The sequence below is a fragment of the Triticum aestivum genome, chromosome 3D (assembly GCF_018294505.1).
Source record: "Triticum aestivum cultivar Chinese Spring chromosome 3D, IWGSC CS RefSeq v2.1, whole genome shotgun sequence".
Lineage (NCBI taxonomy): Eukaryota > Viridiplantae > Streptophyta > Magnoliopsida > Poales > Poaceae > Triticum > Triticum aestivum.
In genome coordinates, this window is record NC_057802.1 from 469,708,532 (window position 1) to 469,780,326 (window position 71,795).

At 45.8% G+C, this 71,795-nt stretch overlaps 2 protein-coding genes and 2 non-coding genes across 8 annotated transcripts; 3 read left to right on the top strand and 1 right to left on the bottom strand.

Annotated features, from left to right (window-relative positions):
* The first annotated feature begins 15,523 nt into the window (after positions 1-15,523).
* On the top strand, positions 15,524-20,155 carry LOC123079744 (ultraviolet-B receptor UVR8). Of its 2 annotated transcripts, XM_044502543.1 has the most exons (11): positions 15,527-15,966; positions 16,729-16,802; positions 16,892-16,976; positions 17,074-17,199; positions 17,306-17,542; positions 17,642-17,878; positions 18,759-18,802; positions 19,255-19,437; positions 19,564-19,654; positions 19,730-19,773; positions 19,882-20,155. In XM_044502543.1, exons 1-11 carry the CDS (start codon positions 15,705-15,707, stop codon positions 20,002-20,004), a joined length of 1,506 nt encoding a protein of 501 aa, XP_044358478.1. In that variant the 5' UTR covers positions 15,527-15,704; the 3' UTR covers positions 20,005-20,155. The 2 variants fall into 2 exon arrangements, with proteins under 2 accessions (XP_044358477.1, XP_044358478.1); XM_044502542.1 differs by having other exon boundaries at positions 15,524-15,966; positions 19,564-19,773.
* Positions 20,156-34,269: 14,114 nt separating this feature from the next.
* On the top strand, positions 34,270-34,471 carry LOC123081110 (U2 spliceosomal RNA). Its single transcript, XR_006438632.1, has one exon. It is a non-coding gene; the product is annotated as a U2 spliceosomal RNA (small nuclear RNA).
* Positions 34,472-38,739: 4,268 nt separating this feature from the next.
* Positions 38,740-38,936, top strand: LOC123081101 (U2 spliceosomal RNA). The gene has a single exon (XR_006438625.1). It is a non-coding gene; the product is annotated as a U2 spliceosomal RNA (small nuclear RNA).
* Positions 38,937-40,192: 1,256 nt separating this feature from the next.
* LOC123079746 (transcription initiation factor TFIID subunit 12b) lies at positions 40,193-44,986 on the bottom strand. 4 transcript variants are annotated; one of them, XR_006438104.1, is made up of 8 exons: positions 44,349-44,986; positions 43,319-43,528; positions 42,354-42,854; positions 41,987-42,061; positions 41,782-41,860; positions 41,638-41,702; positions 40,974-41,185; positions 40,193-40,523 (listed from the first exon to the last, which is right to left on the bottom strand). XR_006438104.1 is itself a non-coding variant. In XM_044502545.1 (8 exons), exons 1-7 carry the CDS (start codon positions 44,871-44,873, stop codon positions 41,001-41,003), a joined length of 1,629 nt encoding a protein of 542 aa, XP_044358480.1. In that variant the 5' UTR covers positions 44,874-44,985; the 3' UTR covers positions 40,193-40,528; positions 40,974-41,000. The 4 variants fall into 4 exon arrangements, 2 of the variants coding, with proteins under 2 accessions (XP_044358480.1, XP_044358479.1); XR_006438105.1 differs by having other exon boundaries at positions 40,193-40,528; positions 44,349-44,985; XM_044502545.1 differs by having other exon boundaries at positions 40,193-40,528; positions 40,974-41,174; positions 44,349-44,985.
* Positions 44,987-71,795: the final 26,809 nt, after the last annotated feature.

Genomic DNA, 71,795 nt, shown 5'->3' on the forward strand with positions numbered 1-71,795 from the left:
AGCTCCTAGAGATACCGGCGCAAAAGAGAATTGTGCGGATGTGTGGAACACGCAAGAGATGGTGGGGTGCTCCCGACTACCGGGTTCCCACGGGTTAGTGGTATGGAAATGAGGAATGTGCAAAGACCTCTCTCGGACACGGTGCAAACACGAGCATCTCATACAACACATGCATTCGGTCCACGGACGTCGTCTCGGGGTTATACCTTCGAAGCGTGCATTCGGGGCGGAACGCGTTCGAAGTGGAAGTAGTTGTTCACGTTTCATAGTGGAAGTAGTGGCACACGTTCGTTTTCGGAGAGGTACTTGAAGAATCCAACGTCTTTGGGGCGACGGTAGTGGTACACGCAACGTCGAGGTACTTGTCATTCCGATCTTGGCGGTGTAGATGTACACGTTTCGTAGATGAACTTGGCGTAATCGTGCGGTAGTCGAACTTGGCGACGTTTCGATGAAGCTCAAACGAAGCACCCGCAAATAGAGGCACCCAGTGCCCCGGTGCTCTGGACGACGTTCGGTGCACTTGGTTTTTTACGGACCCATAGCAACGGTAGTCGAACACGCATCTGAGAGGAACTTGGCGATCCTGAAGAACTAAAAGGGCATCACAGGACTTGCAAGGCTCGGCCTCGGGAGGTCACCGGAGACCGCTCGAGTTGCTGGGTGCTGGCGCATGGCCAAGCATGCGGCTGGAAGAAGTGGCCGGCGTCGGCCTTGGCGCGAAGCAGGGAAGGCGGAGCCCCTGCTCGGGGAGGTGCGGCAAGGGGAACCGCGTGGAGGCACAGAGGAAGGCGGCGGCGACGAAACGAGTCGGAAGCGGCGCGTGTGGAGGAGGAGCAGAGGAAGGGGTCGCGCGGACTGCGAGAGGCGGGCACTGGTTGTGGTCGCTGGCGATGGAGGCGGAGCAGAGGAGGCAGCGGGTACGGCGACGCCTCGCTGGACTTGGCGCGGCCGCGGACGAGGGCTGGAGGCGGCTAGCTGCAGGATGCAGGGCACGGAGGCGGCGCCATGGGGCTTGGCGAGGCGACGGGGACGACGGCATGGACGGGCAGAAGGCGCTCGGGATCGAGCTCCTCTCGATCCAGAGCATGGATGCGGGCGCAGGACGGAGGTCAACCGACTGCAGAAGCAGCGCCAGGGGACGAGCACGGCGGCGATCGGGCGCGAGCGCTCCTTCTCTTTCCTTGGCGGCACGGGAGGGTGAGAGCGAGGGGTCAGAGAGAGATGGCGGCGCTGCGGGGAAGCGAGAGTGAGAGATCGAGAGGAGGGAGAGATGGGGATCGAGGGCGCGAGGAGAGGGAGAGGGGGTCGGGCACTGTCGGTGGTGTGGGAGGACGAGAGGGAGAGGAGGAGATCGGGTGAGGGCATTGGGCTAGGGTTAGCAGCGGGGCTTAGGTGGCCGCGGGGATGGGCCGGCTTGGAGTTGGGAGGCCCAGCTGGGCTCACTTCTCTCTCTCTCTCACTCTCATACTCTCTTTAACAGAAAAGAAATAGAGAGAAGAAAAGAAAGAGAGGGGTTAGGGAAAGAATTTTCGCATGGGGGTAATTTTCCCGGGCTCATAAAAATGCGCTTGGTCCAGGAAATATAGAAGTGGCCTGATTGGAAGATATAAATTCAAATGCATTTGAATTTAATTCAAATGATTTGAATAGGAAGTGAGGGTTGGGAAGGTCCAAAAATGTTCGGATTTTTGGTGGAGCTCCGGAATATGATGAAAAAATATATGGCGAGGTTGGAGACCAAGAATTAAGATAACAAAGGCATTGGGATATTTGCAAGTGTGTTATGGTGAACTCCAACTAATGGAATATTTTAATATAGCTCCCTAATAATATTGGGAGGATATATGTTATAAAGAGAAATCACCATGTGCATTTCCCTCGATTTAAATGGATCGAAGATCCATGCAATTTACTTAGTTGAGTTTTTAAAAATTAATGACATGATGGCATGATGACATGATGCAATGAAAAAATAAAAGAGCAAGCACAAAAGAAACACACGGTGATCACGAAAAATATGGAAGTCTTCTGAAGCGTCGGTCTCGGGGCGTTACAGCTGTTCTTCTTGAAGTTCCCCTTCTTCTTCCCTTTGCCCTTTTTCTTGAAACTGGTGGTTTTATTGACCATCAATACTTGATGCTCCTTTTTGATTTCTACCTCCGCAGCCTTTAGCATTGCGAAGAGCTCGGGAATCGTCTTATCCATCCCTTGCATGTTATAGTTCATCACGAAGCTCTTGTAGCTTGGTGGCAGTGATTGGAGAATTCTGTCAATGACGCTATCATCCGGAAGATTAACTCCCAGTTGAATCAAGTGATTATTATACCCAGACATTTTGAGTATATGCTCACTGACAGAACTATTCTCCTCCATCTTGCAGCTGTTGAACTTATTGGAGACTTCATATCTCTCAATTCGGGCGTTTGCTTGAAATATTAACTTCAACTCCTAGAACATCTCATATGCTCCATGACGTTCAAAACGTTGTTGAAGTCCCCGTTCTAAGCCGTAAAGCATGGCACATTGAACTATCGAGTAGTCATCAGCTTTGCTCTGCCAGACATTCTTAATGTCGTCAGTTGCATCGGCAGCAGGCCTGGCACCCAGCGGTGCTTCCAGGGCGTAATTCTTCTGTGCAACAATGAGGATAATCCTCAAGTTACGGACCCAGTCCGTGTAATTGCTACCATCATCTTTCAACTTTGCTTTCTCAAGGAACGCATTAAATTTCAACGGAACAACAGCACGGGCCATCTATCTACAATCAACATAGAAAAGCAAGATACTATCAGGTACTAAGTTCATGATAAATTTAAGTTTAATTAATCATATTACTTAAGAACTCCCACTTAGATAGACATCCCTCTAATCCTCTAAGTGATCACATGATCCATATCAACTAAACCTTGTCCGATCATCACGTGAGATGGAGTAGTTTCAACGGTGAACATCACTATGTTGATCATATCTACTATATGATTCACGCTTGACCTTTCGGTCTCCGTGTTCTGAGGCCATATCTGTTATATGCTAGGCTCGTCAAGCTTAACCTGAGTATTCCGCGTGTGCAACTGTTTTTCACCCGTTGTATTTGAACGTAGAGCCTATCACACCCGATCATCACGTGGTGTCTCAGCACGAAGAACTTTCGCAACGGTGCATACTCAGGGAGAACACTTATGCTTTGATAATTTAGTGAGGGATCATCTTATAATGCTACCGTCAATCGAAGCAAGATAAGATGCATAAAAGATAAACATCACATGCAATCAATATAAGTGATATGATATGGCCATCATCATCTTGTGCTTGTGATCTCCATCTCCGAAGCACCGTCATGATCACCATCATCACCGGCGCGACACCTTGATCTCCATCGTAGCATCGTTGTCGTCTCGCCAATCTTATGCTTCTACGACTATCGCTACCGCTTAGTGATAAAGTAAAGCATTACAGGGCGATTGCATTGCATACAATAAAGCGACAAGCATATGGCTCCTGCCAGTTACCGATAACTCGGTTACAAAACATGATCATCTCATACAATAAAATTTAGCATCATGTCTTGACCATATCACATCACAACATGCCCTGCAAAAACAAGTTAGACGTCCTCTACTTTGTTGTTGCAAATTTTACATGGCTGCTACGGGCTTAGCAAGAACCGTTCTTACCTACGCATCAAAACCACAACGATAGTTTGTCAAGTTGGTGTTGTTTTAACCTTCGCAAGGACCGGGCGTAGCCACACTCGGTTCAACTAAAGTTGGAGAAACTGACACCCGCCAGCCACCTGTGTGCAAAGCACGTCGGTAGAACCAGTCTCGCGTAAGCGTACGCGTAATGTCGGTCCGGGCCGCTTCATCTAACAATACCGCCAAACCAAAGTATGACATGCTGGTAAGCAATATGACTTATATCGCCCACAACTCACTTGTGTTCTACTCGTGCATATAACATCAACGCATAAAACCAGGCTCGGATGCCACTGTTGGGGAACGTAGTAATTTCAAAAATAAATCCTACGCACACGCAAGATCATGGTGATGCATAGCAATGAGAGGGAGAGTGTTGTCCACGTACCCTCGTAGACCGAAAGTGGAAGCGTTAGCACAACGCGGTTGATGTAGTCGTACGTCTTCACGATCCGACCGATCAAGTACCGAACGCACGGCACCTCCGAGTTCAGCACACGTTCAGCCCGATGACATCCCTCGAACTCCGATCCAGCCGAGTGTTGAGGGAGAGTTTCATCAGCACGACGGCGTGGTGATGATGATGATGTTCTACCGACGCAGGGCTTCGTCTAAGCACCGCTACAGTATTATCGAGGTGGACTATGGTGGAGGGGGGCACCGCACACGGCTAAAAGATCAAGCGATCAATTGTTGTGTCTCTTTGGGGTGCCCCCTGCCCCCGTATATAAAGGAGCAAGGGGGAGGTGCGGCCGGCCAGGGAGGAGGCGCGCCAGGAGGAGTCCTACTCCCACCGGGAGTAGGACTCCCTCCCTTCCTTGTTGGACTAGGAGAGGAGAGGGAAGGAGAGAGGGGGAAAGGAAAGGGGGGCGCCGCCCCCCCCCCCCCACCTTGTCCAATTCGGACTTGGGGGGGGAGGGGCGCGCGGCCGCCCCTTGGCCGCCTCTCCTCTTCCACCAATTGGGCCCATGAGGCCCAATAGCCTCCGGGGGGTTCCGGTAACCCCCGCTACTCCGGTATATATCCGATAACCCCCGGAACCATTCCGGTGTCCGAATATAGTCATCCAATATATCAATCTTCATGTCTCGACCATTTCGAGACTCCTCGTCATGTCCGTGATCACATCCGGGACTCCGAACAACCTTCGGTACATCAAAACATATAAACTCATAATATAACTGTCATCGAAACGTTAAGCGTGCGGACCCTACGGGTTCGAGAACTTTGTAGACATAACTGAGACATGTCTCCGGTCAATAACCAATAGCGGAACCTGGATGCCCATATTGGCTCCCACATATTCTACGAAGATCTTTATCAGTCAGACCGCATAACAACATACGTTGTTCCCTTTGTCATCGGTATGTTACTTGCCCGAGATTCGATCGTCGGTATCTCAATACCTAGTTCAATCTCGTTACCGGCAAGTCTCTTTACTCGTTCCATAATACATCATCCCACAACTAACTCATTAGTTGCAATTCTTGCAAGGCTTAAGTGATGTGCATTACCGAGAGGGCCCAGAGATACCTCTCCGACAATCGGAGTGACAAATCCTGATTTCGAAATACGCCAACCCAACAAGTACCTTCGAAGACACCTGTAGAGCACCTTTATAATCACCCAGTTACGTTGTGACGTTTGGTAGCACACAAAGTGTTCCTCCGGTAAACGGGAGTTGCATAATCTCATAGTCATAGGAACATGTATAAGTCATGAAGAAAGCAATAGCAACATACTAAACGATCGAGTGCTAAGCTAATGGAATGGGTCAAGTCAAACACACCATTCTCCTAATGATGTGATCCCGTTAATCAAATGACAACTCATGTCTATGGCTAGGAAACATAACCACCTCTGATCAACGAGCTAGTCAAGTAGAGGCATACTAGTGACACCCTGTTTGTCTATGTATTCACACAAGTATTATGTTTCCGGTTAATACCATTCTAGCATGAATAATAAACATTTATCATGATATAAGAAAATAAATAATAACTTTATTATTGCCTCTAGGGCATATTTCCTTCACGAATACTACCTTCCAATATATCAATCTTTACCTCTCGACCATTTCGAGACTCCTCGTCATGTCCGTGATCTCATGCGGGACTCCGAACAAATTTCGGTCATCAAATCACATAAACTCATAATACAAATCGTCATCGAACGTTAAGCGTGCGGACCCTACGGGTTCGAGAACTATGTAGACATGACCGAGACACATCTCTAGTCAATAACCAATAGCGGAACCTGGATGCTCATATTGCCTCCTACATATTCTACGAAGATCTTTATCGGTCAAACCGCATAACAACATACGTTATTCCCTTTGTCATCGGTATGTTACTTGCCCGAGATTCGATCGTTGGTATCATCATACCTAGTTCAATCTCGTTACCGGCAAGTCTCTTTACTCGTTCTGTAATGCATCATCTCGTAACTAACTCATTAGTCACATTGCTTGCAAGGCTTATAGTGATGTGCATTACTGAGAGGGCCCAAAGATACCTCTTCGATACACGGAGTGACAAATCCTAATCTTGATCTATGCCAACCCAACAAACACCTTCGGAGACACCTGTAGAGCATCTTTATAATCACCTAGTTACGTTGTGATGTTTGATAGCACACAAGGTGTTCCTTCGATATTCGGGAGTTGCATAATCTCATAGTCAGAGGAACGTGTATAAGTCATGATGAAAGCAATAGCAATAAAACTAAACGATCATTATGCTAAGCTAATGGATGGGTCTTGTCCATCACATCATTCTCTAATGATGTGATCCCGTTGATCAAATGACAACACATGTATATGGTCAGGAAACTTAACCATCTTTGATTAACGAGTTGGTCAAGTAGAGGCATATTAGGGACACTCTGTTTTGTCTATGTACTCACACATGTACTAAGTTTCCGGTTAATACAATTCTAGCATGAATAATAAACATTTATCATGATATAAGGAAATATAAATAACAACTTTATTATTGCCTCTAGGGCATATTTTCTTCATTTATCCCTCTACATCATGTCATCTTGCTTAAGACGTTACTCCATTCTTATTAACTTAATACACTAGATGCATGTTGGATAGCGGTCGATGTGTGGGGTAATAGTAGTAGATGCAGAATCGTTTCGGTCTACTTTGTCACGGACGTGATGCCTATATTCATGATCATTGCCTTAGATATCGTCATAACTATGCGTTTTTCTATCAATTGCTCAACAGTAATTTGTTTACCCACCGTATATGTTCTTTTAAGAGAGAAGCCTCTAGTGAAAACTATGGCCACCGGGTCTATTTCTTATCGTATTTTTTTAGATCTATAAAACCAAAAATACAAACATAATTTGCTGTAATTTATTTACCTTTACTTTATTTTGCCTTTTTATTTATCTTTTATACCTATCTCTATCAAATCTCATCCTTGCAATTAACCGTGAAGGGATTGACAACTCTTTTTTCGCGTTGGGTGCAAGTATTTGTTTCTTTGTGTACGTGCAACTATTGAAGACTTGTGTGTACCTCCTACTGGATTGATACCTTGGTTCTGAACTGAGGGAAATACTTATCTCTACTTTCCTGCATCACCCTTTCCTCTTCACGGGAAAAACCACCGCAAGCTCAAGAAGTAGCTTGTTGGAAGTACACGGTTTCGTGCTCCGGCATCGCCCAGAGCCACACGGATGACGCGCTGACCCACTCGTGGAGCTGGCTGGTCCACTGGTAAACCTCAAGCTCGCGCTCCGTAGACTACGACTCGGGCTTCGGCTCGGGGAGGAAGGCCAATGACGGCGGCAGAGGGAAGATGATGCATTCGCCGACCGCGGACAGTGCTAGGGCTTCCTCCATGCCAACCCAGCACGCGTCCTCCTCGCGCTCGCTCTCCTCCAGGGCGCGTTGCATGGCGACCTCCAGCGCGGCCTGTTAGGCCTCCTCCTCCTCCGGCAAGATGTCTGGGGGCGGTGGGGCCACCACGTGGTCGATGTGGATGTCGCGGCGGCTCCTCCTCGTGCTCTAGCGCAAACCAGCGCTCCCAGTTAGGGGAGTCTGGCACGTAGGCACGCATCGTGCGCTGGTCCGGTGTAAGGAGCTCGCGCTGCCGGCGAACCTCCTCGACGTGCGCCCTCGCCGAGTGTGGCACCGTCGGAATGTGAATCTGATGCGGGTCCAGATGCCAGTCGTGCGGCGGGTTCATGTATGGATATTGCAGCGGGCGGCGGTACTGCCAGTGCCACCATGCCTGGTGGACTGCTCCCGGTCCCACGGTGGCGAGCCACGTCGAGCCGGCGGCGGAGGAGGAGGCGCGCGGGAATAGCTCGCGCCGGCACGGAACTTCCCCTTCCCCTTCCTACTGAAGAACTGGCTGGCTGGTTCACTAGGGTTTCTGGTCGCCGTGAGGGAGCAGGCATGGCTAGATGTGGACGGGGGATGGAAGTGGATGAGGTCGGCCCCGCCGCACACTTCGATTGAAAAGGACAGGCAAAATGCTTTTTCACCCACTGCCAGGCGGGCCCGAGGTAGATGGGCACATTTACTATGACCGCGTGGGGCGGTTAGCGGCCGACATGTGAGGCCGCGGTGGACACTGAGGAGACGCGGGGCGCGTCTACTTTGTGTCCACACGGACGCAAACCAGATCCAAATTTGAGTCAGAAATGCGTCGACGGGGACGTGTTTTTGATATGGGTCGGCACCTGTATTTTTATTCGCTTCGATCAAAAAGAGAAATGAGTCTGACGCGTCGCTCCTAGCATCTCACTCAACTGCGCGAGCACGCACCTCCGGCTGCTGAAAAAGGCGATGGAATCGGGCACAAGTGGAAACCCAACCACGGACCGTCCAGGGCGGCTGGCTGTTGACGGGGAAGCGAGGCCGAAGCGGGCAACGCCAGTGGCCGGCCCGTCCGGCCCACTGCGCAACGCCAGCGTGCCGGCCGACATGGTGGTACGGCCCCCGTCGCTGGCTGGCTGGCGGTCCCCGCCCCCGTCCCCGTCGGCGAGGGAGAGTCGTGCAAGTGCGCAACCTCCACCTCCGCACCGCACGTCTCCACCAGGAGGCACGTGCGAAGCAGGAAAGACGGACTGGTGGTCTGGTGGACGGATAGATACGCGCGACGTGTGGTGATTATTTCCGTGCAGGGAAAAAGCGGAGGCCGCTTTGGTTTCTATTTCTGCGGGGTGCCTATGGGCCCCGCCCGCGGCCCTCGCGGCGAGAGGGAAAGCCACCGCCCGCTTCGCGAAGCTTCTGGACCGTCCGGCCGATGGATGCGCGCGCAACTGCCGCGCTGTCGGCCCTGTTGGTGTTGGGGCCGCTCCTGGCCGTCCACCGGCGCAATTCTCTCGCGCGTGATGCCAAAACCGAATAATAAACCATCCGCAAATGCTACGCGCACCAAACCAAAGTTACAGTAGACTTTGTTGTTGCCAATAAATTGGAAGCTCTGCTTCATTCGAAAAAGTTACGGCAATGACCCTCCGAGTTTGAGATTTAGGGGCTATTTGATTTGTAACTAACTTTGCCAAAGATTGCCACATCTAAAGTTAGGCAAATTTGACCAACTTAGGTGAGTGTTTGGTTCAAGCCACATCTTAGGCAAGCCACACTTAGACCCCACATGGCATAGACATACAAAGTGTGGCAAGATTCCCTTAGGCTTGCCAACTTGTGGCTCTCATTTTGATGAACTAACCTTAGGCAAGTTTGGCAAAAATGTGTGGCAAAGTGTGACAATGCTAGTCCTAGAACCAAACAGCCCCTTAGACTTGGCCATGGTGGTCGCTTTTTTCTGAATTTCCTCTAGACTTTTCGACGATCAGCAATGTCCGTGTTTATAAAGGTAAAGTGTACGTGCATGTGTTCATAGGGCGAGCATATGCACATGTTTGTATTTGCTGGCTTGTTTTTAGATAAGAGGCTCTTGCCCGGCCTTAAACTGAGGCCTTTACAATACAAATATCCATGGTCTAAAGTTACGAAATAAAGGGATACATGCCAGAGCCTGACGGGCGATGCAGCGCCAGAACACAACCAACAGACGGACTCCTAGGGCTCTCGAGGTAGCAAAGGGCGGCTCCCAGCCGGTGATCTCCCTATGATGCTCGTCGTAGCTCAGTGCATCTTGCCCGAATCCTTGTTATGAGCTCCTCCACGCCTCCTCTGTCCTGAGGTCATGTTAGGAGCTTCCACAACTGCAGGAAGGACACAATTTTATATAGAAGGTCAGCCGGATGTCGAATTATTTGCCCCTCTATTAACGCTTTGTTCCTAGTAGTCCACAATGCCCATGCGATTGCCCCGAAACCTAGCCAAGCCATACGCTTGTCTCTCCCTCTCGTAGAGCCAATCAATCGATACAGGTTAGAGAAGCCACTAGGGTTCCACCTGGATCCCGTTGCCTCTCGAACGGCGCTCCACACAAATCGAGCCATAATGCATCTAAAGAGAATATGATCGCGATCCTCGTCGTCGCCGCACCATATGCACTTTCCATCACCCGGGCCGTGTCGTTTCTGCACCTGATCCCCACTCGTAATTCTGTTGCGGGCCACTTGCCACAGGAAGATTTTAATTTTAGCCGGTAGTCGAGCCTTCCATATACACAAGGGGTTGCGGATTTAAAAATCTCCTTATATAACGATCCCGTGGAGAATTGTCCGGACGACTCTAGGCGCCAACTGGTCTCATCCTGCCCCTGGCTCAGTCGGATCCCTTGCAGCTTACTCTGCAGTTCTTCCCATTGAACTACCTCAACCTCGCCGAGAGGTCTACGGAACCTAGGTGCACACCTATCTTGTTGCTATACCTCTGAAACCCACTCGTTTTGATTTTCGGCGATGGCAAATAAATCAGGATAACCCTCCTGAAGTCTCCTACCCTCGCACCATATATCCGCCCAGAAGCGTGTGGCCTTCCCGTTATGCACCTCGAATCTTGTCCCAAGCCGAAGGAGAGGTTGGACCTTTTTAACTGCCCTCGCAAATTGAAATAGTTTTACATTCCTTCTAAAGTTTATGCCTCCCTGGTCTAGGTATTTTCTCCTGAAGATCTGAAGCCATAGGCCCCCTTGCCCAGTTAAGATCTTCCAGGCCCATTTAGTCATAAGGCACCAGTTCATAACCTTGCTATATATGACCCCAAGCCTCCTGCTTCCTTAGGTTCACATACCTTGTCCCGACTGACCATGTGATATTTATGTTTCCCGTTCTCTTTCGCCCAAAAGAAACGGGATCGCACCTTGTCCAGTTTTGCGTGGGTACCATCGTGCAACAGATAGAAACCCGTGATGAACATTGGGATATTCGTGAGACAGTCATTAATGAGTAGAAGTCTTCCGCCGGATGCGAGTAGTTTTACTTGCCATGGCTCCACCCTAGCCACAATCGTGTCACTACTGGCTGCAAATCTCCCATAGACAACGCTCTCGATGATATAGGCATTCCCAAGTATTTCATTGGGATGGACCTCAGTTCGCAATTCATCATGTGTGCCGCTCTCCGTTGCGATTCTAAATCACCCCCCGTGACAAAGGCCTCACTTTTATCAAAGTTTATCTTGAGGCCCGACATCTCCTTTAAGCACATTAAAAGGAATTTTAGATTTGTTATCTCCCGCTCTGAGTTGTTTATAAAGATGAGGGTGTCATCAGCGTATTGCATATGTGACAAACCTCCCGGGATAATACCGGAGGCCACTCCCGAAATGCAACCCGCCTCCTTAGCACGATCTAAGATAGCGGCCAGGGCATCAACTAGGATGTTAAAAAGAAGCGGTGAAATTGGATCCCCTTGTCGCACCCCCCTTTGATTTATAAAGTATGGGCCCACTTCACCGTTAATGTTCACTGCCGTTTGCCCCCCCCCCTCACGAGCTGTCGCATCCAGCTTACCCATAAAGGGTCGAAACCTTTTGCCTTAAGCACCTCCTCGAGAAATTCCCAAGTATGTGGTTGTATGCCTTCTCAAAGTCGATTTTGAGAATGAACACCTCCTCTTTGGATTCCTCCATCTCATGTAGCACCTCATGCAGGACCGCCACCCCATCTAGGATACTCCGACCACGAATAAAAGTAGTTTGGCTCTCATCGATTATTTTATTAGCCATGGGGGACAGGCAGGTCGCGAAACCCTTGCCCATCAAGTGGAAGCTCACATTGATGAGCATTATTGGACGGTATTGCCGAATGTTGTCCGCACCCTGGACCTTTGGCAATAGTGTCAGCACCCCATAATTAAGCCTTTTAATGTCGATTTTCCCCAATGTGAATTCATGAACTAGATCACAGAACTGCTGCCCCACTATGTTCCAATTTTTTTTTATAAAATGTCACCGGGAACCCATCTGGTCCCGGTGCCGCATTGACCCGCATTTCGCGCAAATTATTAGTTACCTCCTGATATGAGAAAGGTCGCGTGAGATCCTGATTGTCCTCGTCTGAGACCCTCTTATCTTGGCCCCACATATTTGGCCCTAATCGACCCCCCCCCCCCGCGCGGTGGATCCTAATAGCTGTCTATAAAAGCCATCAATATGTGTCCGTAACTCCCCTTCCTCGTAGAAGATCCAGTCCCTGTCTCGCAAAACTCTGATAGTGCATCCTCGTCGGCGCCCATTCGCCACTGCGTGGAAAAATTCCGTACTCGCATCCACTTTGAGCACCCATTTTTGTTGCCCTCTCTGCTTCCAGTATATTTCTTCGCATGTCAGGATAAAAAACCATTTCCGCCTCCACCTCGTATCGCCTTGCCCATCCTCCTGAAGATAAGGCGTTGTTATCAGCAAGAATGCCCCCCCCCCCCAAATCCTTGCTGGTTTGTTGCCTCGAAATTTCAACAAGAATGCCCCCAACTGTGGGATGCACACTATGTGGACATGCGCACCTGAATTTCATTTCAAAGTCGCTTAACGCGAGGAGAGAAAATCGCGCCACATTTTAGTGTGTTCTTTTTATATCGGCCTTCCGAGTCGATTTGTCCATAAGGTAAAGTCTGCTGAAATGTTTGCCATTACAACATTGGTTGAAAGGCTTTCATTTTGGGGAAAAAACAAAACGTTCCTTACATCCCATATTTTTCATAGGATAGTGAGCAACATGAAGGCTCGAGTGTAGGGGTTGTAGGTCATGTCCGTAGCAGCCCAATCGGACGGTATAGATTCATAAAGGTAAGCCTAAGCTAGATCCTCGGAGCGATTGCGCATTCAAAAAATAGGTGATTCCAAGTTTGTAGGTGTTGATGCGAATGCGCATTCGAAAAATAGGTGATTCCAAGTTTGTGGGTGTTGGCAAAAGGGGCACATGTCATCATCAATGATAGTTTTCCTCTTGAGGTTCTCGCGCGTGTTCAATCCGTCCATATATAGTAGCCAACCTATGATCTTGATTCGTGCATGTACGTTTTGCTTCACATATGTGTGCCAACGGCCAACTCAAGCAAGAACATTTGATTGCGAGCTCAGCTAGGCTCCTTTGTGATGAAAGAACCACTACCCGGTACATCACCTGAACCCTGAAGATTAACCCACAACAGAAGAACATGCGGAGAGCATAATTCCGCAGTCGTAACTAGGGTTATCCAACTACATAAGGATCGGTCGATATCCTCGTGTAAAATAGTAGCTATGAAATCGTAGGGTTTTAGAGCATCTCCAGCAACTCCCCTTTCCCCAATAAACCAGCTATGCGGGGAGTTGACATAAAAAACACACTCTAACAATTCCATTGTACCGAATATTTGTTAGGATCTCACCCTAAAACCCCAACTTCGCTCTATAGAGGGGAAGATGGATCTTTCCGTATAATCCCGTCCACTTTGGTGGGAACCAACCGCTAGAGTTTTCACGTCTCGACACCGTCCCCCCTCGCCGCCACCCCATCTCACCGTCACACGCTGCCAATCGCCCGCCTCATAGCCGACGGCCCCGTTGCTACTCGCTGGCCGCCAGCGGCGTAGACGCAGCACCGCCACCTTGCTGCCACACACCGTTGACCGCCCCCTCCTCCGCTACTCGCCGGTCGCCAGCGGCGGATACGTAGCAGCCAGCCCCGTTGATGAGGGAGGCCAAGTTGGCCGACCGCACAGGGCCCCCAAACTTTTAGGGCCCCCAGTCCAGCAAATAGTACGTATATACAATATGTATAGAAAAAAATGGCAATGAACGAACAAAACATGCACGTCAGTCTAGCGTTTTCGTTTTGCAACCAACCAATACACATGCGCGTACACAGCCCGGCAGCCTGCCTGTTTGTTTCCGTGACTCCCGCTTAGCACTCCCGATCCGATCGCGTGTAGCAGTTTCCGTCGGGATAGCCATCGTTATAATTTAGATCGAGAAGAGAAAGGTCTCGACTCTCTCAGGGCGAGGTCGGCAGACGTCGGCTCAGACGTGCGTATGCGGCCGCCGGCGACCGGCCACGCCCCACGGCATAGTTATAGGGCGGCACGGCGCATCGTCCCTTGCCGCATTTGTCGACGTAAGTCCTTTTATACTAGGCCCAATTTTGTGTTGCTAGTGCAGGCTACTTTCTTGTTAAATAGTTTTTCAAAAACTTACATCAAGATGAAGTCTTGTTTTATTCCATTAGCTACAAAGGCTATAATTCATAGAACTTGAATTGATTTCATATTTACTTGTGTATGTGCTATAAAATAGATCATCAACCATGTATCGTCAAAGAATCAGATGCTTTGATCCAAAAGGGCGCTATCAAATCCCAAACGACTCAATGGATTGACGACAATAGCACGTGAAATTGATGGCACGGAGAACATTTACTACAAAGATATGATGAAAGATTTCATTTCAAAAAATACTAGACGAGTGCTGCTTTTTGGTAGAAAGTGAGGTGAGTTTATAAATTTATTTCTTTAGTACCATCTTTACTATTTTACCATTAGTATATAATATATTTTCTAAATACTGTACCAAATAACACATATTTGATATTATATAATGAAAGTGTGCTTTACTTATATTAGTTCTTCAATTATATAATTATATTTTAAAAAATTAGAGCCCTATTTTGATTTTTGTCCCGGGCCCCCAAATTTCTGGAGACGGCCCTGGTAGCAGCACCACCTCACCGCCACACGCCGCTGACCGCCCGTGCTTCCACCACTCACCGGCCGCCTCCCACTTGCGCTGGCCCCTGCCCCACCGCACCGAATGTAGAGTGCCAACTAAAACCTGTTGAAGACAATCTGGGCTTATACATGACATTAAGTGATCACATCCGAATTTCCTTTTTTTGCTAATTCTTCTACAATGGACAAAGATGATGTCTTCTGTCAAAAAAAGCATCCCATTATATTTGCAATTGGTAGCCGGCGCCTGCTTTCCATAGTCATGAGTACCATATACTTTTTCTGAAATACTAATGCAAAAGTAAAAGGGTCATTTTGGGAGCATAACCTATGCCGCTTCTTGTTTTAAGAAAGAAGAGGTGCGTGTGTGTGTGCGTCATCGCCCGTAAAAGACTGAAGTCACGACCCAAAACAAGCGAAGCACGCAAGGCATATTTTAACTGGCGGACGCGGCGTGAGCCGGAGGTCAAAATCGTTCGGTGTGGTACCCGGTAGCCCCACACCCCTCTGCCCCCCGCTTCTCACCCCACCCCACACCCTCCTGGCCCGGTGACACGTACGCCCCATGGGCCCCCGCCCCCAAACCTCCGCCCTTCCAGAACCTTCCGGCCAATTCCTGGCCAGGAATCCCCGGCCCGATCCAGCGGCCCATCTCGCGCCACGTGTACGGCCCCCGCCACCTCGGCGTCTGACGTGGCGCCCCCGCCCCCGGCGAAACTGATACGCCCAAATCTCGCTGCTTCCAGCCTCACGCTCCGAAAGCAGGCGCCCGCTGCTCCCACTTCGCCAAGCCAAACCAACGCCATCTCCCTCCCTCCATCCCGTGTGGCCGCCAGCGAGCGAGAGTTCGAGAGCGAGGGCGATCGAGGGTTCGAGACGGAGGCGGCAGCGGCGGCGAGTACGGGGATTTTCGAGGAGATGAACGGCGGCGGCGGCGGCGGCGGAGGAGGGGAGGTGGGCTTCGTGGGGGGAGGCGGGGAGGAGGAGGAGATGGACGAGGACGGCGCGCGGGAGGCGGGGAAGGAGCAGGTGGTGCTGATGTGGGGCTACCTCCCCGGCGTCTCGCCGCAGCGCTCCCCGCTGCTGGGCCCCGTGCCCGTCAGGCTGCCCCCCGCGGCGGCCGGCGACGCCTGGAGGGATGTCTGCGGCGGCGGGTGCGGCTTCGCCATGGCCATCTCCGGTGACGCCTCGCGCTCTCCCTTCTCATTTTATTTTGCTCCGTTTGTGTTCTGGTACTTTCGGTGCGTTGGTTGTGCTCGTTCTTCTATTTGGCTGCGCAGATCTGCTCGGTGCGTCGGCATGCGCGGTTTCTGTGCAGGATTGCTTATTTGCTAGTAGTATTCGGTAGTGGATTTTTGGCCTGATGAGTGAAGGACGGTTTTGCGGTACAAGTACTTTGTAGGACGAGGAGCGTGTCAGAATTTTTCTTGAATTAACACACTTTTTAATCTGCTTTTGGAATAGTGACCGTGAAGTTGCATTTTCATGCTGACTAATTGGCAAGTGAAGTTGTGTGGTTGGGATTTGTGTTCTACTGAGTGCTAAACAATGAAAAGAGAGAGAGAGAGAGAGAGGAAGGGTTACATTTGTCGAGCAAAGCTTGTTTCACAAATTACTGGGGTCTTTTCTTATGATGCTCTCATGGATCATATCATTACTGGTGTGATGAAAGGAGCAGCAGGATGAAGGAGCTCGTGTTCTTCGAATGTCTATTCAAATCCTTCCTTTCCTTGAACTTGAGCATGACTGTAAATTCACCCTTTTGTTGGTTGGACCAATACCTACAGAATTTGCTGATGTACTGTACAAATTCAGACTGTTAGTTCTAGCTGCCGTTTATTCAGTGATATGCCAAACTGAAACATTTTCTGTCATTTGTTGTTCCTCGTCAATGTGATCAAGTTCTAATCAAACACTGACCTGTTTGTTTCATTTGCTTTAGAGTCTGGAAAACTCCTCACCTGGGGCTCTACTGACGATATGGGTCAAAGTTATGTGACGGCTGGGAAGCACGAGGTAAAGTTAACACACTCGTTGCCTTTGCTCTCTCCTACACGATGAGAATACTCGAAGATATTGATAACGTGGCCTCTTGTACATCTCAGGAGACTCCAGAGGCTTTTCCTCTTCCTAGTGATGTTGCGATAGCGAGGGCTGATGCTGGGTGGGCTCATTGTGTTGCAATAACCGGTATGCAGCTCATCATACATGCAGAACTTCGTGCTTTGGTAAGAGCTCAATTTTTTTTGGTATTGGTACTATTCTCATAAATGTTATACTGGATCAGATGAAGGGGTTGTCTATACATGGGGTTGGAAAGAATGTGTTCCAACTGGAAGGGTCATTGCAGACCAAGCTTCAGTTGGAACTTTGGAAAAGGATGAAAGACAGAGCGCAATTGCCAACAACCAAGGTGACGATGCTTACTACATGTCCTTTCTCAGTTCTTCATTAAGAAAATCTTCAGAAGGGTTAAATGCTTACAGATATATCACATAACAAAGGCAACTCCATTGCAGTGAGCCCCAGGTCACAGGTGTCTAGGACAAGCAGTGGAGCGGCATCTGGTCCTTCTGAAAGTAGAGGTACCGAGGAGAGCACCAAGAGGCGACGGTTGTCTTCAGCTAAACAAGGAAATGACAGTTCGACATCTGGTGATGAAAACCTTTCTGCACCACCTTGTGTTGTGACATTTAATACTGGAGTGAAAATAACGGCAGTAGCTGCTGGTGGTCGCCATACATTAGCATTATCAGGTAATGTACAATTAGTACATTTGGCAGTGCTCTAGTACTATTTTTAACCTATCTGGGGAACTTTGCGGATTAAGACCCAATATTTCTTGAAAACTTCAGATTTTGGTCAGGTATGGGGTTGGGGATATGGAGGAGAAGGGCAACTGGGTCTGGGGTCCAGAATTCGTACAGTTTCCTCCCCTCACCCTATACCTTGCATTGAATCAACATCGTACGGCAAGGATCGGCTATCAGCTATGAAAGGCAACAAAAACGCTGAAGGACAAATTAATAAAGTAACAGGAAATCGTGTGACGGCCATTGCGTGTGGAGGCCGCCATAGTGTTGTGGTAACGGGTTAGTTCTTTCTTTCAGTCTCTTTCTGGTATTTCTTTTATCGTATCCTTGTAGAGACAGTACCAATCATTTTTGGTCTCAAGATGGCATGGGTCAATAACTAAAGTTGGACACATTATGTGTGGGCAACAGTAGATATTTGAATATTTCCTTTTTTTTGCGGGGGACAGTAGACATTTCCAACGGGTCAGTTTAAGTTTGGCGCCAGTGTAAAATAATATTTATGGTGTATCCAAGAATGAAAATCCAATTGCTGCCAGCTTGTTCCACTGGAGCAAAGTGATGGTGCTTACAGGAAAAAAAGGTTACTGTGTGGTACTGCTTAGACCCTATTCGGTAGTCAAGCATGTAAGATACCATTAGCTTACCGTAGGGACTTTCCCTACAGTTTGCTGGTCAAAAAAAGATACCATTAGCTTACTTGTAGGAGAGATATCCATCTAGGTATTTCCAACCAAAATGTTGAATGGGAGTATTTCCTGGACAAATTCACAATCATGAGATTTATAGAACTAAGATGAGTTGCTTATGGGGGACATTCCTCCATTGAAGCCACAACATTAGCAATTGTTCAGTTCTTAAGAGTACTGCCCTTTTCAATTGTACATATCACGGATTGCTGAAGAGGGCCTGAGGTCTTGGGAGTTGATGGCTTGACCATGTTTCTGGGGAGGCATTTGATTAGCAGCTAGTCCCTTTTTTTGGCTTCTGGGTTGGTCCTGGCCTTGTCCCCTTAAATGCAAGACAGAGTCCGCAGTCGTCCCTCTTTCTTTTCTTAATAGAATGTCAGTGCTCCTGCCCTGTTACTTCAGAAAAACACAGCCCCTTAATTTTAGTCAAAATTTCCCCTGCCTTTTTAACAGCTAGCTCTTGTTTGCAGATTCAGGAGCACTTCTTGCATTTGGGTGGGGACTGTACGGGCAGGTTAGTTTTTTCTATTTCACCACATAGTTTGATCAAACAAGTTTGTGATCCCAGTAATATATTTTGTATTGACTAAAAGTTATAACAATGGATCAGAGGATATACTTGGGGTAGAAGTGTATATGTCTTAGTATGCCAGAACTCACCAATGGATCAACATGATCCGCCACTCACAAGACTTGTTTACCATCTCAAAATGGTTTTATCTTGCAATTGTATTCCTCAAGACAGCAAATCTATGGTGGCAATTCTGATATAATTTTATGCATATATGAGGAAGTATGTGTCGGAAACTGTTTGGGTTTCATTTTTTGCATTTTGCATTGATAACAATGATTAAGGTGACATACTTGATTAGTCTGTATGTTTTTTTGCGGGTGGATTAGTCTATATGTTTTGACCTGACATATTCATAAAATCAGTGTTTTTAATCACTGTCCTTTATTTTTCAGTGTGGACAAGGGAATACAGATGATGTGTTGAGCCCAACATGTGTATCAGCTATTCTGGGAGTCAAGATGCAAGATGTTGCCGCAGGGTTATGGCATACAGTATCCATATCTGCAGATGGTGATGTCTATTCGTTTGGAGGCAACCAGTTCGGGCAGCTGGGGATTGGTTCTGATCAAGCTGAGGTGGGAACTTTGATTCCTTTTTCCACTCTTATTACATAGTAACATAATCTGATTCAAGATTGGTTCTGATAAAGCTGTCTGTTCACTACACCAAATCCATAAGAATAATATTTTGTTTTGATGCAGACTATACCAAAACTGGTGGATGCCCCCAGCTTGGAAAATAAGAATGCAAGATCGGTGTCTTGTGGAGCTCGTCACAGTGCAATAATAACAGGTACTATATTGTTGAGACATGGAAGTGACAGTTGCTGTATTTCTTTGATTCTAACACTTACGAAATTTCCTACAGATGAAGGCGAAGTCTTCTGCTGGGGATGGAACAAGTACGGCCAGGTAGGTATCTCTTTGCTTTACTACTACGATTTTTCACAGGTGAGGTGGGGAAAAACCTTGGTGTGATGTGATCTCTGATCTGAGCTTTGGAGTTGCGCGTGCGTGCAGCTGGGCCTCGGCGACTCCATGGACAGAAACGTGCCCTGCATCGTCCCCGTGGATGAGTACCACCTGCTGAACGTGTCGTGCGGCTGGTGGCACACCTTAGTGCTCGCGGAGTCCCCGACGTGATGCCGAACCCCTAGCGAAGGAGGAGCCGAACTGCGCCCCGTAGGTCAGGTGACAATTTTGTTAGGAGTTTGGTAGACCCATCATCCACCCAGGTCCCTTGTACATACATGAATGACGGTGCATACAGTGACAATGTGTATCCATCTATTAATTATTCCCTGTGCACTGGTACAGAGTGCAGCATTGGACGGACAGGTTTGTATTGCGCTGTGTGTATACAGTCGAGTTAGGAGGATTTGCTCGCACTGTTTGATTGTGTATACTTAGAGTGTTTCACAAAAAACTACCAGTTTAGGGGTTCGCGTCCCACAGAACTACCACTTTTTTAAAAGTGGCCGAAAACTACCAAAAATACGAAAAAACGTGACTAAAAACTACCAGGTTGACTGAATGGTTGTTTTGACCGTTTTAACCGCGATCCTGACTTGAGTGGCCCACGTGCCAGGCTGGCAGCCCGGCTAACGGCGCGCGCGCGGGGCCGTTAGAGCCGCTCGTCGGTCGCACCTGGTCGGGACCAGGTCATAACCTGGCCGACCGGGCCGCTCGTCCCCACCAGCTCTCTCACTCTCCCCGAGCTCACTCCACTCCCCTCTGCTCTCCTCTGCTTCTGTTTCTTCTTCTCGTGCTCCGGCGACGCCGCGACCGTCGTGGCCGAACAGCAACGAGACGTCGGACGACGATGACGAGTACATGAGCGAGTTCAGCAGCATGCAGATGGAGTACTTTGTAAGTCAGCTCAGTCTATCCTCTCCCTCTCCTGTCTGTTCTGTTCTAGGGTTAGGGTTAGGGTTTGAAGATATTTGAGATTTTTCTATTTAAGTTGATATATGTGAGTTGTTCTTGATATAGATATGCTTTTGCATTTGCAGCAAACTCCTGACACTGTGATAGACCCTAGTTTCTGTGGGCTTGTGACTGAATCTGACAGAAGGTGCATCCTGCATAGGCAGAGGGCGGGCAAGTTTGTGGCATTTGAAGGCACTGACACTGGCAGGAGATTCATAGGATGTGCTACTGAGGTAATGGACCAAGTTGGTGTGGATTTGATTAGCTTGAATTTCTGCTATGTAGTGGAAACAGACTGTTTAGTTGCTGTTTTTCTGAATTTTCCTTAAGTCTGAAAATATTGGTATGTCTGAATACTGTACTTGTAGTAAAGAGCACTGGAAACATATGAAACATATTGTTGTATTGTATTTTTAGTATAGAACTAACTAGCTAGTGTAGCTTATGTCATTATTGTTTATGATTTGTTATTCTGAATTTGCTTGTTCACTGTAAATTTAAATTGATTTTCAGGATGGTGTGAACTGTGGTGTTCTGGAGTGGGTAGATGCCCCCTGGCCTGTAATTCTGCAAAGGTGCTTAAGCAAGCTCTGGGATATGTATCATGAGCAGAACCTTGGTAGAGCCCAGGATAATGAGGCTCATGGGATAGAGGTTGCAAAACTGCAGAAGGAGCTTGATTCTCTGGCCAATCAGTATAGCCAGCTGGTGGATGATGTGTCCAAGTTGTTTGATTTTCAGGATGGAATCAAATCTCATGACATGGATTGCACAAGCCAGGCAATCAATGAACTGAAGGAGAAGAAGAAGCAACTTGAGGAGCAGGCAAAGATTGAGCTTCAAATGGAGAAGCTTAAGCTCAAGAAAGAACAAAGGTGCATCCTTCAGAGTCAAGCTGATATAATCCAAAACACAAGGAAGGCCATGAAGGAGCTAGAGGTGGAGAAAGATCTCCTTAAAGAAGAGAAGAAGAAGCTGGAGAATGTCATTGCTGAGCTCCTTAAGGTTGGTCATGGGTGCAAGGAAAAGCTGGACAAGATAAATGAAGTTGTGATGGAGGAGTGAAGTGGCAGCTCTGGATGGTAAGTATATATGAGGCCTATATATATAATTGGCATAGGAATGATCAGTCTGATGCAAGTATGCCCTGATCTACCTATGAACTACCTTTGAACTACCTAAGAACTGTAATGGGTTCAGATCATTTTGGTTGGTGTGGGGGTGGTGTCTGCCCTGATCTGTACTGCCCAAATATTATCCTGCTGCTGAGAACTGGTGCTAAGTTAAGTTAAGAACTAAATTATCTAAGTCTGATGTAGTTTATTTGTGTGTGTTGTATCATAAGTTCTTGCTGAGATCTGTTTACTTCATAAATTGCTTCATCACAGGTTCAGACAAATTCAGAGAAGTTTGGAAGACATCTAGTCTCCCATAGATAGCATTTAGTCTTACATAGATAGGACATGGACACTGAAATTGTTCGAAGACACTTAAACTGACAGAACTGAATCTCACTGAGATTGCAAACACCCTGATAAACTGATATAACTAAACTGACAGAACTGAATCTCACATAGATCTGGCGATAACTGTTTTAACTGAATCTGAAACTTACAGTTTCAGATTGTTAGGCCCCTGCCCTGCTATGCGACTTGACCGTCGCACCTCTTTCTTGACTTGAGTGGTAGGTGGCAGCTCTGGCACCTCCTCTTCGTCTCCATCGATGACGATGATGGGAGGAAGACGTCGGCGAGCCAGCAGTGCTGGTGGGGCGATGATCTGCAGGTCCTCGTCGTCGTTGCCCATAGTAGTTGGAGTTGTAGCTTGTGCTGGAGGGATATAGCGGTGGGCTGCCCACCGTTCCCTCTGCCCAGCATCGCCGGAGTCCGCCTCCTTCATTGCCCACAGCAACATGTCGATGGGCATGATACCCTTACCTGGGGTTGCATAGCGCTGGTCCATGCGCTGCTTCTCCTCAGTCGTCGCCTTGTTCCTCACCTCTTCTGATGCATCCACGAGCCCTTGTGCGCTGCTGTATCTCATGGCAATCTTCATGTAGTCCAGGAAGAGGTCTTCGTCACCGCGAGCCGACCCAAAAAGCATGGCAACCCAGCCCTTGCCGGTGGGGAAGGGGTTCAGCCATGGGTCTGGCGTAGAGGAAGAACCAGCCATGGATGTAGGTGGAGTGAGGTTTTCGAGAGAGAGGTAGAGTGAGCAGAGATAGAGTGAGTTGTTGGGCTACTTAAATGTTGGAGTGGAGGAAGTGCGGTGGAGTGTGACAGTGGGGAAGTGGTAGATTGAGTGATGAGAAATGGTGGTAGTTGTGTTGCAATTAAAGTCTTTGTTGAAACCCAGCAACTTGGAACTTGTGTGCTCAAACAGTGGAGTAGTTGATGGCAAAGTATTTCAAAAATTAGAGTGACCAAAAAATCACATTTCAGCAAAGCCCAAGTATAGAAACATTCAGATAAATGCAGGTAGATGGATTCAGGCATAAGTTCAGACTTAAAAATATTGTGCCATGGATACATTTCTTAGAAAATAAGCATAGTCTTTATCATAGATTTTCCAACAACCCAAACATAGATAGTTCAGAAAATAAGCATAGTCTTTAACATAGATTCAGGCAGCCACATTGCATCGTCTTCATCACGGTTGGTGCATCTCCTGAACTGCATCCTTCACTGCAATCATAAAGTTCAGAAAGTTCAGAACAAGACAAGATTCAAAGCAAGACTAAGAACAAGATTCAGGGCAATATTGAGCACAAGACAAGCAGATTCAGAAACACCACAATTTAGTCAGAAACTACCGCGTTGAACTAATCCCAATCTTGTCTTCCTTCTGCTGCAGCCAGGATCTGAGTCCATCTCTTCCTTGTTGCTTGGAATCGATGGAAAGATGCCTGTCTCTGGCCCACCAGATGATTAGTTCATCTGTGATGTTGGTTCCTTCTGGGAACACCTCCTTGAACTGCTTCACGTCATTTTGGTTGCGTTCCGCCATAATCATGGCAGCAATCCTCTGGCGTCGCTCCTGTGCCTGTGCTCGACGGTTGGCCCTCCTTTCAGCCCTAGCAACCTCGTCTTGTTAATCAACTACCTCTCCTAACTGTGGATCCATCAGTGGCGGCTAGGTTTTGGTCAAGGGGAATGAGGCGCAGGGATCCAGTGGTTTCTGGTGGCCTCTCTTATGTAGATAGTGTGGCAGGCTTGGTGGGTTAGTTAGGTCCAACACGGAAGCCCACCATCAGGCCCACGTTACACCACAAATTTGATAGAAGTACAGTCAGGTTCGGTCAGGTTCACACAAATTCAGACATACTCATGCAGAAAAGTACAGACATGTTCAAAACAAAGTGAAACAGGTTCTAAACTAATTCAAACAGGTTCAAAGAGAGAAGTTCTACCTTTTTATAGTGTCAGTTACCACTGGCATACAAATAACCCCTCAATCTGCTGCTTGCAAACCTCTTCCTTTTGTTACCAGATCTTGGTGCACTGAATCCCTTGCCTCTCCCTCCACCTGCAGGCCTACCCCTTTTAGCTGTTGTAGTAGGAGCTGGTGCAGATGCAGCAGGAGCTGGTGCTCTTGCATGTGGTGCTGGTGCTGATGCAGCAGGAGCTGGTGCTCTTGCACTAGGGGCTGGTGCTCTTGGAGTTTGTACTGGAGCAGATGGAGCAGGTGCATAGACTGCCCTGTTTTCCTACATTAAAGGTCCAACTTAACTTAGATTACACTATGTAAAAGGAAACATTGCTCTAATGCTTGATAATTACCTGGTGTTTGTTTTTCCTGATTTGCAGTTTAGGCCTAAGAGTCTTATTGCAACTTGTATACTTGTGTCCTTCCAACCCACAATTTCCACAGGTAATTGTTCCCATCCTACTGGTGTCTCTTGGGGCAGGAACTTCAAACTCTCCTTTCCTCCTTGCAGTTTGTTTTCTGCCTGCCTTTTCTTTGAACACGGGAGGTTCAATGTCTGGAGTGTTTGTGTGAGGCCAGAAATCTGGACCAGGAACAGGGTATATAATTTCTTTGTATGTCTCCAAATAAAGTGGCTTCTTGAAAAAGTCATTGATATAGTCCTCAGGATGCAGCTTTTGCTTTGTCAGTACAGATATGCCATGACTGCAAGGTACACCAGTCATGTTCCATCTCTTGCAGTCACATGTATACCCTTCCATGTCCACACAATACTGTTTTTCTTTGCTAGTAACTTGCCAAATTGTTGGACCAGCTCTGTCAGCCTGACAATACTTGGCATACTGCTTGTTCTCTTCTAAAATCTCTCAGTAGGTTGGTGTGATTGTCCACCTGCTAATCTGTAACTCCTCCCTAGTTTGTTGCCTCTTGATCATTTGCTTGGTCCTAATCCCTTCAAACATTGTCCTTATTGGTTTGGCCCTAACATCCAGTATCATCTTGTTGAAGACTTCACTTAGATTGTTCACAACTAAATCTGTTTTGCAAGTATGATCCATAGCAAACCTAGCCCAAGTAGAGACCTCAATTTTTTGAGCCATTTCCAAGCATCCCCAGACTGTGCTTTCAGCTCTGCCATGCCTAGTTCATGCCCATGTTTAGTGTAGGAGTAGCTAGCCTTGTCAATACACTTCTTTAGTTCCTGGCCTCTAAATCCAGCAGATTGAAAATTTGCATATATGTGCCTAAGACAATACCTTTGAGGTGAATCAGGGAATACCTCATTTATTGCCTTAAGCAAGCCCTGCACATTCACAAATTATTAATACAATTGAAAAATGAAATAATTAAAAAAACTAATAACATAAATTGCTCAATGAAATTCTTCCCAACCTTTTGCCTGTCAGAAATGATAGTGTATGTTCCAAATTTGTTGCCACTGCCAATGCAACATCTCAATTGAGTTAAAAACCAATTCCAACTTTCACCATCTTCCTTGTCAACCACACCAAAAGCTAGAGGATAAATATTGTTGTTTCCATCCCTTCCTGTGGCTGCAAGAATTTGCTGTCCAGTGGTTAACTTGATGAAGCATCCATCAAGACCTATAAATGGTCTGCAACCATTAAGGAAACCTTCCTTTGAAGCTGCTAAACAATAGAACATATACTTGAATCTAGGAGTAGGTGATGGGTTCTCTGGATCTTCAAATGTTGTTACTATACACCTGCTACCTGGGTTTGTGTCAAGAACTGCTTGAAGATAATCCCTGAGCCTCAAGTACTGCTGCTTGTGGTCACCTTGAACTACATCAACAACCTTCCTCCTTGCCCTATATGCCACACTTCTTGATACATCCACTGCAAACTTAGTCTTGGTCTTCTTAATTAATGCATCCACAGGAGATCTAATGTCTTCTGTCAATGCTGCCTCTACTGAACTTGACATCCACTTAGTAGTAACCTTTGTGGACTCTCCACATGCTCCACAAGTGTGCAACATATCACACTTCTTGATGCAGAATGTTTTTTCATGAGCTAACTTAGAGGCACATATATAAAAATCACATCCCTGGGCGGCTCTCTCTGAGCACCAAACAATAATCCTATCTGGGGCATTTCTGTGGTATTGAAAATTTCTCAAAGTCCTAATGTGAAAATCCCTAAGTGCATCTCTGAACTCATACACAGTGGTGAAGCACAAGCCCTTACAGAACTGTTCTACTGGTCCTTGAAGTTTGTGATCATACCATATCCTGTCTTTCAACTTCTTATTCCTTCTCTTCCTACCACTTGGTAGTTTATAGGATCCTTCAGGCTCATCTTCTTCATCACTGATGCCATAATCACCAGGGAAACATTTTTCATCTGCTTCAGTGAACCAATCTGCTTTCTCCATTTTCTCAACCTCATGGTGGGATCTACTAGTTGGACCAGGTTTTCTCACTACCTTCAGTTTCTGTACCACTGCTGTATCTTGTTTTGCAGCTTCATCTTCAGAGAAATACTCTGACTGAAAATCCACATTGTTCCCATCTGAACCTGAATTTGCAGCTTCATCATCAGAAACAAATTCAGACACATCAGTGTCACCTTCAAAATGGTTAAGTTCAGCCTCTCTCTGCACCATGCTTTTCTTCAGCTCTTCCTTTCTGTCCATGCTTATATCCACCACCTTAGTGCAACTTTGTTGAGTGTTAATGCAATGTTCAGCAAAATAACTATCTCTGTTTTCATGATTTTCATCTGCATTACATTCCTCAAGAGCTCCCACTACTCTTATGTTCAGAAAATTTTCATTATGAGAGTGTGCCAACATCTGCTGCACATCATCTTCACAGCATATTTTATCTAAACCTTCTAATCCTTTCTCCTCATCAAATACATAGTACATATAATCATCAGCCACAAAGCCCTCACTCCCAATAAGAGAAAGCATTGTCAAATATGATATGTCTGACTGGTATAAATTTCGAACCACAGATTCTCTGGCATTGAAATGGAACCAAATTGACCACTTTGGGTCATCAATTCTGAAAATTATAAAATGAAATACCTTTATTAACTGAAAACAGGATAACAGAACCTAACTAGGCACAATATTGAGTTTCTGTCAAACTGCTTTTTTCAGTTTCTTACACAACAAAGTATGCACAATACTAACAATTTCCAAGGTCACCATAACTGAATCTAACCATGCAAAAAACTAGCCTAATTTACTTATTCTCTGAATCTCTGAATCTCACAACCATGCAAAAAACTATGCCGTACCTGCCGCCGCCCGCAGAACGAGGAAGCTTCCGCCGACCTTGAGCTCTGCTTCTTGTCGTCGACGGTGGTCGCGCCGGCGCCGACTAATCCAACGCTAGCGGAAGGATTAGACTCGGACTGAGAAGGCTGCTGCGCCGTGCTGCCGCCCGGAGGTATGCCTGAATCGCCGCCGGAGTTTGCATCCACAGCCGCCATGGCTGGCGACGGCTAGGGCTAGGGAGTGAGCTCGGGGGAGAGTGAGAGAGCTGGTGGGGACGAGCGGCCCGGTCGGTCAGGTTATGACCTGATCCCGACCAGGTGCGACCGACGAGCGGCTCTAACGGCCCCGCGCGCGCCGTTAGCCGTTAGGCGGGCCGCCAGCCTGGCACGTGGGCCACTCAAGTCAGAATCGCGGTTAAAACGGTCAAAACAACCATTCAATCAACCTGGTAGTTTTTAGTCACGTTTTTACGTATTTTTGGTAGTTTTCGGCCATTTTTAAAAAAGTGGTAGTTCTGTGGGACGCGAACCCCTAAACTGGTAGTTTTTTGTCAAACACTCGTATACTTGCATTCTACTAGTAGGTTCAAAGAGCGCGTAATTTGTGCTTGTATGGTGCTCCATCACTTCCAGCTATCTTAACAGAGTTGTAACTTCAACTGCAAAGTGCGTTGTCGTCTGTCACCTTTGTTTTGCTCCCGAAGAACTTTTAGACGTGTCGAAAAATCAAAACCAAGTAAGAAGGCATACATACATTTGTGATTTGTCTAACTTGCGAGTTTCCTCGCGGCACGCGGAAATAGCATAGCAACAAGAACATGCAATTGCTCGTTGCAAACGATCCAGTTAGCTAGCAAATGTTCTATCTTTTCCTTCGATTTCGAGACAAGCATCCGGATTGGACAGGTGAACAAGCCGCCGTCGTTTCGTCCGCAGATGATCTATCCACTGTGCTTCAGTCCCTTTGAGTTAGACCGACCATTGATGAGTTGTATGTCCAACTAGAACCTGCACTGATAATTCCAACTTTTTCTTCAGACAATGACAATTCCAACTGATCAGACGCCAGAAGAATGATGCAACATCGTGATACAACAAGTCCAGGAAAGGATATATCCAAGAGCGGAAGCTTTTTGTTCTGTATACTAATTACGCGCACTTCCATATGGATTGTTATATCACAGTCACACCCCATCAGAGCGTAAGAACATATCATGTGGCGGTGATGGGACGGCCCATCAACGCTACGTGCTCGCTCGCTCGGTCGCCGCCCATGCTTCATTCGCTCAATCAACAGTTAACCGGTTGATGGATGACCATTGATCGATTGACTTATTGACCGACCACTCAAAAAACAAAAGATTGATTTATTGACCATTGAATTTCCGAGGAAAATAAGTCGAAGGTTTTGAAAAAAGTTCACAAAATTGAATAAAATATTCATGAAGTTGAAAAAAGTTAATAAATGTGAAAAGGTTCATGGATTTGAAAAGTTTGTGGTTTGAAAAAAGCTATAAATTCAAAAACAACATCTTGAATTTGAAAGAAGTATGCCAATTTTTAAAAAGTCCATGCATTTCAAAAAGTGTGTATTTAAAAAATGTTCATGATTTAAAAAAGGGTCATGAATCTGAACAATTGAAATTTTGTATTGGTTTGAACTTTTTTGTGAATTCAAAAAACATGCATAAATTTGATTTTTTTGTGAAAATTTAAAATGAAACAAGAAGTTGTGCTTTTTTACAATATATGCAAGAAATTGAGCCTTTTTATACTCAAGAATTATGTGCAAATCACTGCCATATGGCTTGGTATCGACAAAAGCGATATTGCAAACTTGTGTACGGTTGAGAAGCCGCCTTAAATAATGAATTTCCTTATCTCCCACAAAAAAAAGAGGTTAATCACTATCACATACAATACAAACCAGATGATTTGCATTAGTTATAGCGTATGTATGCTCAAATTTTATTTTATTTTTGCGAGAAGATACCGCACACTCAACAGAGTATATGACGTCAACCGTTCGAGAGTACGACGGTGCAACGGATGCACGCAACACAAGTCATCGTGCTGCTTAAACCGGCAACAAGATCCACTGGTCCGAGTACATGTTGTTCAACTGTTCGACTGGCTGCGGGCACTTGACGTCGGTCCAGCGATGAAGTCGACCATATCCACCCGCCCGCGGGGCAGCAACGCAAAGGGCGGAGACGGCCACGGCCGAAGGAGCGAGCAATGACCATGGATGGCTCCTGGAAGCTTCGGAGTAGGACGAGAGACGGCAGGTTTGTGCGCTAGCGACTTGGAATTCAACTCGCCTTGTGTGACGACGACTTGCATGCGAGCTGCAGCTGAGTAGCAGGTGATGCCTTTTCTTCTTTTCTTTCTTTTAGCAAAGCGATCCCTTTTCTTCTCGTCTCCCCCTCCTGATCTGGGCCTGGGCTCCCCGTCCATCTTGCAGTTCAAGTCGAAGCCCATCCGGTGTTAACGAAGATTGACCGGGTGTTTGTCTTGGTGGATTGGGAGCTAGCCTACCCGGATGTGTTGCTACAAGCGCTCAGCACAAACATCTCTGATCACTCCCCGTTGCATTTAACAACCTCGGCGCCTTTCTGTGCTAAGAAGAGGTTTCGTTTTGAGATGTGTTGGCTCAAGTTGGAGGGGTTCGAGCAAACGGTTCACGATGCTTGGGTGTGTCCGGGGGAGATCTTTGACCCTTTCAAGAGGCTCGATTGCTTACTTCATAACACTGCGACCGCTCTTCAGGCATGGGGGCAGAAGAAGACGGACAACGTTAGGGTTCAGATGGCCATTGCCAACTACATCATCTTGAAGTTGGATCGGGCCATGGAATCACGTGAGCTTTCTGCCAATGAGGGATGGCTAAGGGGTAGTATCAAGCATGCGTTGTTGGGTTTGGCCTCTCTACAGCGGACCATAGAAAGGCAGAGATCACGTTTAAAGTGGATCAGGGAGGGCGATGCCAACACTAAACTTCTTCAGGCGGTGGCGAATGGCCAACGATCCAAGAATTTCATCCCACACGTGAGGCATAATGGCGAGTTGATAGTGGATCAAAGATGGAAGGAAGACATTTTTTCGGAGGCATATGAACAACTATTGGGTACAGCTCACCAGCCCCGTTGATGAGGGAGGCCAAGTTGGCCGACCGCACAGGGCCCCCAAACTTTTAGGGCCCCAGTCCAGCAAATAGTACATATATACAATATGTATAGAAAAAAATGGCAATGAACGAACAAAACATGCACGCCAGTCTAGCGTTTTCGTTTTGCAACCAACCAATACACATGCGCGTACACAGCCCGGCAGCCTGCCTGTTTGTTTCCGTGACTCCCGCTTAGCACTCCCGATCCAATCGCGTGTAGCAGTTTCCGTCGGGATAGCCATCGTTATAATTTAGATCGAGAAGAGAGAGGTCTCGACTCTCTCAGGGCGAGGTCGGCAGACGTCGGCTCAGACGTGCATATGCGGCCGCCGGCGGCCGGCCACGCCCCACGGCATAGTTATAGGGCGGCACGGCGCATCGTCCCTTGCCGCATTTGTCGATGTAAGTCCTTTTATACTAGGCCCAATTTTGTGTTGCTAGTGCAGGCTACTTTCTTGTTAAATAGTTTTTCAAAAACTTACATCAAGATGAAGTCTTGTTTTATTCCATTAGCTACAAAGGCTATAATTCATAGAACTTGAATTGATTTCATATTTACTTGTGTATGTGCTATAAAATAGATCATCAACCATGTATCGTCAAAGAATCAGATGCTTTGATCCCAAAAGGGCGCTATCAAATCCCAAACGACTCAATGGATTGACGACAATAGCACGTGAAAATGATGGCACGGAGAACATTTACTACAAAGATATGATGAAAGATTTCATTTCAAAAAATACTAGACGAGTGCTGCTTTTTGGTAGAAAGTGAGGTGAGTTTATAAATTTATTTCTTTAGTACCATCTTTACTATTTTACCATTAGTATATAATATATTTTCTAAATACTGTACCAAATAACACATATTTGATATTATATAATGAAAGTGTGCTTTACTTATATTAGTTCTTCAATTATATAATTATATTTAAAAAAATTAGAGCCCTATTTTGATTTTCGTCCCGGGCCCCCAAATTTCTGGAGACGGCCCTGCAGCTCACTCGAGGGAGGCTGACGTGGATCTTGAGTTCCTGGACATGGACACCCACGATCTGTCGGAGTTCGATGAGATCTTTACCGAGGAGGAAGTTTGGAACACCATTAAGGAGTTGCCTCCGGATCGGGCTCGGGGGCCGGATGGTTTTATTGCTGCCTTTTACCAGAAGGCGTGGTCCATTATCAAGAACGATGTCATGGCAGTTTTCCTGAAGCTGTATGCGGGGGACGGTAGGGGATTTAACAAACTAAACCGAGCACACATTGTTCTCATCCCGAAGAAGCCGGAGGCAGAGGAGGTGGGCGATTTTCGCCCCATTAGTCTCACACACAGGCAAAAAATTTGCTAAGCTTCTCGCGAACTGCGTCAGGAGAAGGATGAAGAAGATCGTGGCGGCGAATCAATTGGCCTTTATTTGTGGGAGACATTTACATGATAACTTCATTTTGGTGCGGCAAGTGGCTAGGAAGATTCATGCTTGGAAGGAGGCGGGAGTGTTTCTAAAACTAGACATATCTAGGGCGTTTGATTCGCTCGCCTGGCCATTTATGTTCAAGGTGTTGGCTCACAAGGGATTCGGTGACAAATGGCAGGTGTGGGTGTCCATTCTTCTCAAGATAGCCACCACGAAAGTCCTGGTGAATGGGTGTCCGAGAAGAAGTTTCCAGCACGTGCAAGGCCTCAGACAAGGGGACCCAGTTTCACCGTTGTTGTTCGTCATAGTGATGGATGTGTTATCCAAGATCATGACCAAAGCTGTGGTTATGGGAGTGACGAGTAAATTCACTGGGATCTCGGCGGAGCAAAGCGTGTCAATTTATGCTGATGATGTGGCTTTGTTTGTTAAGCCCACGGTGATGGATCTGAGATTTGTAAAGGAAGCACTGTGGGTGTTTGGGGAGGCGTCGGGGCTGAAGATCAACTACCAAAAATCCTTGGCTATGTTGATCCATGGGGAGGAAGCGGATAGGAGGCGTGTGGAGATTATTCTGCAATGTGAGGTGGGGAAATTTCCATGTAGATACCTGGGTCTACAGCTCGCGATCCATCAGCTAAGTAGGGCAGAGTAGCAGCCCTTGCTTGATCAAGCGAAGAAGGCGGCCCCGGCGTGGCAAAGGGGTCTGATCCAGAGGTCGGGGCGGTTGGTTCTTGTCAAGTTCGTGATCGCGGCCAAACCCATCCACCATTTCATGATTGCGGAGGCCTCTAAGTGGGTGTTGGAAGAGATCAACCAATGGATGCGTGCGTTCTTTTGGGCAGGGAAAGACAAAGTGAAAGGTGGACAGTGCTTGGTGGCCTGGAGTACGATTTGCAGACCCACGTACTTGGGTGGGCTGGGTGTGAGAGATCTGGAACTTCAAGGGCTTGCTCTGAGGGTGAGATGGGAATGGCTAAAGAGGACGGACCCCACGAGGCCTTGGCAGTTGCTTGCCATGATGGAGGACAAAGACGCTAGAGAGGTTTTTGACAGCCTTGTCAAGATCGAAGTGGGAGATGGCAGTAAGGTTCTGTTTTGGAGAGATAGATGGATCCATGGTTTTGCGGTCGCGGACATTGCGCCTTTGCTGCATAACATGGTGGACACCCGCATGAGGAACCGCGCGCACGGTGAGAGATGCTTTGGAGAACAGCAGATAGCTGCATGATATGGATGGTGACCTCACCTTCGTGGGTCATATGCAGCTCGTACACCTCAACCTGGCCATTAGCACGGTGCCCCAGGTGGCTGACAGGGCCGATTGTTTCTCCTGGCCGGCGGATCCGTCCGGGACGTACACAACAAGATCCACGTATTACCGTTTGTGCCATGGGATTCAGCGGGTTGCGTATGCTTCTTGCATTTGGAAGAGTTGGGTGCTCCTCAAGTGCAAAATCTTTGTTTGGCTGGCTATTCAGCACCGCATCTGGACCTCAAACCGAAGAGCTAAGCATGGGTTGCAGGACCGCCCTTCAAACTGCTTCACATGCTTGCAGGAGGAAGACAACGCAGAGCACATATTGGTCCAATGTGTGTACGCTAGGGAAGTGTGGCATGGTTGCTTCCAAGAGCTCAACTTGAACGTGGTGCGGCCGACGAGGGAGGATGAGTTGATGGATTGGTGGTTAGAGAATAGGAGGGGTTTCCGGAAAGAACTCAAGCATGGATTTGACACGCTTGTGATTGCGGTGACTTGGGCTTTGTGGAAACAACGCAACGCGCGGGTCTTCAATAGAACGGCTCAACAGAAATCACCATTTGAGCTGGTGGAGGTGATCCCGAGGGAGATCCATGATTGGAGGGAGGCGGGTCTAGGGGTAGGCGGGTTGTCACGCTTCGTGAGAAAGTAGGCTTTGTTAGTGTGTGGGGTGTATTCGGGTGTGGCCGAGGTGGGATGCTCGCATCCACCTCGTGGCTTCTCTTGTAAACTTGTTGCTCTTCTTCTATAAAGTTAAGGTACGCTATTGGCGTACTCTCGAAAAAAAAGTCGAAGCCCATCCGGCTGCAAAAACAAAAGCCCACCCACGGTTAGCTAACCCGGTGCTGGTGCGTGCGAGGAGCAGAGGCTGGTCGTTTCGTTTAGTCCCACATCGTGCAACGAGAGGGATTGAGGGGTCCGCGAGGCTACAAGACGGAGGGGGTGGTGTGGCTAGCAACTCATACCTTTCTCCGCCTTTTGGCTAAGATCAAGTGTAGTATCTGTTCTTATCAGTTTAATATCTGATATGTGGACCATGTGTCCACAACGATATTAAATTTATGTTTTATGGGGGAGGGTCCACCACAGTGGCTTGCCAAGCCACTGGGGCCCTCACGTGTCGCCCAGGCGTTGCACTAGTGCCTGGGCCCGGCGCACCCCGACCAAATCAAAAGATAAATTCTTCTTTGGAGCTTACTTCAGAGATGAAATTTCGGTTGTTCTACTCTGTAGCTTGCTTATTTCACTATTGAAACGAACGCAAAGTTCTCTCCAATCCTTGTGCAGCAACAAAATTATCTCTAACTCGTTAATAGCTGAAGCTCGCATGATGTAAGCCACACTGCAGATGTTTACTGGGAAACAGTTATACCAGAGAAAGCAAGCAGTTTACTCGTTCCAGATTACTTTGTTAGCTACACATTCAAAGAACAAGTGGAGCACTGACCCCAGTTCCTTACATAAAATAAAACACAAAGTAGCTCCTTCGCGTGCCTCTTGCTCTTGCTCAACTTGTCTCTGGTCGATAATTTTGTTCCGAGTAAACACCTTTCTGAAAGTGTACTTCAATGTGCTATGCGGTTGACTCAAACTTCCAAAAACAAACATCATGACAAAACCTATCCAAATTCAACCGACTCCACCAATTGATTTGAAACTCGAGACCAGGGAAGGGGATAACTAGCACTACCCTAGCTGCCCCCCAAACAATTTTAACTAAAAAAATTCCCTGGATAGCCCATGAGATATTTTGAGCGGTGCCATGATAGTTTTGCTGGAATGCAGGGTGCGGAACTTACCTGGATAGCTAAAATTGTAAGATGCTGTTAAGGATGAGATGAGATGAGTAGGCAGATGAATCAACTTGAAAAACAAATACTTACCTGCTGCAATCCTTGCAAGAACCCAAAATATACAGGTTCATGCTGAGAGGATACTCCGGTAATATCTCCTTGAGTGCAAACCTCGGACAAAATGGATGGAACAAAGCAGAAATAATTGGATGCTACTGTATGACACGTTGATTCCCTTCCAAAATTGCCATTTCCAACTTGGCAACAGGAAATTCTACACGTTAAGACCATAACAGGTTTGTAATCCAATCTTCAGATGTTACCATCTCAAGAGAGAGCTCTCAGAGCATAAAATAATGAGTAGGCGATATGGACAGATATCACCAGAAAATTTATCCGGTACAGAGTGCGGCATTGGACGGACAGATTTGTATTGTGTTGTGTGTATACGGTCGAGTTAGGAGGATTTACTCGCACTGTTTGATTGTGTATACTTGCAGTCTACTAGTAGGTTCAAAGAGCGCATAATTTGTGCTTGTATGGTGCTCCAGCATTTCCAGCTATCTTAACAGAGATGTAACTTCAACTGCGAAGTGTGTTGTCGTCTGTCACCTTTGTTTTGCTCCTGAAGAACTTTTAGACGTGTCGAAAAATCAAAATCAAGTAAGAAGGCATCCATAGATTTGTGATTTGTCGAACTTGCGAGTTTTCTTGCGGCACGCGGAAATAGCATAGCAACAAGAACATGCAATTGCTCGTTGCAAACGATCCAGTTAGCTAGCAAATGTTCTATCTTTTCCTTCGATTTCGAGACAAGCATCCGGATTGGACAGGTGAACAAGCCGCCGTCGTTTCGTCCGCAGATGATCTATCCACTGTGCTTCAGTCCCTTTGAGTTAGACCGACCATTGATGAGTTGTATGTCCAACTAGAACCTGCACTGATAATTCCAACTTTTTCTTCAGACAATGACAATTCCAACTGATCAGACGCCAGAAGAATGATGCAACATCGTGATACAACAAGTCCAGGAAAGGATATATGCAAGAGCGGAAGCTTTTTGTTCTGTATACTAATTACGCGCACTTCCATATGGATTGTTATATCACAGTCACACCCCATCAGAGCGAAAGAACATATCATGTGGCGGTGATGGGACGGCCCATCAACGCTACGTGCTCGCTCGCTCGGTCGCCGCCCATGCTTCATTCGCTCAATCAACAGTTAACCGGTTGATGATGGATGACCATTGATCGATTGACTTATTGACCGACCACTCAAAAAACAAAAGATTGATTTCTTGACCATTGAATTTCCGAGGAAAATAAATCAAAGATTTTGAAAAAAGCTCACAAAATTGAATAAAATATTCATGAAGTTGAAAAAGGTTAATAAATGTGAATTTTTTTATGGATTTGAAAAAAGTTATAAATTCAAAAACAACTTCTTGAATTTGAAAGAAGTACGCCAATTTTTAAAAATTTCATGTATTTCAAAAAGTGCTTATTTTAGAAATGTTCATGATTTTAAAAAAGGTCATGAATCTGAACAATATTTGCGAATTTGATATTTTGTATTGATTTGAACTCTTTTGTGAATTCAAAAAACACAAACAAATTTGAATTTTTTGTGAAAATTTAAAATGAAACAAGAAATTGCACTTTTTTACAATATATATGCAAGAAATTGTGCTTTTCTATACTCAAGAATTATGTGCAAATCACTGCCATATGGCTTGGTACCGACAAAAGCAATATTGTAAATTTGTGTACGGCTGAAAAGCCGCCTTAAGTAGTTAAGTAATGAAATCTCTCAACCTTCCACAAAAGAAAGAGATTAATCACTACGACATACAATACAAACCAAATGATTTTCATTAGTTATAACGTATGTACGCTCAAATTTTATTTTACTTTTGCGAGAAGATACCGCACACTCAACAGAGTATATGACGTTCAGCCGTTCAAGAGTATGACGGTGGAATGGATGCATGCAACACAAGTCATCGTGTTGTTTAAACCGACAACAAGGTCCATTGGTTCGAGTACATGTTCAACTGTTCGAATGGCCGTGGGCACTCGACGTCGGTCCAGTGATGAAGTCGACCATATCCACCCGCCCACGGGGCAGCATCGCAAAGGGCGGAGACGGCCGCGGCCGAAGGAGCGAGCAATGACCATGGATGGCTCCTGGAAGCTTCGGAGTAGGACGAGACGGCAGGTTTGTGCGCTAGCGACTTGGAATTCAAGCCTCGTGTGACGACGGCCTGCTTGCGAGCTGCGGCTGAGTAGCACGCGATGCCTTTTCTTGAGTCCCCCTGCTCGACGCCCGCGTGCGTCGATATGACGACCTTTCACTAAATAGCGCGCAAAACGGGCCGACCCGTTAGCTGGCGTCGTATGTAAAACTTCAGTAATTAGGCAAAATTTACATTAACGCGTGGAGTCGAACTAACTACCTCCAGGCAGGAAACACCGTCGGGAGCCAGTTTGAGGTAGCAACCATGGTCAGCTTTATTGCAACGCCAAGGTATAAGTACTAACAAGTAATGGCACATCCGTTTTTTCCTTCAAAAATTTCAGTATTTCTTGAAAAAATGTGAACAATCTTTCTTAATAAATGCGAATAATTTTGAAAATGTGAATACATTTCAAAATTAGAACAAACCTTTATAACATGTTTCTTTTTCAGAAAAGTGAACAAAAACTGAAAAACATGCACAAAATTCTATATATGCTGAACAATTTTAAGTGTACATTAATTGTTTTTGTAATATAAACTGAATTTTTTTAATATACATTGAACATTTTTGTAATATTCACTTAGTAATTTTCGAATACACATTGAATATTTGTGTAAAATACGCTTAAAAAAATTCAAATACACAGTGAACATTTCTTAGTATTCATTGAAAAAAGTCTTAAAATATGATGAACATTTTTATAATGTACGGTGAACTTTTTTGTAATAATCATGAACATTTTATTAATGTATGATGAACATTTTTGTAATACATGATGAACATTTTTATATTGCATGGTGAACTTTATCGTAATATACGGTTAATATATGATGAAATTTTTTGTTATACACGGTGAACACACACAAATGAGAAGAAAAAACATAAAAGAAAATAAACGAAAAAGGAAAAGAATGAAAAGACAAAGGAACAAAAAAATCCAGAACAAAACCATCAAGAACTTGCAAAACATGGAAAAACCGAAGAAAAAAGCCACAGAATAAAAACGAAGAAAAAACCCGCAGGAAACATCGAAGGAAGCTGCAGCTAACGACTAACAGGCGAATCCCGTACGTGGGCCGGCCCAACCGAACGATCGCCTTAGCGAAGGCACGATCTTTTGATGCTAACGAGCGTGAAATAGGATCTGCCCCTTTTCTTCTCGTCACCCCTCCCGATCTGGGCCTGGGCTCCCCGTCCATCTTTCAGTCGGTCAGTTCAAGTCAAAGCCCATCGGGCTGCGGAAACAAAAGCCCACCCGCGGTTAGCTTCAGCGAACCCGGTGCGGGTGCGTGCGAGGAGCAGAGGTTGGTCGTTACGTTTAGTCCCACATCGCGCAGCGAGAGGGACTGAGGGGGTCGGCGAGGCTATAAGGAGGGGGTGGCGTGGGTTGCAACTCATACCTTTCTCGGCCTTTTGGCTAAGATCAAGTGTGGTATCTGTTCTTATCAGTTTAATATCTGATACGTGGGCTAAGTGCCCACAACGATATTAAATTTATTTTTTATGGGGGAGGGTCCATCATAGTGGCTTGCCACTGGGGCCCTCATGTGTCGCCCATGTGTTGCACTGCTGCCTAGGCCCGGCGCACCCCAACCAAATCAAAAGAAAAAACTTTGTAAGTTTGAGCCGTTTTTCTCTGGAGCTCACTTCAGAGCTGAAACGAACGCAAAGTTCTCTCCAATCCTTTTGCAGCAACCTCCATTTTCTCTCCTTGATGCTCCTCTCCTCTCTATAAACGACCGAGGCAACCTCTTAAAGCTTCCAGTAGTTTTGCTGGAATACAGGGTGCGAAGTTTACCTGGATAGCTGAAATTGTAAGCTGTTGTTAGGATGAGAAGAGTAGGCAGATGAATGATGAATCAACTTGAAAGAAAGATACTTACCTGCTGCAATCCTTGCAAGAACCCAAAAATATACAGGTTCAGGTTGAGAGGATACTCAGGTAATATCTCCTTGAGTGCAAACTTCGGACAAAATGGATGGAACAAAGCAGAGATAATTGGATACTACTCCCTCCGTTCCTAAATATTTGTCTTTTCAGAGATTTCAAATGGACTACCACATTCGGATGTATATAGACATGTTTTAGAGTGTAGATTCACTCATTTTGCTCCGTACGTAGTCACTTGTTAAAATCTCTAGAAAGACAAATATTTAAGAACGGAGGGAGTACTATATGACACTTCGGTTCCCTTCCAAAATTGCCATTTCCAACTTGGCAACAGGAAATTCTACACGTTCTTAAGACCATAGCAGTTTTGTAATCCAATCTTCAGATGTTACCATCTCAAGACAGAACTCTCAGAGCATAAAATAAATGAGTGGGCGACATAGACAGATATGATAAGAAAATTTATCCAGATTCCACCGGCTCCAGCCATCGGTTTGGAACTCAGGACCAGACAAGGCACTGCCCTAGCTGCATGATGAGCACAAACACAGGAGATGTGTAATCACAAGGGTTGATTGTAAATACACCCATGTAAGATTGGCTATCGGTTCAATCTTGAAGCCAGAAATGAATGTGCTTTTTAAATATGATTTGTTTCCTTTTCTCATAGTGAAACAAATAGCCGGCAGAGCTGAAGATGCCGCCATGTTTCCTCTTTTTTCTGTATAAAGTCGTGTGTACTACCGTGAGCTTTAGACCAACCTGCCATTGCTCAAGCTCTTGCAGCCACATAAATTCAGTAAACCATTTACCTCTAATATTTGCACAAACATATCTGTCTCACCTTACCACCCACCACTGGAAATGCAGCAACGAGGATTAATGCCCTGATAGCACACGGCAAGTTTGTAGTATATGCACAAGCTTGCCAATTTCCTTGCGGCACGCGGCAACAGCATAGCACACGAATATATATATGTATAGCCTCCATGTCTGCATAAAAGCATTCAAAACGGAAGAAGGGGCTGCCCCGTTTGCAAAACGTTATGTACAACGAACATGGGGAGCTACAAAGATTCATGGATAACAAGGTTACAGGCGACTCATGCAATTGCCCGTTGCAAATGACCCAGTCAGCTAGCAACTGTTTTTTTTTTCCTTCGACTTTGAGACAAGCAGCCGGTCTGGACAGGTAAACGATCGGCCATCGTTATGTCCGCAGATGCTCGTATATCCACTGTGCTTCCGTCCCTTGAGTTAGACCATTGGTGAGTTGTATGTCCTAGAGCCTGCACTGACAATTTCAACTGGTCAGACGCGAGCAGAATGATGCAACATCGTGTGATACAACAAGCACAAGAAAGAATATATGCAAGAGTGGAAGCTTTTTGCTGTGTGTGCTAATTATTTGAGATTGTAAGAACATGTTGATAATAGAAGGTCTTCACTGCACGATCATGCCAATATCACTACCACTGAATGCAACTCTACGTAGTCAGGGGTATTTGTTCAGACATGGATTAATCAATTATGCACCAATTGGTGGCATCTAGTAATATTCCAGATGTGACATAACGTGTGATTGCAGCAGAGATTTCCACGGTCATCCTACCAGAAGGCTCTCAATAGATTTTTATGATCCACATCTCCCAACCATTAAAGATTGTTCGGGCTTACCAGCAGTGTTAAAACAAGAATAAAAACAGGTTTATCTGCCGAAACAGTGGACTTGAAATTACCTTCCACCGAGGGGAACAGCACAGAGCTCAGAAACGAGGAACTTTTGACAGAGGACCCACTGTAGATGTTGCTGAAGGATCTGCAACCGGACCTCTTGTCTGATGGTTGGCAATTGAATTATTAGCAACTAATTTATTGCTTGCGCTTCTAACTCCAGCAGCGTCACACTCTGGCTGTTGGGGATCCACTACTGCCTTTACCTGTTGCAGTTCTACAATCCAGTCAACCTTTTGTTTGTGGATGTTAAAAGCAGAGGCGCAGATGCAAGTAGAAGCGATTACGAAGAAGGCACATTCATTTCAAAAAATACACCGCACACATTAAAGTTAATTTTTTTTTTCCATGTTAAAAGAGCAAAGACTATTTCAGTTTTCAGACATGACCACAAAATGAGCAGATTAACATAGTCAATGGAGGCTGAAACTCCATCAGGTACTAACTGTTTGTACTGTGTGAGAGACTACCGGCTTGTCAACTTCGAAATCTGGAAAAGCCCCAAACATACAGCAAATTTACTGAAATAGTCAGGACAGTGCCATGGCTAGTAGAGTTCAGTGGGATTTGTGCATAGCACAAATGCATACATACTGAATATAATGGGATAACAGCATCGTGGCGATTTCATATAGAACATAAGTAATGGCAAAATACCCTTCATCTTACATAATTTCTCTGTGGATGCTTGTCTTCCTTCGAAAAACCAGGAACTGTCAGATGCCAATTTCTCTCTGCGTGAAATCAATACTGAATATATAAGCACAAAAAATTGCTTGCACCACATGAAAGAGAGACAGAGAGAGAGCATACGTAAGTGCAGCAACACATCCTTGGCTTCCAGAACGGATGACTTCCTGTGCTTTGCCAGGGTACACGCAAATGCAGTCACCTAGTGACAAACCCAAGTCAGGCAAATCACAAGATTCTCCAGCAGATAATTATGACCAAAACCAGAAGAAAACACTACTATAACTCTGAATCAAATACGGGACGATCTACAAAGAATGAACAATACCGATTCAATGAAGTCATCAGCAATCTCTAAAACCAAATCTTCCACTTCTGGATCAAGTTTGCCGAGGGGATCCACCTGAAATAAGGATTTCAAATTCAAATACGGACCAGAGTACAGTCAGCCACAAACTGAACATGCATTTTTCCTGAAAACATTAATCACATCTCGCCAACGATATACTCCCTCCGTTCCAAAATAGATGACTCAACTTTGTACTAACTTTAGTACAAAGTTGGGTCATCTATCGTTCCAAAATAGATGACTCAACTTTGTACTAACTTTAGTACAAAGTTGGGTCATCTATTTTGGAACGGAGGGAGTATAAGTTAAAATGCATGTTCCCAGAAAAGGCGAAGCCGTTAATTACCTGTGCAACCAAGTCTTGTATTTTTCTCTTCCCAAGAAGTTGGTTAGTTCCTTCTGCTCCTTGACTTCCACTTCCACCAGCCATAGTCCCCCCTGACAAAGGCGTGCCCGGCTGCGATCCTGTCAAGTTTGCAGACTTCTGGGAGCCAGATGCTGACATCCTTGGAGATTGTTGCTGTTGCTGCTGCTGAAGCTGCTGCATAATGTGCTGCTGTTGCAACAACTGCTGGGCATTGAGATGCGGTGAATGCTGTTGTTGGGCTTGTGCAATCTGGTGTGGAGTCAGTCCTTTCTGAAGTTGTTGCATCAATAGCATCCTTTGCTGCTGCTGAATTTGATGTTGAGATGGCGAGGCCAAAGATGATTGCATTTGCTTCAACCACTGCTGCTGTTGTTGCGAAGGTGACATTTGCATCATCTGCCCATTCTGTGACACTCCAGGCAGTTGTGAGTTTAATCCTGTGATCGATGCTGTTCTCGACAAGCCTTGAGCAACTCCCTTCTGATAAATGGACCGATATCAAATTTAGGTTGTGGTCCTTGGCAAAAAGAAACTACCGCAAAACATGAAAGCCTTTGCAAAACCGAGACAAACAAGTGACTATGGCAGCATGCAACATGTGGATAGCAGATGAGATAAACCCTGGCTATGAGAACTCATACTCGTGTAACATGGAGCACAAAAAAACATGAGTAAGCACACACAATATCTCAACTTCTGTTTGGTTCATTCCTTGTGCCATAAGAATTTCATATTGCCCCGTAACACTGAATAAAATGCGGCAGAGATATTGGTTATTGCCTCGGACGATCTTCCAAGAACCTTTTGCTTAATCATAGCATCCAAACACTAGAACCACCACGAGGCCATGGACAGATATTACACCCAACATACTTGAGAAAAGAATGCAAGGGAACCCAAGATAATTACTTTCGCTTATACAGATCAAAAGTCATTAGAGGTACCTGCGGAGATAGTGCAGCTTGCTGCGACGCTTGCTGCGGCCTCATTTGGGCCTGGGCAAAGCGTTGTTGAGCATATGGAATAGTTCCATTTGGTCTCATCTGGTTCATCCCCAAAGTACCCATGACTCCCATGGATTGCATCCCTTGCAACGCTTGAGCTGCGTTGGCAGTATTAAATTGTGCACCTTGTACCATGCCTTTTTGCCTTGGCTGCAGTAACAGGAAAGGTTAGTTACACTGCAAGGCTTATAACCAGCTGCAGGTAGACAGCAAAGACAAGAGTTACAAAATACTAGTGTTAAAAAATGGAAGACCTTACTCTGGGGCTAGAAATTTGGTCTTTATTTATTTATGAGCATCTAGTCTTGAATTCTTACAAACATAACGACCAACATTTACTATTCGAATGAGTTGCCAGGAGATTCTAGGTGTAAACGAGATGTTCACTTTTATTTAATTTGCAATGCACCATCGCACCCAATAGGTGACATCCTTCCCTCTCTCCATGCCATGGGAGCAACAAATGACTTTAAACGAATTCAAAATTCCGGATCCATGAACCATTTATTTTTACCCCATCTGGACACCGATACAATCTTCAAAATACAACTTTGATTATTAGTTTCTATTATAATATGCTATCTATTTATCAAATACAACATGGTTGTGCATCGTGGTATTTTTGGAGGCAGATGCCGACGAGTACACTAAAAAGTTTTAACCAGACTCACATCACACGTAAATAGCTATATGATTTTCAATCCTATTCTTGCACATTTAATTTTATCCAGACATTTGGATGGATTACCTATAAGATGATAAAAAACTGCCTCCATGTATGAATGTTACACAAACACAAATGCAGCGATAAGAAAACAAGCAATGGCTAACCACAATTAATCGTGATCTTCCGAGAAAAAATGATTTATAATTAAAGGCGTAGTTTTCCCTCTTGTTAAAAGTGGCATTTATGCATGATAAGGCTAATGTGTGATATTCAGATCAATTATGCCCCAAACCCCAACTTCACCTGTGCCATCATTTGTGACTGGAGCCCGTAGTGTGCAGCAGAAGCCGCGCTGCCCTGCCCTTGCATCATCCCCAGCTGCCCCTGACCAAGCATTGCAGCGCGGGCCGCCAGCTGCTGCTGCTGCCCCAGCTGCGCTCCGCCACCTGAGAAGCTCATCTGCCCTCCGTACATCCTGGCCGTTGCCGCGGAGTATTGTGGAAGCTGGCTGACAGCGGCGAGGCGGGAAGCCGAACCCGAGCGCTGGATCTGGCCGTAGCCTCCGGCGCCGGCCACTGCCTGCGTGGGCGAAGGCGCCTGCAACTGCTGCGGACGAGGCGGGAAGTCCGCGGACCCTCCGCCCGCAGCTGCCGCGGCTGGATCGAGCTGCGGGGAGGAGATGACGGAGAGGTCGGAGACGGTGGGGGAGGGCGGGATTTGGGGGGACAGGAGGGAGTTAGGGTTGGAGTTTTGCGGGGCGGAGGCTGAGCCGCCGAGCTGGTCGGGCTGCGGCGAGGCGATGGCGGCCACGGACGGCGGATCCGCCATGGCGGGCGGGGTGTAGGGTTTCCGCGGGCGGCGGTGGCCGGAGACGACGCGGGGTGGACGGTCGCGTGGAGGGCCGGGGAGTAGGTGCCGGTCGTGTGGGACAGTTTGACGTGTGCGCGTAGTCTTTTCCTGATCGAGTCAGAAAGTATTTGGGTCACTGACAGGTTGGCCCACGCGATCGTTTTTCCTTTCAGAGCACCAGCCATACGCATGACACGCAAATCCATAGACGCTCACCGTCTTCCTTGGTGGTGTACCTTTAGTTATTTTTCGAGAAAGCAAGCGTGCGTGTATACCCTTTCTGTTTATGTTTCGGTGAAATGGCTTACCACACTTGCTGCTTAGAGCATTACTAGTAGAACTCTCAAACCCTCAAATCTTTAAAGCAGTTTTAAGAGTTGAGAAGTGCCACTTTTTAACACTTTTAAGGGTTGAAAAACAGGGGCAAATACTAGAACCCTTAAACTTAACCCTTAAACTGCTTTAAGGATTAGATTTGAGGGTTCTAGTCTTTGCCTCGACCCCAACCTTTAAATCTATCATTTGACATCTCATAATTTATGACAACAAGAACACAATCAACTTCCAAACAAACTACCAAATGACAATCATTGATGCATGGTTTAATAGTTTACATTACAAAATCATCATCTTCCTCCTCTCATCGGCACCATCACCAAAAAGTTGCACCTCGGCGCCATCTCCTAGACCACAAGCGGGCTCCATCAAGCATCTCCATCGGCACCGGTGGAGTCGTACACACCGCCATCACCACAACTACTCATCGGAGTGTCACCTCAAAAAGTAGAGGACGCAACACGGAACATCCTCTTCCTCTCTGCGATGTCCTCCTTGGTGTCCTTCCACCATTGCAATTGGTCTTGATCCATGTCCTTCTTGGACATCATAATGTGCTCTTTCTCTTCCACCATGAGTTCTTTCCATACCTTTGCCTCTTTGAGCTTGATCATCCTCTCCTCCAACTCGGCCGTGCGCTTTGCTTCTTCACGCTTTGCTTCAACTTGTGCAAGCTTGACCTCTTTCTTCTTCTCGGTGATAAGAAGTTTCGTCTCCAATGTCTTCGTTGTCAATTCCTCTCTTGCCTTCATCATGTGGTCCATCTTCTCCCTTAGGCTTGACGCCTCTTCTTCCATCTTCACCCTTAGCTTGCCCTTCTTGGTTCCCTCGGGCTTGCCCAAGTTCCTCTCCTCCTCATCTTCACTATCATCCATCCTTAGCATTCCCGACTTCTTGGGTGCGGTCTCTTGATCCCTCAACTTCCACTTGTCAAAGGTTTGAAGAATTGACCAAACATGCTTAAATGGGAATGGCTTGCCCTTGGAAGCGGCCATCTCCTTGTACCTCATGCCGGCAATTGTCTCCTATCAACCACACATAAATCACATAAGAACCCACCGATAGCATAGTGCACACACATAATCAAAATAGTGAAGAAATATGTACTCACATAGTCGCTCTCCACGGTTCCACTAGGTGGTGCATCCCTCACTTGGTCCATGGCCGCACTCCAACGAGCACAAGCGGGCTTGATCAACTCCCACCGGCCTTGAAGCGACCGGAAAGTGCGATGGATGAACCCACTATTCTTCGGCTTGATCCTACAATAGACGTCCTCGATCCTTTGCCAATACCGTTTACCGGTTTGATCGGTGCCGGTGGTTGCATCCATTCCCACAGCCGCCCAAGCACGAACCAAGAGGACATCTTCCGGCTCGGTGTAGTTTGTCGACCGCGCGTGTGGGCGGGAAGCGGCGGTGAATGCCTCCTCCCCTATCTCGGCCACCTCCTCCTCGTCATCCCCTTCATCCTCCTCATCTTCCTCCTTTTCCTCCAAGTCGTCACCAACCCTAAAGGGGTCTAGGGGCGGAGCTCCGAGGTCCACCTCCGCGTTTTGGAGGAGGTCCATGAACGAGGATGGGGTTGCCATTTCCTCGAACACCTCGTGCGCGGCGGGAGGAGGTTCGGCGACGGCGGCGGGCGGGGCCGCGGGCTTGTTCCGCTGCGCGGGCTTCTTCCGCGGCTTGGTCACGGCCGGGGACGAGCCGGCGACCTTGGAGGCCGCCCCTCGCGGCCCATGAGAGGCCGCCTTCGGCCGGCTCTTCTTGGTGGCCGGGGCGGGCGCCGGGGCGGTGACGGTGGCCGGGGCGGGAGCCAGGGAGGCGGCAGGAGGAGGTGCGAGGCCCGCCCGCCGCCGCTTGGCCCCGACGTGGGTCGCCGCCACCACGTCGGCCACAGTCGGGTGGGCGGGGGCGGGGGCGGGCGCCGGGGTGGGCGAGGCGGGTGGGGCGGGCGTGGCGGGCGGGGGTGCCGCGGCGGCGGGGCCCTCCATGGCCGGCGCGGCAGGAGGCGGCGGGAGGCGGCGGGAGGAGGAGGCCGGGAGGAGGAGGCAGTTGGCTCCCGCGCGAGAGAGGAGGAGAAGTGCGGGTTGGGGGAGATTTTCCTCTCAACCCCTACTTCTTCAGGTTGCAAAGTGGTTTGAGGGTTGGACCTTTAATTTTTTTTACGGGTTTGAGGGTTTAGAGGTTCTAGTCTACGGCGTTTTTTCAGCGAAAACTGTAAAAAAACGGTTATTTTTAGGGGTTTGAGGGTTTGAGGGCTCTACTAGTAATGCTCTTAGTACTCTTACTAGAAGTGAAAGTGCGCTTTGCTGTGTCGTTGAATTTCAGTAACCAATTGAGTGCAGTACACAACCATCAGGGAATTCGGAAATTTTGGATATTGTAATATATAATATATGTGAACTCTATGGAAAGAGTATAACTAAATTTGAGATCTGGTCTTTATTTAAAAGAAAAATACTCAGAAACCATCCATCTTGTTGTAACACTTGACATTCCAGGGATTTTCCCAGTAAGCTATTATATGCATATGTCCAATCACCGGAGATTCCATTAGTACAATTTTGATTCTGCGGAACACAAGAGGACCTGATCCCATGGATTTCATTGATCTTCACTGTGATTGCCGTTAAAGCGCAATGAGGAGCAGCAGGCAGATTCAAAGGCTTCAGTTGAGCGAGCAACAAGTTGTCCACCATGAGTGCATTAAAGCAGTAATTATGTACAGACAAACATTGGCAAGAAGTGTTCATGGAAGTATTAGCATTAGCATAAGAGATAACCGAGTGAACAATTGTGTGAGTTTTAATATGTGAACATTTCTTCATTTCCAGATGCGTAATATAAGGCACAAGACATAAAAAGATCTGAATGAGAGCTCACATTTGTTACCATGACTTGGAGGCATTTTAGAAGAAGTTCGATCTTTTGTCAGTTAACCCAACTAATAACTAGGCAAAATAGCTTCGGATTGTGACAAAAGAACATGAGTTCAACATTTTCAAAGTTACAGTGATCATAGAGTTCCAAGTTCAAGGATAGCATCGATTCTTCTACGAATTTGCAATATAGTAGCAAGAGATAAACAAAATTCTGATCGATTGGTAAAATGTTTTTGTTTTCCCAATCAGTCTGGTGGTTCACATAGGTTGTGCAGAGTGATTAACGCTTGCGAAAATATATAATAAATATTTTGAGCAAATATTAGAATTACTTTTGTAACCTAATATTACATGCTTATGTACATTATTTCAAAACTAACTGGACAAAAGAGAGCAAGTAGTATTCTAAAAATCCACAAGAACACAAGTAACTGAACGCTACCAGAAGCACACACACATGGACATTGTCAAGTGAATGGGGTAATATAAGAAAAAAATGTAGAATTACTGCAATTTCTAATTCTCCATCAGATAAACAGATCTTTAGTAACAAAATACAAAGCACGACGGGTCTTGCTACTACTACTGGTAAGGATTCAATTACGTAGTGCAATCCAAACTTTGTATTTATGCTCACATAGTGAAACCTCGTTCCTATTGTCAGTCATACCAGAATAACCATAATAAAAGAACTGCATTCCTTAGTAATGCTAATTCAGTACATCATCCGTAGCCAAACCAAAGTTGGTTAATTTAGTGTTCTAACTACTGAATGAAACAAAAAATATACAGTTAAGAAGTAGCGTAAAATATTTTAAGGTCATTGGAGAAAGATGCAGAAACAAAGACAGTGAAAAGAACATACTTTCTATTATGCAGTGAGATATATGTATCAAATTCATCTTCCATTGAGCATTTTTGTTATATGTTTAGCTCATGATGCACTCAGTTCGAAGAGTATCGAAATCCTTATTTCATGATGCAAAAGTATGCACCTGTAGGATCGAAAGTATGTATAGAGGGGGGTGATTAGACTACTTGACCAAATAAAACCTAACCTTTTCCTAATTTTAGTTGTAGGCAGATTTTAGCAATTCTAGCAAGTCAAGTATCCCCCTACACATGCAATTCTAAGAGTGTAGTAGCGAAAAGTAAAACATTGCACATGTAAGTAAAGGAGGGGTTTGGAGATTTCAAACGCAATGAAGAAACGATGATTTTTGGCGTGGTTCCGATAGGTAGTGCTATCGTACGTCCACGTTGATGGAGACTTCAACCCATGGAGGATAACGACTGCGCGAGTCCACAGAGGGCTCCACCCATGAAGGGTTCACGAAGAACCAACCTTATCTATTTCACCATGGCTTCCGTCCACGAAGGACTAGCCTCACTCGGGTAGATCTTTAGAAAGTAAGCGATCTCCTTGCCCTTACAAACTCCTTGGTTCAACTCCACACGATCTTGGAGGCTTCCAAGTGACACCTAACCAATCTAGGAGACACCACTCTCCAAAAGGTAATAGTTGTTGTGTTGGTGATGAACTCCTTGCTCTTGTGCTTCAAATGATAGTCTCCTCAACACTCAATCTCTCTCTCTCTCTCTCACATAGATTTGGCTTGGGTAGGAGAAGGATTGGAGTGGAAAGCAACTTGAAGAGGCTAGAAATCAAGGTTCAAATGGTAGGGATGGAATCTCTTGATCTGAACACATGAGCAGGTGGTTCTCTCTCAGAAAATGAATGGTGGAAGTTGTTTTTCGTTCTGATGGCTCTCTTAGAGAGTACGTGGTGGTGGAGGGGTATAAATAGGCAGCACCAAAAATCCAACCGTTACAAGCTTTTGACCAAACTCGGTGGGACCGGAGTGATAATCTCGGTGAGACCGACTAGTGCAAAAGACTTGACCGTTGGCATTTTCGGTGAGACCGATTATACCATCTCGGTGGGAGCGAAGTGTAAGGTGATACGTCTCCAACGTATCTATAATATTTGATTGTTCCATGCTGTAATATTATCATTTTTGGATGTTTTACAATCATTTTATATTATTTTTTGGGACTAACCTATTGACATAGTGCCCAGTGCCAGTTGCTGTTTTCTGCTTGTTTTTTACATCACAGGAAATCAATACCAAACGGAGTCCAAACGCAATGAAACTTTTTGTGGATTTTTTCTGGACCAGAAGACACATCTTGGGCCAAAGAAGTACCAGAGGGGTGCTCCGAGGGGAGCACAACCCACCAGGGCGCGCCTGGGGGCCCAGGCACGCCCAGGTGGGTTGTGCCCACCTCGGTGGCCTCCCGCACCGCCTCTTTGCTGCATTATTTATTTATTTATTTTATCTCACGTTCCCGCGTGATCTATTTATCCAATCTACTACTCCCTCTATCCTAAAATAAGTGACTCAACTTTGTATTAACTTTAGTACAAAGTTGAGTCACTTATTTTGAGACGGAGGAAGTACAATTTTACCTATCTTTTTACCCGTGAGGGATTGAACACCTCTCTTACGTCGGGTTGCAAGTATTTGTTCTTTGTGTGCAGGAGCTGTTTACGTGGTTCTCCTACTAGTTCGATAACCTTTGTCTCATCACTGAGGGAAATACCTACCATAGCTATGCTGCATCATCCCTTCCTCTTTGGGGAAATACCGACGTAGTTCAAGCCGCATCAAAAGGAATTTCTGGCGCCGTTGCCGGGGAGACATCATCCATCTTCCAGATTCCTAATCACAAATCTCATCTCCTTGTAATTTACATTATTTGCCATTTGCCTCTCGTTTTCCTCTCCCCCACTTCACAAAAAAATTCCATTTTATTCACCCTCTTTTTCGTTCGCCGTTTCCTCGTCAGATCTATCTTTTTTGCTTGTAATCATGAGTGATTTCGGTATGGCAGAAACAGATGATAGCCTAACTCCTAAAATTGGATGATCTGGCAATCTGGATGCTAAAACTTTTGTTTTGGGGTAAGGGAATGTTATACAAGAAGAGCGTATCCAAGAATTTTTCAATTGTGTTGGAAATTTAAGTCTTGATGATGTTCCTATACTTAAGAGGACTAAATCTTATGTAGAAGCTATTTCAACACTAGTTCTGAAACTTGAAAATAAATTTATCCGTACTCATCCTACCTTGCAAAGATTGTTTTTTGAGCTACCCGTTATAAAGAATCCCAAGGCTAAAAAGTTGGCCACTCTTGTTCTTATGAATGAATTTGTCTACATAATACGGGAAGCTCGGGAAATCTTTGATTTTTATGGTATGAATCGTGAAAAACCTGTGATAGATGAAATTCTTTACAATAGTGATTATGCTTTAAGACATTTGCTTGGGGATAATCAAATCTTTGATGATAATCTTAAAAAGAAGTCCCTGTTTTAGATATAATCCAACAAGTTTTTAATGATGTTAATCAACATTATTCTTGGATTGTTGCCGGGAATCAAAAGGGTTATAATGATAAGCAACTTGATAAAGCTAAAGCTTCCATGGATAATATATTTTATGTTGTCTTTGCAAAACCTCTTGACAAAAACACCTCCAAGGAAAATTGAAACAAAGATGACAAGACTTAGATCCTTTGCATTATGCCTAGCTAGGGGCGTAAAACGACAGTGCTTGTTGGGAGGCAACCCAATGGATAAAATTATCTTTTTCTTTCTGGTCTTGAGTGTTTGCACAATTATGCTACTGTTATGATTGTGTTTTAAACTTTTAATTAGTGTTTTTTCCAAGCAAAGCCTTTCGGATCATGTTGGGTGATAGTTGCTTTGATCTTGTTGAAAAATAGAAACTTTGTGTGCCAGTCACATAATTATTAAAAATCACAGAAGCATGATAAAATTCTGAATTTTTTACACAAGATTTACATACAAATTTCACATGTTTTCCTAAATTTTCAGAATTGTTGGAGTTACATAAGTATTCTAAATATCCAGATTGCTACAAACTTTTCTGTTTTTGACACATTCTGTTTTCTTTGCGTTTTGTGCTTGTTTTGATGATTCTATGATTTTCTTTGAAGAGTTTTTGCCATAGAAAAGTTGGAATATAGTAGATATAATGCAAAAATAAAATATGAATGGGTTTGCAACAGTACTTATAGCAGTGATTTGCTTTCTTATACGACCGGATCTCACGAAGGTTTTGTTGAGTTTTGTGTGATTGAAGTTTTCAAGTTGTGGGTGATATTACGATGGATGAAGGAATAAGGATTAGCAAAAGGCTAAGCCTGGGGATGCCCACGGCACCCCAAGATAATATCCAAGAATTATCAAGCAACTAAGCTTGGGGATGCCCCCGAGTGGCATCCCCTCTTTCTTCTAACGACCATCGGTATTTTACTTGGAGCTATATTTTTATTCGTCACATATTATGAGTTTTGCTTAGAGCGTCTTGTATGATACGATTCTTTGCTTGTTTTGCTTTTTATTTTAAGTCAGGAATCCTTGCTGGACACACCTATTTGAGAGAGCCAAAATTATTCTATGACTTGTTAGAATTGCTCTCTATGCTTCACTTAAATCTTTATGAGCTATGGAATTGCTCTAGTGCTTCACTTATATATTTGTTAGCACGGTGTGCTTTAGTATTTTTGAAGAAATGCTCTCATGCTTCACTTAGATTTATTTGAGAGTTAGTAATTTATTTTAAGAAACTCTCTCTTGCTTCACTTAAATTATTTTGAGAGAAGAAAAAATTTATGGTCATGTTCTTCACTTATATTTGTTTGAGTTTATTAAAAAAGCAACATATAAAATTAGTCCCAAAGTGATAGATATCCAAGGAGGATATAATAAAAACTTTCATGAAGAACATTGGACAAAATAAACTTGATTCTTTGTAATAATTTTGAGATATGATGATATGATATGTGAGTCATGTTGATGAGTAATTGTGCTTTAGTAAGAATATTGGTGTTAAGGTTTGTGATTCCCTATGCAAGCACGAAAGTCAATAGTTATGCAATGAAATTACATCCTACATGTGGTGCATTATTCGGTGTTAGTTATGCTTAATGGTCGCTTATGAGATTTTTTGTTTCTTGGTTGGATGCTTCTCAATCTTTTTGCTAGCCTTCATTTGCAAGTATGATCACTACTTGTGCATCCAAAATCCTTTAAACCAGTTTTGCCACATGAGTCCACTATACCTACCTATATGCGGTATTCTTTTGCCGTCTAAGAAAATTTGTATGTGCCATCTCTAATTTTTAAAATAAACTTCTCTTTTGTGTGCTCGTACCACTCATGAAACGGTAGGGGGTGGCTAATATATTTCCATGCTAGATGTGTTATTCTCAAGATGAGTGTTTATTCACTTGTCATTGCACGAGAGTACGGCAAAGGTATTAGGGATGCCCAGTCCTGAAATGAAAAATGAATTTACTTTATGTTGTCAAATAATAAATTCCTTGGAAAGTGTTGGTATGGAAGGCACCCATGGATACGGCTAGCCATGGAAAGTGAAAGTATGGTGGAAAATGAAATAAACTTTATTTTCTGTGTGGGAACCACCTATGATATATCTAGCATAGAAAGTATTGGGAGCTACTCGATCGTTTTCATTGACAGGAAAAGCATGCCTCCCAAAATGTTTTTATCTATCTTTTTTGCTTTGAGCTCTGGCACCTCTACAAATCCCTACTTCCCTCTGCGAAGGGCCTTTTTTTACTTTATGCAAAAAAATTTATTTGAGTCTCCATCTTCTCTTATAAAGCACCAACTAAGGGGCACTATGATCGTACTTGAGCATTGGGTGTAGCTAATATGCGAGTATGTTTCATGAATGGATCAATGATTGAGCATGATGGGCTAGGGATAACTTGCTTTAGTGTTGATATTTTGAAAGACATGGTTGCTTGTTGATATGGTTGAGTATTAAAGTCCTCATGTCAATACTAGACTATTGCTTTGAACCATATAAAAGTCCAAATGTCCATGCTACAAAGAAAAGAATATGTGATGAACATGTTAGGCAGCATTTGTAGCGACCCGACCTCAGACGGTCAAGTCTCTGTGCTTAAGTGTCATCCCTGGATCGGTATGCTGACACACACAGTACTCGAGGATTTATAACAGAGGTAAATCACATGTATAAATAACGTAAATACTATTACCTCAATCCATATAGCGGAAGTAACAACAAAGTTGTGGAGTTCCCAACAACGCCAACGGCAAAGTTGAGTGTAGACATCGTAACCCTAACGTATCACTTACTCGTCGTAAGAATCCTGCAACATGAGACGTTGCAGCCACAAAGGGTCAGTACATTGAATGTACTGGCAAATTCACACCATAGGACAATGATGAATAATAGCTATCACTACATGCATATTTGGCTGGTGGAGGCTCTAAGTTTAATTTTGCATAAAGCTAGTTTTTCCCTACAACAAAGGAATATATTTTATTTAACTACAAAGTTTGTTGAAAATATTGAGAAGGTAACCCCAACTCAATCCCAAAATTAAGAATTAAACCCAACAAATTAATTAAGTAGAGTGACGAGATCAAATCAATAATCCAAGTACCAGATACTCAAGATGTCCATAACCGGGGACACGGCTAACCATGATTAGTTTGTACACTCTGCAGAGGTTTGCGCACTTTTCCCCGCAAGACTCGATCTCCTCCGTTGAATTTCTCGCACAACATGATGTTTGAGAAACGGATGATCGACACAGTCTTTCCAAAGAGGTCCCCTTAACCGATAGATAGGCCGGTACACCTACAATCCCCTACATCTACTAGCCCATCATGGAAAGGATTCACACAACTTACTCAACTATGCCAGAGCCCATAATGGCATGTGGCTGCACACAGAAGTTTCTAGCATGAATAATCTTATGATCCCTTTGAGCCTGGGCGGCGAACCATAGGATGATCACACGGATACCCCGGGATCTCCTTGGACAACACTGGATTCCCCAGGTGTCCGGGCAAGCCACTGGTATCCCCATGGTGCCCTAACCAATCCACCCAGATGTGTATTAAAGTAGCCACCTTAAGTTTCTCTTAGTTAACATAACTATCGCAACTTTCATGAGTCTCACATACCAATCCACGTCTACGAGCATTGCAAAGCCGCATGAGCATAACGTATGATACCCAGGGTTTGATATAAGACAACAGGTTCCTACCTCATCAACTACTTCCCAATACCCATATGTTATCAAATCCTAACCATGCAATGTTTTTGAGGATTGAAACTAATGCATAAAAACTGGGTAATAAAGGGATATGATCAAAGTGTGAACTTGCCTTGTACTGTTGATGAAGATGATTCGCACTCATACCTCCTGATAGTTCTACTCGTCACACTCAGGTCAATCTATCATGGGCAAGCAGTAGTAACCACACATAAGCAATCATGCAAAAGACTCGAGGAAAAAATCTCAGAAAACTTCGAAAACAGGCAAATGACTCTTGCAACAGAAAACAACTTCTAACAGTACCAAAATTAAGTGAATTTGGCCTTATCAGAAATTTTAGGTCAAGAGCTTCGATTTGAAAAAAGAATCAACTCAAACGGAGCTACGAAACTCAAGTTACGATCAAAAGAAGATTCAATTTCAAAACTGTTTGAAACCAAAATTTTAAATTTTCAAAAACATGTTCAAGTTGATTATCTGAACAGAGGGGATCGTAACGAAGAATTTGGCGTTGGTTTCATCTAATTCCGACTAACGAGCAAAAAGTAACGCCAGATTGAAGTCTGGGGGCTAAACTGAAAAATAAATAATCACGGATAGGTCCCTGACTAAAACTAATAGAAAAAGAAAAAGACTAATAATGAACGTTCGTTTTTCTGAAACTAAACAATGGATGTTCACTATATATCTAAACCGAAAAAAACTGATCTAGGTTTTCTAGAAAAAAAGATCTAGGTTTTAAAAAGAACGAACTAAACCGAAAAAACGACGGTTCGACGGCGGTTATCGGCGACGGTGACGAGACGAACGGCGAACGGCGAACGGCGGCGGCTTCGGCCTCGGCGGCGGGGTTCGGCGCGGCGGCTCTGGCGGCGGCTCCACACGACGGCGCGGCAAGGCGGCGAGGCGCGGGGCGACGATGGATGCGGCGGCAGTGGGCGGCGGTGTGCTGCGACGAGCGGCGTGCAGCGGCGACGGCGGCGCTCGCGGCGGGGCTACGGGCTTGGCGGCGCGAGGCGAGGTGGCATGGGGAAGGGGCTAGGCGGCGGCACGGGTCGCCGGCGGCGGCGACTTCGCTCGGGACTCTGTCCCGAGCCGGAGATGGGGCGGTGGCGCGACGCTGGGCCGGCTGGGCCGCGGCCTGGCGAACTGGGCCGGCCCAGTCCGGTCGGTCCTAACTTTTTTTTTGTTTTTTTACAGAAAATAACTAACAGAAAAACCAAATAAATAAAATAAAAAATATATAATATAGGCATATTATATATCAACATTTTCAGAATTTTTTTCTACAACATGAACTATTTTTCAAGGTCAAATAAATTACACAGAAATTTAAATAAAGCAAAGAGTGCTTCTGGTTCATTTACAAATCAAATAAAAATACTTTAAATACCAAAATAATTTCAAATTTGTTTCTCTCCAATTTTCTACTGTAGGGAATCATTTTACCCTATTTTCCATATATTTTATTTTTGGAGAAAAATCATTTGAGTAAAACCCAAATAACTCCAAATTGAAAATAACTTCAAAGGGACTTTTAAATTTGATTCTCTGAAACTTCCAACTCATATTTCATACGATTTGAAGAAGTCATTTTATCTTCTCTCATGAAAATCATTGAGTTGCATAAAGTTTCTAAGTTTTGAAATAGTTTCAAATGGAATTCAAATCTTTTCGAAACCCTTTTCATTTATTTAAATGGAAGAAGTCATATCATCTTCACTCTAGGGTTTTGTAATGAAATGAATTTGAATTCATGGAGATCATAAAAGCAAGATGAAAGTTTTGGAAAAGTCATTTTATTCCCTCTCATTTAACTTTCAAAAAGTTTCAAATTTCACTCAATTTCACACAAGCAACCACACCACAATCAAAAAAACAATCAAAGCTATTTATTTAATATATCATTCCAAAATTTAGAATTTTGGGATGTTACAGCATTCCACATCAAAAATTCTGTTTTTATCATTTACCTACTCGAGGACGAGCAGGAATTAAGCTTGGGGATGCTGATACGTCTCCAACGTATCTATAATTTATGAAGTATTCATGCTATTATATTATCTGTTTTGGATGTTTATGGGCTTTATTATACACTTTTATATTATTTTTGGGACTAACCTATTAACCGGAGGCCCAACCCAAATTGCTGTTTTCTTGCCTATTTTAGTGTTTCGAAGAAAAGGAATATCAAACGGAGTCCAAACGGAATGAGACCTTCGGGAGAGTTATTTTTGGAACGGAAGCAATCCAGGAGACTTGGAGTAGACGTCAGGGAAGCTTCGAGGAAGCCACGAGGCAGGGAGGCGCGCCCCCACCCTCGTGGGCCCCTCGTGGCTCCCTTGACCGACTTCTTTCGCCTATATATATCCATATACCCTAAAAACATCGGGGAGCACAATAGATCGGGAGTTACGCCGCCGCAAGCCTCTATAGCCACCAAAAACCAATCGGGACCCTGTTCTGGCACCCTGCCGGAGGGGAGATCCCTCACCGGTGGCCATCTTCATCATCCCGGCGCTCTCCATGACGAGGAGGGAGTAGTTCACCCTCGGGGCTGAGGGTATGTACCAGTAGCTATGTGTTTGATCTCTCTCTCTTGTGTTCTTGAGGTGGTACGATCTTGATGTATCGCAAGCTTTGCTATTATAGATGGATCTTATGATGTTTCTCCCCCTCTACTCTCTTGTAATGGATTGAGTTTTCCCTTCGAAGCTATCTTATCGGATTGAGTCTTTAAGGATTTGAGAACACTTGATGTATGTCTTGCATGTGCTTATCTGTGGTGACAATGGGATATCACATGATCCACTTGATGTATGTTTTGGTGATCAACTTGCGAGTTCTGTGACCTCGTGAACTTATGCATAGGGGTTGGCACACGTTTTCGTCTTGACTCTCCGGTAGAAACTTTGGGGCACTCTTTGAAGTACTTTGTGTTGGTTTGAATAGATAAATCTGAGATTGTGTGATGCATATCGTATAATCATACCCACGGATACTTGAGGTGACATTGGAGTATCTAGGTGACATTAGGGTTTTGGTTGATTTGTGTCTTAAGGTGTTATTCTAGTACAAACTCTATGATAGATTGAACGGAAAGAATAGCTTCGTGTTATTTTACTACGGACTCTTGAATAGATCGATCAGAAAGGATAACTTTGAGGTGGTTCGTACCCTACCATAATCTCTTCGTTTGTTCTCCGCTATTAGTGACTTTGGAGTGACTCTTTGTTGCATGTTGAGGGATAGTTATATGATCCAATTATGTTATTATTGTTGAGAGAACTTGCACTAGTGAAATTATGAACCCTAGGCCTTGTTTCCTAGCATTGCAATATCGTTTGTGCTCACTTTTATCATTAGTTACCTTGCTGTTTTTATATTTTCAGAATACAAAAACCTATATCTACTATCCATATTGCACTTGTATCACCATCTCTTTGCCGAACTAGTGCACCTATACAATTTACCATTGTATTGGGTGTGTTGGGGACACAAGAGACTCTTTGTTATTTGGTTGTAGGGTTGCTTGAGAGAGACCATCTTCATCCTACGCCTCCCACGGATTGATAAACCTTAGGTCATCCACTTGAGGTAAATTTGCTACTGTCCTACAAACCTCTGCACTTGGAGGCCCAACAACGTTTACAAGAAGAAGGTTGTGTAGTAGACATCACCTAACATGTCATCTCATATTCTTTTCTTTATAGCATGGACATTTGGACTTTTATATGGTTCAAAGCAATAGTCTAGTTTTGACATGATAACTTAAATACTCAAGCATATCAACAAGCAACCATGTCTTTCAAAATATCAACGCTAAAATAAGTTATCCCTAGCCCATCATGCTCAATCATTGATCCATTCATGAAACACACTCGCATATTAGCTACACCCAATGCTCAAGTACAATCATAGTGCCCCCTAGTTGATGCTTTATAAGAGAAGATGGAGACTCAAATTTAAAATAAAAATTGCATAAAGTAAAAGAAAGTCCCTTCGCGGAGGGAAGTAGGGATTTGTAGAGGTGCCAGAGCTCAAAGAGAAACACATATAGATAAAAAACATTTTGGGAGGCATGCTTTTCCCACCAATGAAAACGACTTAGAGTTCCCAACACTTTCCATGCTAGATATATCATCGGCGGTTTCCAAATAGAAAATAAAGTTTATTCCTTTTCCACCATACTTTCACTTTCCATGGCTAACCGTATCTACGGGTGCCTTCCATACCAACACTTTCCAAGGAATTTATTATTTGACAACATAAAGTAAATTCATTTTTCATTTCGGGACTTGGCATCCCTAATACCTTTGCCTTACTCTCATGCAATGACAAGTGAATAAACACTCATCGTGAGAATAACACATCTAGCATGGAAAATATTAGCCACCCCTCACCGCCTCACGAGCGGTATGAACACACAAAAGGGAAATTTATTTTGAAAATTAGAGATGGCACATACAAATTTGCTTAGAACGGCAAAATAATACCTCATATAGGTAGGTATAGTGGACTCATATGGCAAAACTGGTTTAAAGGATTTTGGATGCACAACTAAAGATCATACTTAGTGCAAAAGGGTGGCTAGCAAAAGATTGAGAAGCGACCAACCAAGAAATGAATAATCTCATAAGCGAGCATTAAGCATAATTAACACCGAATAATGCACCACAAGTAGGATGTAATTTCATTGCATAACTATTGACTTTCGTGCTTGCATAGGGAATCACAAACCTGAACACCAATATTCTTACTAAAGCATAACTACCCATCAACATGACTCACATATCACATCATCATATCTCAAAACTATTACAAGGAATCAAGTTTATTTTGTCCAATGATCTTCATGAAAGTTTTTATTATATCCTTCTTGGATATTTATCACTTTGGAACTAATTTTCATGTGTTGCTTTTGATAAGCTCAAACAAATATAAGTGAAGATCATGAGCATAATATTTGTTTCTCTCAAATTAATTTAAGTGAAGCAAGAGAGAATTTCTTATAAAAAATTACTAACTCTCAAATAAATCTAAGTGAAGCATGAGAGCATTTTTTTCAAAAATACTAAAGCACACCGTGCTCAAAAAGATATAAGTGAAGCACCAGAGCAATTCTAAGAAGTCATGGCATAATTTTGGCTCTCTCAAATAGGTGTGTCCAGCAAGGATTCAAGACTCAAAATAAGAAGCAAACAAGCAAAGACTTATATCATACAAGACGCTCCAAGCAGAACTTATAGTATGTGACGAATAAAAATATAGCTTCGTGTAAAATACCAATGGTTGTTAGAAGAAAGAGGGGATGCCACTCGTGAAGGAAATATGCCCTAGAGGCAATAATAAAGTTGTTATTTATATTTCCTTATATCATGATAAATGTTTATTATTCATGCTAGAATTGTATTAACCGGAAACTTGATACATGTGTGGATACATAGACAAAACACAATGTCCCCAGTATGCCTCTACTTGACTAGCTCGTTAATCAAAGATGGTTAAGTTTCCTAACCATAGACATGTGTTGTCATTTGATGAACGGGATCACATCATTAGGAGAATGATGTGATGGACAAGACCCATCCGTTAGCTTAGCATAATGATCTTTAAGTTTTATTGCTATTGCTTTCTTCATGACTTATACATATTCCTTTGACTAGGAGATTATGCAACTCCCGAATACCGGAGGAACACCTTGTGTGCTATCAAACGTCACAACGTAACTGGGTGATTATAAAGATGCTCTACAGGTGTCTCCGAAGGTGTTTGTTGGGTTGGCATAGATCGAGATTAGGATTTGTCACTCCGAGTATCGGAGAGGTATCTCTCGGCCCTCTCGATAATGCACATCATGATAAGCCTTGCAAGTAATGTGACTAATGAGTTAGGTACGGGGTGATGCATTACGGAACGAGTAAGGAGACTTGCCGGTAATGAGATTGAACTAGGTATAAAGATACCAACGATCGAATCTCGGGCAAGTAACATACCGATGACAAAGGGAATGACGTATGTTGTCATTGCGGTTTGACCGATAAAGATCTTCATAGAATATGTAGGAATCAATATGAGCATCCAGGTTCCGCTGTTGGTTATTGACCAGAGATGTGTCTTGGTCATGTCTACATAGTTCTCGAACCCGTAGGGTCCGCACGCTTAACGTTCGATGACGATTTGTATTATGAGTTATGTGTTTTGGTGACCGAAGATTGTTCGGAGTCCCAGATGAGATCACGGACATGACGAGGAGTCTCGAAATAGTTGAGAGGTAAAGATTGATATATTGTACGATAGTATTCGGACACCCGAAGTGTTTTGGAATGTATCGGGTACGTATCCGAGTACCGGTGGGGGGGGGGGTACCGGAACCCCCCAGGAGGAAGATATGGGCCATATGGGCCATAGGAGGGAGGGAAGGCAGCCCACAAGGGGTGTCATGCCCCCCCATGGGGAGTTCAAATTGGACCAGGGGAGGGGGCGTGACCCCCCTTTCCTTCTCCTCCTCCCTCTCCTTCCCCCTTTCCCCTTCCGGTAAAAGGAAAGGGGGGCGAATTGGACTAGGGGTCCAAGTGGGACTCCTCCCACTTGGCGCGCCATAGGCTGGCCTCCTCCCCTCTCCCGCCTTTATATACGGGGGCGGGGGGCACCTCTAAGACACATCAATTGTTCTTAGCCATGTGCGGTGCCCCCCTCCACCGTTTACTCCTTCGGTCATATTGTCGTAGTGCTTAGGCGAAGCCCTGCGCGGATCACTTCACCATCACCGTCACCACGCCGTCGTGCTGACGAAACTCTCCTTCGACACTTTGCTGGATCAAGAGTTCGAGGGACATCACCAAGTTGAACATGTGCAGAACTCGGAGGTGCCGTACGTTCGGTACTTTGATCGGTTGAATTGAGAAAACGTTCGACCACATCAACCGCGTTAAACTAATGCTTCCGCTTTTGGTCTACGAGGGTACGTGGACACACTCTCCCCCTCTCATTGCTATGCATCTCCTAGATAGATCTTGCGTGATCGTAGGATTTTTTTTGAAATTGCATGCTACGTTTCCCAACAGTGGCATCCGAGCCAGGTCTATGCGTAGATGCTATGCACGAGTAGAACACAAAGAGTTGTGGGCGATCATAGTCATATGCTTACCACCAACGTCTTATTTTGATTCGGCGGTATTGTTGGATGAAGCGACCCGGACCAACCTTACATGACCACGTTCATGAGACCGGTTCCACCGATAGACATGCAACTTGTTTTGCATAAAGGTGGCCTCGGAACACTGAGACCGAAAGATCGAACGTGAATCATATAGTAGATATGATCAACATAGAGATGTTCACCATTGAAAACTACTCCATCTCACGTGATGATCGAACATGGTTTAGTTGATATGGATCACGTGATCATTTAGATGACTCGAGGGATGTCTATCTAAGTGGGAGTTCTTAAGTAATATGATTAATTGAACTTAATTTATCATGAACTTAGTCCTGATAGTTTTTGCATATCTATGTTGTAGATCAATGGCCCGTGCTACCGTTCCCTTGAATTTTAATGCGTTCCTAGAGAAAGCTAAGTTGAAAGATGATGGTAGCAACTACACGGACTGGGTCCATAACTTGAGGATTAGCCTCATTGCTGCACAAAAGAATTTTGTCCTTGATGCACCGCTAGGTGAAAAGCCCCCTGAAAGGATCGAGAAGAGGTCTCCAGAGGGGGGTGATTAGACCCTCAACAAAGAAAAGTAGTTGTTTTTAAGTTCTTCAAGTTAAGGTGGAGTTTTAGCACAAGTTTAAACATTCACAATACATATCAAGCAAGCATGACAAGAGTATATGAGCAGCGGAAAGTAAAGCATGCAACTTGCGAGAATGTAAAGGGATGGGATTGGAGTGTGCAAACGCAATTGGAGACACGAAGATTTTTTCCGTGGTTCCGATAGGTGGTGCTATCATACATCCACGTTGATGGAGACTTCAACCAACGAAGGGTAACGGTTGCGCGAGTCCACGGAGGGCTCCACACACGAAGGGTCCACGAAGAAGCAACCTTGTCTATCCCTCCATGGCCATCGCCCATGAAGGACTTGCCTCACTAGGGTAGATCTTCATGAAGTAGGCGATCTCCTTGCCCGTACAAACTCCTTGGTTCAACTCCACAATCTTGATGGAGGCTCCCAAGTGACACCGAACCAATCCAGGAGACACCACTCTCCAAAAGGTAATAGATGGTGTGTTGATGATGAACTCCTTGCTCTTGTGCTTCAAATGATAGTCTCCCCAACACTCAACTATCTCTCACTGATTTGGATTTGCTGGAAAGACGATTTGAGTGGGAAGCAACTTGGGAAAGGCTAGAGATCAAGATTCTTGTGATTGGATTGGAATATCTTGGTCTCAACACATGAGTAGGTGGTTCTTTCTCAGAAAATGAATGCCGGAAGTGTAGGCACGTTCTGATGGCTCTCCTCATGAATGAAGGATGGGTGGAGGGGTATATATAGCCTCCACACAAAATCTAACCGTTACACACAATTTACTAAACTCGATGGGACCGAATACTGAAACTCGGTCAGACCGATTTAGTTCAAAATGTGAATGTTAGAGTTTTCGGTGGGACCGATATGGTCAACTCGGTGGGACCGATGTGCTAGGGTTAGGGTGGTAAAACCTCAACTCGGTTTGACCGATTACACAAACTCGGTGAGACTTATTTTGGTAATAAGCAAAACAAAGAGTTGGTCAAGCAAACTCGGTGGGACCGATTGCATATCTTGGTGAGACCGAAATAATTGCAATAGCCAACAGAGAGTTTGCAAGCCCATCTCGGTGAGACCGGGATCCCATCGGTGAGACCGAACTGATTAGGGTTTCTGGCAGTTGCTATGTCAAGTGAACTTGGTGGCACCGGATAGATCAAATCGGTGGGGCCGAGTTTGACTTTAGGTTTGGGACATATGTGGAAATGAGAAAGTGGTTGAGGGCTTTGGAGCATATCACTAAGTACTTTGAGCAAGCAAGCCATTAAGCAACACCTCATCCCCTTTTAACAGTATTGGCTTCCTATGGACTCAATGTGATCTTGGATCACTAAAATGAAAATGTAGAGTCTTGAGCTTTTGAGCTTTTGCCAATCTTCTGTCCTTAGCATCTTGAAGGGGTCCCACATCCTCTTGTCCATGCCACGCCTTTGTTGAACTCTCTGAAATATACTAGATGAAAATATTAGTCCAACAAGAGATATGTTGACATTAATTACCAAAATCACCCAGGGAGCACTTGTGCTTTCAATGTCCCCCTTTTTGGTAATTGATGACAACATACATCAAAGCTTTAGATAAAGATATGAAGAATAACAAGTAAAGCTTTGGAAAGACACGTAACATGCATAGGCTCCCCCTACATGTATGCAATCATGTAAATATAGAATATAAGAGCATGTGAATGCATAAGCATGACAGAGCAAGCAATGAGTGACATGTATCTTGGCTATATGCATCAGAGCAAATGGTGTGAATACAGGAAATGTACCTTCATGTTCATGAGTCCTTCTTGCAAACAATATGTACATCATCAAGAGATCATCATGCACATGAGTGTGGTGCATATACTTACACTACAAAAAAAAGACACATCCGTGACATTTTGGGCCGAACGAAGTTTTTTTTCTGTCATGCTTATGACACTTCTATGATGATAATTGTGACAAAACCGGGTATCATCATAGATGTGGTGGGCTCCTACTTCTATGAAAAAAAATCATGACAGAAAATGGGCTTTTCGTCCTGGGCGGGCCGGAGACGCAGCTGCATGACATTCTTTGGGCCGTCCATGATGGAAAAACCGTGGTAGAAGCGAGGGCGAGGAAAATATCCGGGAGTTCCCAGTTACGGTGCGCGTTTCTCTCGTACACGTACGCGCGTGGGTGCGAGGCGTTGGGCTCTAACTGAACCCGAGTGAGGTGTTCGCCTACTGAACCCGAGCGATTGCACTGCAGGCTACGCGTTACTGAACCCGAGCGATCGATCGATGGCTGTTAACTGAACCCGATCGAGCGATTCCTTCGCTACTGCTTCTAACTGAAGCCAATCGATGCTGCCTCTTGATGAACAATGAGCGTTGTTGGGGGGGGGGGTGGATGAACAGTTCCGGTGGGGGGTTGGATGAACAGGACCCCGTGGTAGTAGAGGCTGTTGCCGCTGGATGAACAGGATCCCGATCGATCGAGCCGGTTGGGGGTGGATGAACAGACCCTCGTGGAGGGCTGGATGAACAGGACCCCGTGGAGGGCTGGTTGAATAGTAGTCGGTGGAGGGCTGGATGAACAGTAGCCCATGGAGGGGTAGTTGAACAGGACCCCGTGGAGAGGGCTGGTTGAACAGTAGCCGGTGGAGGAGCGGTGGAGGCTGGATGAACAGGAGTCCGTGGATGAATAATCGCAGGTGGAGGCTGGAGGAGGTCGACGGTGGAGATGAACAGTATCCCGTGGAGTCCCATTTTGCGGTACGCCACACCCCTCCCGATGAACAGGACCCCCGTTTCGACCGTAGTGCTCCAACACAAGTTCGTTTCCTTTGTTTTGCGGTACGCCACACCCCTCCCGATCAACAGGACCCCGTTTCGACCGTAGGAGGTCTAAGAGAAGTCCGTTTCCTCCGTTTTGCGGTACGCCAGACCCCTCCCGATGAACAGGATCCCGTTTCGACCGTGGCCGGTCGAACACAAGGTCGTTTCCTCCGTTCTGCGGTATGCCAGGCCTCGTTTCGATCGGCTGTTCCGTCCAAGCCGGTTGGCTCCCGATGAACACGACATATTCCGTTGCCTCCCGATGAACATGATGCATTCCGTTGCCTCCCGATGAACACGACGACACAGTTTCTCCGTTCTGACCCAGCCATGTACACGAGCCCTGGCCATACGTATGCGTGAGTAGGCGTTCGAGAACCCCCCCCGTATGTACGTACGTGGCCGTATTTACTTTCTTGCACCCTGGCCGCTGTATGTACGTGTACACGATATTAATGGGACTACTTGACATGCTACGTGCGCGCCTCTACTACGACATGTGCGTGCCTCTACTACGACACGTGCCCTTCCTTACATGGCCATGGTTCATCGCTGCAGCCTGCAGATAGGCCGATCGTATGTACGTACACGTTTGCGACCAGAATGAAAACGCTACGTACGCTTCGACCAGGTGGGTCCCGACTGTCAGGCACTTCCTTGCGTGCGAAGATGTAGCTGGTGGGTCCCTGCAGTCAGGGGGGAAACGTTTTTTTCGCGAAATACGGTGGCGCGTCCGGTGGTTCCCTGCTGTCAGGTGGAGGAATCATTATTTTCCGCGTAACAAGGAGGCACTTCCTTGTTGTGGCCGTGGACCCAGCTATCAGCCTCTCCACGTACAGTACTCTTCCGATGGAAGTCGTTCGTTGACCACATTGACCACGCCGCGCCGAGAGCACCAAGGCGGTGGACGACGGCGAGACCTAGGAAGGGGACGACGCGGGGCCAGGGTAGACACGGCAGTGGATGCCCACGCGGAGAGGAGTATGAGGGTTCACTGGTTCGGCTGCGGTGTGAGGCTGTCGTCGCCGCAAGGCCTGGCCAATGGTGGGAATAGTAGGGGACAGTGAGGCCTCCGTGGTAACACAGCCAGCCATGGGAGGTAGGAGCATGCGGCACGACCGGCGCTGCTTTGGGCGGCTGGAGCAAGAAGACCATAGGTTGAAGAAGCACTACGGCCGTTGGATGGACATTGTACGGCCACTGGAGCTAGAATCGTTCATATTGACTAAGTTGACAAAGCCCTCCGACCCCGTCAACTTAGTGTTGGGTAACGTAGCAATAATTCAAAATTTTACTACGTGTCACCAAGATCAATCTAGGAGATGCTAGCAACGAGAGAGAGGGAGTGCATCTTCATACCCTTGAAGATCGCTAAGCGGAAGCGTTACAAGAACGCGGTTGATGGAGTCGTACTCGCGGCGATTCAAATCGCGGAAGATCCAATCTAGCGCCGAACGGACGGCGCCTCCACGTTCAACACACGTACAGCCCGGGGCCGTCTCCTCCTTCTTGATCCAGCAAGGGGAGAGGAGAAGTTGAGGGGGAACTCCAGCAGCACGACGACGTGGTGGCGATGGAGCTCGTGGTTCTCCGGCAGAGCTTCGCCAAGCACTACGGAGGAGGAGGAGTTGGAGGAGGAGAGGGCTGCGCCAGGCAAGGGGTACGGCTGCCCTCCCACCCCTCCACTATATATAGGGGCAAGGGAGGGGAGGGCGGCCCCCTCAGATCCCATCTGGTGGGAGGGGCGGCGGCCAGGGGAGGTGGCTTGCCCCCCCAAGCAAGGGGGGCGCCCCCCTTTAGGGTTTCCCCAAAACCCTAGGCGCATGGGCCCCTAGGGGGGTTGGCGCCCAGCCCACTAAGGGCTGGTTCCCTTCCACCTACAGCCCATAAGGCCCTCCGGGGCAGGTGGACCCTCCCGGTGGACCCTCGGAACCCCTCCGGTGGTCCCGGTACAATACCGGTATACCCCCGAATATTTCCGGTGACCGTATGGTGACTTCCCATATATAAATCTTTACCTCCGGACCATTCCGGAACTCCTCGTGACGTCCGGGATCTCATCTGGGACTCCGAACAACCTTCGGTAACCACATACTATTTCCCATAACAACTCTAGCGTCACCGAACCTTAAGTGTGTAGACCCTACAGGTTCGGGAACCATGCAGACATGACCGAGACACCTCTCCGGCCAATAACCAATAGCGGGATCTGGATACCCATATTGGCTCCCACATGTTCCACGATGATCTCATCGGATGAACCACGATGTCGGGGATTCAATCAATCCTGTATACAATTCCCTTTGTCAATCAGTATGTTACTTGCCCGAGATTCGATCGTCGGTATCCCAATACCTCGTTCAATCTTGTTACCGGCAAGTCTCTTTACTCGTTCCGTAACGCATGATCCCGTGACTAACTACTTAGTCACATTGAGCTCATTATGATGATGCATTACCGAGTGGGCCCAGAGATACCTCTCCGTCATACGGAGTGACAAATCCCAGTCTCGATTCGTGCCAACCCAACAGACACTTTCGGAGATACCTGTAGTGCACCTTTATAGCCACCCAGTTATGTTGTGATGTTTGGTACACCCAAAGCATTCCTACGGTATCCGGGAGTTGCACAATCTCATGGTCTAAGGAAACGATACTTGACATTAGAAAAGCTCTTAGCAAACGAACTACACGATCTTGTGCTATGCTTAGGATTGGGTCTTGTCCATCACATCATTCTCCTAATGATGTGATCCCGTTATCAATGACATCCAATGTCCATGGTCAGGAAACCATAACCATCTATTGATCAACGAGCTAGTCAACTAGAGGCTTACTAGGGACATGTTGTGGTCTATGTATTCACACATGTATTACGGTTTCCAGTTAATACAATTATAGCATGAACAATAGACAATTATCATGAACAAGGAAATACAATAATAACCATTTTCTTATTGCCTCTAGGGCATATTTCCAACACTTAGTAGGCCCACAAGGCAGCCTCCCACTATGCTGGGTCCCAGCTAGCAGGGGGAGTATTCATTTTTTTGTGCGTAATAAGGAGGCACTTCCTTGCGTGCGAAGATATAGCCGGTGGGTCCGACCTGTCAGCGGGGGAACGTTTTTTTCGCGAAATACAGAGGCCCTTCCGGTGGGTCCTGTCGGTGTCAAAACCGGCGGATCTCGGGTAGGGTGTCCCGAACTGCGCGTCTAAGGTCGATGGTAACAGGAGGCAGGGGACACGATGTTTACCCAGGTTCGGGCCCTCTCAATGGAGGTAATACCCTACTTCCTGCTTGATTGATCTTGATGAATATGAGTATTACAAGAGTTGATCTACCACGAGATCGTAATGGCTAAAATCCTAGAAGTCTAGCCCGTATGATTATGATCGTTCCTATGGACTAAACCCTCCGGTTTATATAGACACCGGAGGGGACTAGGGTTGTACAAAGTTGGTTACAGAGAAAGGAATCTTCATATCCGAACGCCAAGCTTGCCTTCCACGCCAAGGTGAGTCCCATCCGGACACGGGTGAGAGTCCTCCGTCTTGTATCTTCATGGCCCAACAGTCCGTCCCATGTTACATAGTCCGGACGCCCGAGGACCCCTTAATCCAGGAGTCCCTCAGTAGCCCCTGAACCAGGCTTCAATGACGAGGTGTCCAGCGCGCAGATTGTCTTCGGCATTGCAAGGCGGGTTCCTTCTCTGAATACTCCAAAATAGTCCTTGAACACAAGAATCGTGTCCGGCTCTGCAAAACGAATTCCACACACAACCGTAGAGAGTATAATATTTCACGAGTCCAATCTGCTGACAACTTTTTGTAGCGTGACATCACGTCACCACTTGGTTATTATTTCGAACTGTTGCTTAGCCTGTCGCTCCATGTTTCGAGATGCGACTTTTATTGGCACGTCTTGTCAAAGCAGATATCGTGTCCCCTTATCACAGGATTCTCATTAATACGGGCGTGGGTAACCCAACCGTTCCGTCGTCATGATTCCTTAGGAATAGGCAGGTTTTAAGGCCTAGGAGGAGGCGTCGCCTTTATAAAGGCTAAGACCCGTCTTTCTCCCCTACGCCAACCCTTTCTTCAACCTCTCCAACCTCAAGTTCCAGCACCCAAGGTTCAATTTAATTACTTTGAGCTTCCCAGTCATGTCCGGACCCAGCCCTCAAGGCCGGTGGGTGGCCTCCTCTGTCACAGAGGAGGATATTGCAAGGCTCCGGACGGCGAGATACCTGACCGCGGAAATCCCCCACAGGCTTTCTGCTCAAGGGCAAGTTATTCCTACTCCAACATCCGGCGAGAGGGTCGTATTCATCTCCCACTTCCTCCGAGGGCTAGGGTTCGCTCTTCATCCCTTCGTTCGAGGGCTCATGTTTTATTACGGGCTAGATTTTCATGATCTAGCCCCGGACTCTTTTCTTCACATCTCAGCATTTATCGTCATGTGCGAGGCCTTTCTCCGTATTCCCCCACACTTCGGCTTATGGCTCAAGACCTTTAATGTGAAGCCGAAGGTGATCGAGGGGGAGCAAGCGGAGTGTGGTGGTGCCACGGTGAGCAAACTCACCAACGCTCTTTGGCTAAAGGGATCCTTCACGGAATCCTCCAACTTATGGCAGCGGGAATGGTTTTACATCACTGAACACCGTGGTACCAAGTGGGCAGCTACACCAGCGTTCTGACCTGGCCCCCCAATTCGGCTCGCATCGTGGATCAATAAGGGGTTGGACTGGGGATCAACTGACGAAGTGCAGTCTCTTCAGAGCCGCATCCGAAGTCTTCTTGAGAGGGACACCGATCTGGTCAACGTGATTCAAGTAATGCTAATCCGCCGGATCCTGCCGTGCCAGCGGCGACCCCTCCGCATGTGGGAGTACAATCCGGAAGGACCACGGACCCTTCAGCACTTCTTTGGCACAACGCACAAAGGAATGTGGAAGTCATTCTTTGGGACACGAAAGCAGTGGCTGGATACCACCGAGGACATCGGCCTTGACCGTAACCATCCGGACACCACGGTAAGTACTCGACTCCTGAACACAGCTTGGCTAAATATCCCATAATAAGGTACTGAGAAAAAACCACCTTCTTCCAGGGCTGGATAAAAAAGGCGGAGCGAATTAGGTGTTCGGCCCCTCTCCTCGAAGACTCAGCTGATCCTGTGCTAACAAGGATGCTGGCTCCGGCACCATACCAAGTGCCGGTGAGGAAGGACATGGAGGAGAGCAGGAAGGCCGAAGACGGCCTCCATTCTGAAGGTACACCAGGCACTATGTCCGAGGAGATTAGGACTCCCTCTTCCGAAGATGAGAGAGAAGGGGGAACTGACATCCCTTCTCCTCATGGGAAGAAAAGAAACACCTCCGAAGATTGGGAGGTAAAGGCTCCAAAGCGAGGGAAGATGCCCCCGTCGGACAGTTTAGGCTCGGAGGACGACGTTGTCGCATAGTTCCTCCGCAAGGACAAGCCTTTCGCCGAATTGTAAGTGAACAAGATTGTCTATAAATATATCCCGTTCTTTTCCTGTTACAAGGGTAACATCTAGAATATACGTTTGCAGTCCGGTACACAGCCTTCCTCAATAGTCTTCCTCCTCGGGGGATCTTCTTTCGGAGCAGATGGAAAGCGAGACGCCCCCATAGATCTTTTCGCCCAATAGGGCGGACGACTTCGAGGTGTCATCCCGGAGGATCTCCCCCGATCAACGAGCGGTGCGGGGGACAATGAAGACAACGCCCGAAGGTGAAACTTCGGTCGCTCAGGGTTCGGGGCGTGCGGCCCCTACGGGGACAAACAGTAAAGGCCCCGAACTATCCAATTTACAGCCGGAAACGACTCTAGGGTCGAGTAAGCATATCCCTTTAAAGGGAGTTCGTATTCCTGCAGCCGCTTCCAGGGATCCGGGGGCGCCGAATACATTGATGGACACGTTGCAACAAGCATCCGTC

Bases quoted from the DNA above. Each gene is read 5' to 3' on its own strand.
- LOC123079744 (XM_044502542.1), top strand. From the start codon at position 15,705: ATGAACGGCGGCGGCGGCGGCGGCGGAGGAGGGGAGGTGGGCTTCGTG. The intron at 17,879-18,758 runs GTTAGTTCTTTC...TCTTGTTTGCAG, and splicing joins CCATAGTGTTGTGGTAACGG to ATTCAGGAGCACTTCTTGCA. The intron at 19,438-19,563 runs GTGGGAACTTTG...GTTTTGATGCAG, and splicing joins TTGGTTCTGATCAAGCTGAG to ACTATACCAAAACTGGTGGA.
- LOC123079746 (XM_044502545.1), bottom strand. From the start codon at position 44,873: ATGGCGGATCCGCCGTCCGTGGCCGCCATCGCCTCGCCGCAGCCCGAC. The intron at 42,062-42,353 runs GTAATTAACGGC...TCCTTATTTCAG, and splicing joins TACAAGACTTGGTTGCACAG to GTGGATCCCCTCGGCAAACT. The intron at 41,703-41,781 runs GTATGCTCTCTC...GATTTCACGCAG, and splicing joins GGATGTGTTGCTGCACTTAC to AGAGAAATTGGCATCTGACA.